The 68,966-nt window shown below is 38.8% G+C and overlaps 1 long non-coding RNA gene across 1 annotated transcript; it reads right to left on the bottom strand.

Moving 5' to 3' along the window:
- Positions 1 to 12,087: 12,087 nt before the first annotated feature.
- On the bottom strand, positions 12,088 to 51,512 carry LOC120524666. Its single transcript, XR_005632817.1, has 4 exons — positions 51,447 to 51,512; positions 30,687 to 30,713; positions 26,559 to 26,585; positions 12,088 to 12,100 (listed from the first exon to the last, which is right to left on the bottom strand). It is a non-coding gene; the product is annotated as an uncharacterized LOC120524666 (long non-coding RNA).
- Between the last annotated feature and the right edge of the window lie 17,454 nt (positions 51,513 to 68,966).

Below are 68,966 nucleotides of genomic sequence, written 5' to 3'. Positions count from 1 at the left end.
GAATTTCCCCTTGGGGATTAATAAAGTAGATCTATCTATCTATCTATCTACTTACCCTCCTTCCTTCCTTCCGGTTCCGGTGCCCAGAGAAACATCACTTCCAGTTACAATGCCAGAAGAACGTCATTTCTGGTTCCATTACATCACGTCCGGTTTTGGCATTTAAAGCCGCCATCTTAACAACAGTTCATCAGTTCTTGTTTGGACTCCATCAAAGACACATCTGTCTTAATTCTCAAAATGCACTGCAGCCAGGGATATTATATGGGTAGCTGCCCCAGACCTTTTTAAGTTTGTTGAGTCCGATCATTTCACAGCTTATATAGATACTAAATAAGGGTTTTACAGTCCCTTGTCCAGATTACAATCATTAATGTTAATTGTTACCTACATGTTTTGGTTTGATGATTAATGTCTCCGTGCCATCTGACCCTGGACTGAAAATAGGGCATAGGGGTCCAGAGGGTTCAGTTTGAGATTGGCAGATGAGCTGCTTTTTCTCTGCATCATAAAACTTCATTTTATTTTCTTTCAGGTACAGCTGCACTCTTTTGGTCTTTGCAAAAGAGCATGGAAACTGCTAGTGACAGCTTTCATCTTTTTCTTGGCACATGGCCACTTGATCCATATTCCATCCTCAGTGGTCTCTGAAATGTGCTGCACTTTATCTCTTTAATGCTCCAGGATACCATACGCTTTTCTGAGTTGCCCTTTATGTCAGCTTGCACTTCCTAGTAGAGATTCCCAGTGTTTCACATCTCACTGCCTGTAACAGAGCAAAACCTTTCTGTGCCTCTTGTATCATTTTACTTTCACTTTATGTTACATCAGCATCCACACAAATGTCAGGATGGGCTGTGCAAGGAATCAGAAAACATCAGTTTTAAATGAAAAAGAGAGAGTGCATGAAATAAAGCATGCTGTTTTCTCTTTTGTTTGTTGTAATTAAAACATTATCTGTAAAGAAAAACAGTGAAATAACTTTAGCATAAGGCATTTAGTTCAAATTCCAGTTTTTTGATTAAAATAGTGTAAGGTTTCTAAATTCTTTTGGGACTCGCCACAATAGAATGACATGCAGAAGAGCGTCCCAGAGTGTGATTGCCGTGTCTGTGGAAGACAGCCTATCAGTTTCGGGACTAACCACAGGCTCCCAGTGCTGTAGCAGCTCACTATGAAAGCAAATCCGAAAAGATTTTGGTCATGCTATAAGGGCCTGCTGTCGACTGATTATGCAAAGAACATTATAAATGCAGGGAACACTGCCTGACTGCTGTGTCTGTGTATAGGAGAGTTGTAGATCCCATTACAATAAATAACCATGCTGTTCCTGTTTCAAGCTGAATAAAAGCTGGTTTTGCTAAAGTACTGAGACTCAGCCTAGTTTTTTGGGTGCAAGACAGGGACTCACATGTCACATGGTACCAGAAGTTCGCTCCTTGCACCGATGGATCCCCAAGAAGTACAGCAAACCCCAGAGCAATATGAGGCACCAGTGACGCCCCTGCTTGGCGCGGCCATGAGATGTGCTGCCGAAGACGGCTCCCTCAGACAACCCTGAGTGTTTCATATTTTGCTTTGAACGTATGACAACATTGATGCGCTGGGACAGGGGAGCCTAGGCAGCTATTTTGGCCCCGCTTTTAACCGGAGAAGCCCTTCAAGCCGTATGGAATCTCCTCCGACTGATAACCTGAAGCAACAGATCGTCCTCCACACAGCTGTGAGCCCGGTGGCCAAGGGCCACCAGTTTTGGCTATGGCATATTGATCCAGATTGCCCTGTACGAGGACAAATCCAGGGCTCAGTGGACCTGATTCAAAGCTGGATCCACAGAAACCCTTTTGAGCGCATTGTGGAGAAGCTCGCTATTGATGCAATCCTGTCAGGAATAAACAATAGCCTTTGTGATGAAATGCTATGGAACAACATCCACTCACTGCTGACCCGCAAACTAGAAGGTGCACAAACCATCTGGAAACAATGGGGCTACCCAGGCTTAATCCTAATTTTGATCCAGTTAGCACAGACCTTCAGGGTCGCCAGCACCACGGGTAGAAGATGCCAGAGTGTGAACACCATAGTGCGGACTAAACGCACTGTGATCAACTGAGACAACTGGCTCAGGAGTGTCACCTCCAACCTGCACAAACAATGGCTATCGGTCTGGCTCAGGTATGCAGCTCACACATTTCCCCAAGGTGTTAAAGGAGGACAATTTTATGGTCACTATTACGTTGGCCTGACGGGAATTCTCGGCACTATTGGACTCTGGTAGTGACATCTGTGTAGTCCGCTGTGACTTGCTCTGGCAGTCCCCTTATAAGACCACAGATAAAGGAAACATCCGCTGTGTCCATGGGGACATTAAAACATATAACACTGTATTACTCCTTCTGAAATTGAAAGGGAAGAACTTTAAGGTTTGGATTGCCATATCAGACATCTCACCCTGGCCATTCTTAATAGGAAAAAGGAATCCCCTCTTCCCACAGGTCTTGGCCACCTGCAGGGCGCCTTACCCTGTAGTGGATAGAGAGGGGTTCATCGCAGACAATGTCAGTCATGGAAACAGGTTTGAAATTGAGCAGGAGTTGTCCAGTGAGCTGGGGGGCAAATCCTCAAGTGAAGGTCCGGGACAACTGGCAAACTTTTTGATGTCGCTGCACGCACTGACAGCCTCCACAGACCGGACATTCAATACAAATCCAGATGAAAACGAAATAGCGGTAGGAGGTGAGTGCGAGGCTGCATCAAACACAGAGGAAAAGGAGACTACCACCCAAGTGGAGTTTGCGTGCCTACAATGAGCCGATAACAACTTGGATTTTGCATTCAGACAAGCCCACATCGCAAATGTCTCTTACTATCTAGAGAAAGAGAGAACCCAAATTTTAAAACACCACATTTTTTAATTGAGGATGGTTTTCTGTATTGAGTGATTTCTGATTGCATGGGTGATGGACATATCAAGCAGTTGGTAGTACCAAGTGAGCATAGGGAGAAGGTTTTAAAATTGGTCAGTCACGCTTTTGAGTGGGCGGGGTCATCTCGACGAGAAAAGACAAGGGAATGCATTTCGAAATTCTTTTATTGGGGGAATATGGGCCGGGATGTGGAGCAATTTTGCAAGGCCTGTCCCTACTATCAAATACTTTCCACTCACAGACCTGCCAGGGCACCCATTCTACTGATGCCTATTTCAGACGTCCCCTTTGAGAGGGTGGGATTTTGTGGCTCCCCCCCAATGGGATGACACTCTGAAGCGCAATAGCCACGTCTGTGGAAGACAGCCTATCAGTTGCCGGCAACCACAGGCTCCCAGCGCTGTAGCAGCTTGCCATGAAAGCAAATCCGAAAGATTGGGGTCACGCTATATGCCTGCCTTCGATGAGTGATGCAAAGAACATTATAAATACAGGTAACAGTATACCTGCCTGATTGCTGTGTCAGTCTATAGGAGAGTGGTAGATCTCTCTACAATAAATAAACGTGCTGTTCCTGTTTCAAGCTGAATAAAAGCTGGTTTTGCTAAAGTACTGAGACTCAGCCTTGTGTTTTAGGGTGCAAGACAGGGACTCACATGTCACAATAGAAACTTAATTGAATTCCGCCAAACTGTTATAACTAAAAATAACATAGGCATTATAATACGCTCAGTCACGATATGGCTGCCTTATATATTCAATGACAGTTCTTTGCTTATCTGTAAAAGAACACACAGGTTTAAAACTCCCAGAAGGCTGAATTTTGCTTTAGTTGAAAATATTATGATTAAAATCAAACAGTGTTACACATAGTAAATGATATTCACTCCTGACAATTTGGCAAATGTTGGCCCTCACCTTTTTTATACCCATGAAACAATCTACCCATTTTTCACAATGCAATTGAAAACCTCAGCCAGGAACATTTAAAAACAAAACTCCGACTGTGAGATTTGTAGGTAATGTGAATGGGCTCGACTCAAAAAGTTGTTGGTTTAATCCCCACTGCATGCCATTAAAAAAATCACTTGACCTGTAGAAGGATGGAAAGAAATTCTACTATGAACTTTGAATAAATTTTTCAGCTAAATAAATAAAAGTACTGTATTGTCACATGTGTACACATTTGAGACAGCTTAAAGTCTTTGTTGATTGTAGTTACGTGCTGGACCATGGATTGGTTTTATGTTCTAATGCCTTCTCTTCTCCTCCCTCTGCTGAACAGAATATTGACAGGCACTCCATCGCTGCTGTCACTTCCACTGTCCATCCACCAAGACCTGCCCCTTCCTGCCACATTACCAGTTAACCCAGAAACGGACATCTTGTTTCCAGTTCAGCAGTGAACTCATGTTTGAGAAGACGTCTCCGCATTTCTTGCATGCTTTTTTTTTTTTGTTTTCAGTCCTTCAGTTATTTGGGGTCGCCAAGGTGATGCCCAACTCTTTATCTTTCACAATAAGTAACCACAAGTAACCATGACCTCTTTAAGAGCAGGTGGCATGTCATCACAGTCAGAAACATAAAGCATTTCAACTTTTTGAAAAAAATTACACATAATTTCAAAATGCACACTTTGTTTTATGTATCATGCTTTAAACCATTGCACATATGTCATTTTCCTGATACTTCTACCCCTCCTGCTCCAGTTGTGTTTGAGGGTCAACAAGAATTTGAAATTAGTAACATCTTAGATTCCAGAGAAGAGCATTTTAGAGTTGACTTAGTGGTGGAAAGGTGAGACCATGTCCCTGAAGATCATTTGTGAGTTTCTGAGCAAGACAGCATGCCCTTCATTTGTTGACAAAGTTTGATTGCCAAATTCCCTCAAGACTGGTAGGTAGTTTCTGGAATATGCAATTTGGGAGGAGGATTGTATAATTAATGCAATTTATATGTATATTTTAAGTTAGTTTATTCATGCATACTGTGCAGAGTTTATTTTGAAGGTTTTTTATTGTTTCAGTTTATTTTGAGCAAGTTTTTTTTGTGATCAGCTTTTCATTAAGTTAAAACAAATTGACAGGATATATCAATAAACAGACTTTTTTTTATTTCCCATCTCACTTTTTGTTTATGTAAAGCAATAGCAGCTGTCATGTGACCACAGCTGTCACCTCAGTTATGTCACAGGACATGATAGTAAAAGTATAACTGTGGCACTATTATGCTTTATCTATCAGTTGGATACAATTCTCTAAAACATTTCTAACAATAGTTAGCTTTTAGACAAGTAGGTCCAAGTGTTTTAATTATTGAACTCCTTTCTGTCTTTGACTCTGATTCTTGTTTTGCCTTCATGTTTTGTTTGCCTGATCATTCTGCCTTTTCGCAACTATATAATTTATTTCTTTTGATGATGCTAAGCTTATGTAGTCTCCTTCCAGTTATTTTCTCTTCTCACAATAATCCTCAGACATGGTGTCCTGTAGCACTTACATGGCCTCAGACAGTGACTTTGTAAATCACTGTCTAAATTGTTGTATACTTTGATCAGAAAGTGGAAATTATTAAGTGTACCAGTAGTGTTAAGTTATACATTACAGTATTGCACATATGAAACTGAGCTTTCATTTCGTCACCTTGCATCTGAAAAGGTGGGGTTTGGAAGAGTTAGGTCTGGGGAAAAAACTGCATGCTATCAGAGGTGGTAGTATCGTGTTTTATACATAAATATCATGTTTATAAACATAAATTTTTAGAGTATTTTTGGGGTATCAATACTTTTTACTTTACTCAAGAACATTTGAAAACAAAAAAGATGTATTTACAGGTGCTGGTCATAAAATTAGAATATCATGACAAAGTTGATTTATTTCAGTAATTCCATTCAAAAGTGAAACTTGTATATTAGATTCATTCATTACACACAGACTGATGTATTTCAAATGTTTATTTCTTTTAATTTTGATGATTATAACTGACAACTAATGAAAGTCCCAAATTCAGTATCTCGAAAATTAGAATATCAATTAAGACCAATGCAAAAAGGATTTTTAGAAATGTTGGCCAACTGAAAGGTATGAACATGAAAAGTATGAGCATGTACAGCACTCAATATTTAGTTGGGGCTCCTTTGGCCTGGATTACTGCAGCAATGCGGCGTGGCATGGAGTCGATCAGTCTGTGGCACTGCTCAGGTGTTATGAGAGCCCATGTTGCTCTGATAGTGGCCTTCAGCTCTTCTGAATTGTTGGGTCTGGCGTATTGCATCTTCCTCTTCACAATACCCCATAGATTTTCTATGGGGTTAAGGTCAGGCGAGTTTGCTGGCCAATCAAGAACAGGGATACCATGGTCCTTAAACCAGGTACTGGTAGTTTTGGCACTTTGTGCAGGTGCCAGGTCCTGTTGGAAAATGAAATCTGCATCTCCATAAAGTTTGTCAGCAGCAGGAAGCATGAAGTGCTCTAAAACTTCCTGGTAGACAGCTGTGTTGACCTTGGACCTCAGAAAACACAATGGACCAACACCAGCAGATGACATGGCACCCCAAACCATCACTGACTGTGGAAACTTTACACTGGACCTCAAGCAACGTGGATTCTGTGCCTCTCCTCTCTTCCTCCAGACTCTGGGACCTTGATTTCCAAAGGAAATGCAAAATTTACTTTCATCAGAGAACATAACTTTGGACCACTCAGCAGCAGTCTAGTCGAGATGCTTCTGACGCTGTCTCTTGTTCAAGAGTGGCTTGACACAAGGAATGCGACAGCTGAAACCCATGTCTTGCATACGTCTGTGCGTGGTGGTTCTTGAAGCACTGACTCCAGCTGCAGTCCACTCTTTGTGAATCTCCCCCACAGTTTTGAATGGGTTTTGTTTCACAATCCTCTCCAGGGTGCGGTTATCCCTATTGCTTGTACACTTTTTCTACCACATCTTGTCCTTCCCTTCGCCTCTCTATTAATGTGCTTGGACACAGAGCTCTGTGAACAGCCAGCCTCTTTAGCAATGACCTTTTGTGTCTTGCCCTCCTTGTGCAAGGTGTCAATGGTCGTCTTTTGGACAACTGTCAAGTCAGCAGTCTTCCCCATGATTGTGTAGCCTACAGAACTAGACTGAGAGACCATTTAAAGGCTTTTGCAGGTGTTTTGAGTTAATTAGCTGATTAGAGTGTGGCACCAGGTGTCTTCAATATTGAACCTTTTCACAATATTCTAATTTTCTGAGATACTGAATTTGGGACTTTCATTAGTTGTCAGTTATAATCATCAAAATTAAAAGAAATAAACATTTGAAATACATCAGTCTGTGTGTAATGAATGAATCTAATATACAAGTTTCACTTTTGAATGGAATTACTGAAATAAATCAACTTTGTCATGATATTCTAATTTTATGACCAGCACCTGTATACTCTATTACATTGCTGTCACAATATTTACCATTTGCTATGTTTAAGCTTTTTAAATTTAATGTTTTAATTTTCTCAAGTCTCTTCTTCTGTAAATATCTAGTGACATTTTCTCACAATCTCACCATCAGCTGGCTTATTCTGTGGATTTCATTGGTCCTTTTGAGCTGTCATAATTTTCTTCTTGTGCTGATAGCCAATAGTGAAGCCTCATCACTTTCTGGATGCACATAATTTACTATCAGTCACAGATGTCCCAATTATAATTCACCACATTGACCAAACATAAAACTAAAGGTGCTCAAATATTTTCTAATGGGTTGTTCTGAAAGATCCAGATAAGTAGTTAAAAATTAGAGACAGAAAAATTTCCCAAGTAGCTCAAGAAATAATAATAATAATAATAATAATACATATATAGCACCTTTCCCATGCTCAAGTGAACATGTTGAAACAGGTACTTTTCCTCCAAAGTTTTTAAAGCCACAGTTACAGCTAATGTAAATATGTTAATAATCAAGAAATGTGATAAATAAATCAATCCTCTCTTAAGTGTCACCTATTCCTAAAACAAACTGAGAAACATTCTACAGTATATAACTTCAACTATAGATTAGTTTACTCTTTCATATTTAGATTTTAGAGTCACTTTAGCTTGTCTATATATACATATATTTTTTCTCATTTACATGTCAAACAGCTGCTCCCGTGAGCAAACTGATCCTCAGTATTTAATCCAAGCTAATGAAACAACAGTGTGGTGATCTAAACAAACCTCTAAACAAAAAAGTCTCTTTGATTAAATAAATAAAACATTGAAAACACTCAACTTTCAAAATAGTTAACCCAATGCTGGATGGATGGATGGATGTCAGAATGAGCCTGAAATTTATACCCTGTGTATATTTTCTAGCTTGTTTAAAAAAAAAAAGAAGAAAGTACTATACTTATTTTGCCACACTTACAATAAGCAGACAAACTAAAATAAATATTTTCTGTCAAAAAAAGATTTATAATTGTACTTGTGAACTTTTTATAATTTCAGTTTTTTAATATGTTAATGTATGTGAAATTTAGTTTATATTGTGACTTTATATTATGAATAAGTTATCATATTTACCTTAAGTAAACATATAGCAGTATGGTTGTGACACTACAAAAATTCAATTTTTTTGATTTTTCATCCAACTCCACCCAGTATAAACGTCAAACTCCACCAAAGGCTGCTGCATGCACTACAAAAAGAGGTGGGAATTTCAGCTTGTGTTTGGAGCCCCACCTGAGTATGAGCCCTGCACATCACTGCTTCATTAGCTGTGATACACAACAATGCTATCTGCAAAAAACTAAATATGTGAAGTTTCAAGCTGATCCTAGTGACAATTTGATTTTGATGTCCTAAATGAATAATTATTACTATAACTTAATTTGTAGTTAGTGTTGAATTGCTGGTTATTACTTATTTAAGTTAGCATTTGGTTAGGTCTGTGTGTTAAAAGACAGCAATAATAAAGTTGACTCTTATTTACTTTTACATTTATTTGTTTATTCATTTGTTTGTTTTCGGTGAGTACATTTACTTTAGTAATATTTTTTTACACCTTGACAGTACTTTTACTTGAATACTGGTCTCAGCGACCTTCCTCACCTCTGTTACTCAAAGTAATAAATGAACAAATCAGTGAGTCAATTGAGTCACTTTTCACTTTGATGAACATGAAAGGCCATCACTAATGTCAGACAGGTAAAGCTCAACAAGTGGTGTGTTTCCCCTGTTGAGGCCTCTCTTTACTGTACTGGTCTCTGGTTCTTTATCCTCCTAGTAATACTGGGGTTGTTTAGTTGGTCATAATGTTTGGGAAATACAAAAGCTCAGAGTGCAAAAGCTCCACAAATTCAGAATGAGGACCCCTGGACATAACCAGACAGTTTTTGCCAGATTCTTCCTTTGAAATGGGGTTCATTTCCTTTAGATGTTACCATTTAAGAGACTGAGGCATGGTGAACACAGTATCTTAATAATGTCTACTCAAGTATGTGTCCTGCAGACATCAAACTCAGCACTTGGAAAAGCCTCAATGGCACATATCCTTAGGTTTGAGACCTATGGAAGACAATAATGATATATGATGCCAGTAGTGTGAAGGAAGTCACATGAGCAGAATGAGAAGGTTCTAGAGGATGTGTCTTGGACCTTCTGTAGTGGGAGCTCTAAATATTATCATAAAACAATATTGCCCAGAAGCATAAAAATATTAATGAACAAAAGTTTATAGTATGGTGGACCAAAAATGCAAGAAAACACCACAGACATGGTGCCAGCCCATCACAGGCACCACTCATACAGACACAGTAACAGAGGGACCAAACTGAAATTGTAAATTAACCTAAAATGCATGACTTTGTGGGTGTGGGAGGAAAGCCCATGTGTGCAAAATCAACATGGATGATAAACAGACACAGAGTTCAAAACCAGGAATCTGAATCCGTGAAACAGCAGAGCTACCAATTACACTTGTGTAGGCCTGTGATGGACTGGCACTCTCTTCAAGGATGATACTTGCCTTGGCCACAATGCTGCCCGGTGAGCTTTGTTCTGCATGATCCTTAATCAGACTATGCAGGTGTGAGAATTTTATGATGTATGTTTGTGTGTTTGTGTGTCTGCTCTGTGACTGTGACTGTCATTGCATTTTGCATTGTTTCCTGCTGTGTGCTCGGTCTTCTAAACATTTGATTGAGCCTCCTAAAAATGGGGAAAGTACATTAAAAAATAATGGATTATTTTTCAGTGTCACTGTTTTTCTTTTTTTGTTTAGTTTGGCTCAAATATATTTGAACAATTTTGCCCAACAAGCAGACTTTCCTTTCTGTGGAATACCGCATGCCTGAGGATCTTAGCCCCTGAAGTCAGCTGCCATAGCTCTTTGGTTTGGCTGGAGTAAGAAGAGTTTTTGATTTTGCTTTCTCGCTGTGCTGAAGAGGATTGAGATGTCTTAAAATGCAGGTAGATGCAGCTTACGCTTTGTTCCCTTAAAGTAGTATTACCCATGCATTCACTGCAGGGTGCTGCATATCTGGCATCTATCAGCAGTGTCAGGCCTAAGACAGGAACCAGTTGTGAACAGGGCACAAGTCTGTCGCAGAGCTCCCTTGTGAATGTAGATAAACTCAAACTGGATCAAATTAGAGTGGTCAATCAACCTAATTAGGACATTTATTTAGAAAGTAAGAAAAGGCACAGTTATCACTAAAAAGTAAACTGAACCCCAGGAGAACATGCAGACTCCACTAAGCAAGTATCAGAACCAGGAACTGAACCCAAGGCCTTGGAGCTGTAAGATATTTGGCACTAGCATATGAGCCAACAGTTCAAGGTCATTATTTTGACCTTATTGTATGGAACATTACTTTGTAGTCCATAATAAATTCTTATAATACTTAATAAAATAATATATTATTTTCATGACATGACTTTTTTCCAGGTCCTGGGTGGACTGTAAGCTCTCCCCTGTCACATACAGTACCTGATTCTTAAAGATTCTCACTTTTCCACCACAAATATCTCAACTTTGGACACAAAACAAATAAACAAAAGTCAACTGTGTTTATTTAATAGTGTCAGCAAAAGACATCTGTTAAACTTTCAAAAACACTTGAAGTTTTGTTATTTTCATGCAAAATGCAGAAACAATGACTAATCTACTGTATAACAATCATAAGTGTACAGTGATGGAGTTCTGTTTAGAGAATAATCTCAAGCACCATTACATAATTTCATAGTGCAGGTCAGAGTTGTTTGTTTCATCCTTAGGCTGCAGGATCTCAAGCTCTTCTCCCATAACTCCAGGTTCAAACAGTGGATACAGTTTCCCAATGACACCTCCATTGAAGGTGTAGATGTGCCAGCGGTCCTCCACACTGTAAAATGAGAGGCGCCCCTCATCACAATCCAGGTACATGCCCACCTTCTGGGGTATCGCTCTCAGTCGCAGTGTGGTCTCGGGGGTCAGTCAGTGCAGTCAGCTCACCACTATACAGCCTCACAATCCAGTATCCTGACTGAGGTTTTAGACTCACTCGTCCTTTCCTCTGTGCAGACTCGCTGACGACACCCAAATACCAGTCACTCATCTCCTTCACATCCACCTGCCAGTAGTGCCGTCCTGAGGTGAAACTCTCCCTCCCCAGGACAAAGGGCCAGGTGTCAAACCTGAGTGGAGTGTCAGAGACGTTCTGATCTTTATGTTGATTTTGTACACAACGACCATCTGCAGACACGACAAGGCGGGGGTGTGCAGTGTCAGGGTCCAGAGTCACACGAGCTGAAGAGAGATGGGAGTGGAAGGGTCAGTATCAACTAACGGACAATCACAAGGTGATGAATGCTAAGATTTTCTGGGCAGATGGAAACTTTTGAAAGAAATCTTGCCCCATGGTCAAGGAGACTTAAGTTATTCTTTTAATAAGGTTTATTCAGAATTGTAATGGTTTTGAAAAACACATTTGATAAACATTGTTCATCCTGCGCTCATTCAACATATGACAGCCACAATAAAAGTGTACTGAATAACAAATGGAAAGAGTTAACACACAAGAAATACACACGAAGATTAATACAGTGTACCAAATACCAAAAACGTAGATCTCAAGTTTGCTCATATGGGTTTTTCAGCATTGATAAGCATTTGCATTTTTTACATTTATAACTTAAAACAGAAGTACTCACCTGCTGCTTTACACATTCGCTTCCATTCTGAAAACATAGAAGACTATGGGTTAGATGATAAAATGACATATGGCCTAAAATTAAAGCTCTCCCAGTTATGTTTAATTTTATGACTTTCAGTCAGAAAGTCTGAATTTTGGAATACAGAGAACTGGAGAGGGTAAAAGCACAAATGAAAAGTAAATTCAGCCATGAGTCTTACCCAAGAACTGTGTTTTCTCCACCTCACCCTGAGATTACATATACTGTAAGTTTTTAAAAAAAAAAGAAGTGATGGACACTCATGTTTCGCTGATTTCATATCATAGTTTCCTGCCAAGGGTTTTCATTTCATCATTGATAAAGTTACAGGTGAAGACACCCGGCCTTTTCATTAACATGGCACGAACATGAGAGCAAAATTAAAACAGCTAAGCCTGTCCATGTTGGCTTTTCCAAGGCAGTGACCTGTCCAGTTGACAATGCTTGCCAATCCAGTATGCTGATTGTCCCATAAAGTGCCATCCACTGATGTTGTTCTCTCTTTACTTGTGTCCAAACTCAAGCTCAACCAGAGACAGCAACTGACACTCCCTTTGGTCATCCTATTCAATTTCATTATCTTTATGACGTTTGTACTAAGTTGCAACATATTTTCTGAGTAATCAGTACCACTAGTGCTTTCTTTGGGGTACACAAACTGAACACTGCCTGTGGCATGATGAAATGGCAGAAACAGTTCATTTGCCATTTTTAGTACAAAAGTAAACACACAGCCTTTACTAGACAATTATTTTAAACCAATTATTTTAAACTGTTGCTTCATCGAGGTGTCTCAGTGCTTATCGACACTGCCTAACATCTGCAAAGTCCTTGGCTGAAATCACTGTCTGTGTGGGTTTTCTTTTGGGTACTTTATTTTTTTTCCCCAACATCCAAAAGGCTTGCGTACTGCATCTGTCTACCTAATTGACAACTCTACATTAGCCCAGTGTGTGCGTGTGTGGGTGGAAGTAGGACCTGTAATGGACTGATACCCAACCAAGGATTCGTTCTTTCCCTAGGATAGCACAAATATAACCAATGATCAGTATGTCTCAGTGATTTATGCTTTAAATAGTTATGTAGACATATATCTGATATTTTACAGTATTTAGGGTATATTTATACTTTGATTTAGCTCACATTAAAATTTAAAGGTCTCAGCCTTTACTAAGGTATATCAGCTGCAGAAAAGATAATTTTGAAATCTAAACATACAAACAAACCAAAAAATGTACAAAATAATATACATGATGAGCATAGAAATGTGCACAGTTTACCTAAAATGGCTGTTTTGTTGGGAAGTGAGAAGAACTTGGAGTGGTCAAGACGCCAAATAAAGCAGGGGGTTTTCTTTCATGGGTGTAAATCTAAGCTCACAGAAAATTCTGCAAATCTTGAATGAGTCATGAAGCTCTGTCTATCTGATGTTTAAATTTCTTTAGTGGTATTGTATTTTTTAAAGTGACTTACTCCACTGTTCATGATGTCAGAGACAAATTAAACAATTTTAGATTAAAAGGTTCAATTTTGGAAAAATAAGCAGTTAGGAACAGAACATCACTGGCATGTTTTCACACGTAATCTGCAGTTAGTTTGACTAACTCACTTGCTGGAAAAACAGCGTTTGGCTAAGCCAGTACTTTGCAAACATTTCCTATGGCGACTTCTACCCCCGTCGAAACCATCCATTTTCCACTGCTTATCCAAAGTTGGGTCACAGGGGCAACAGTCTTAGCAGTGAAGGCCATACGTCCTTTCCCCCTGCCACACTTGCCAACTCATACTGTGGGATCTCAAGACGTTCCCAGGCCAACTTGGAGATATAATCCTCCCAGCGAGCCCTCGGTCTTCCAAGGGGTCTCATCCCAGCTAGCAGCCTGTAAAACCTCTACAGGGAGGTGTCCAGGAGGCATCTGTATCAGATGCCCAAACCACCTCATTTGGCTCTGCATTGGTCAGTGGCTCTACTCCAAGCCTCTCCTGGATGTCTACAGTTCTCACCTGATCTCTAAGGAAGAGCCCAGCCACCCCTGGGAGAAAGCTCATTTCAGCCGTGTGTATCCACGATCTCATTCTTTCAGACATTACCCAAAGCTCATGAACATAGGTGAAGGTATGGGGATTTCTACCCCAGAGTGTTTCAAATTACTGCACCACTCCTCCCCACATAACAAGCCGGGTTTTTACATAAGTAAGTAGATTTTAGAAGAGGAGCAGAGAAAACACTTCTTTTTATTTAAAGATGCTCTATAATTAATAAAGTAATTGGATTTTGGGTCTAACGTGGCTAGCTGAAGTTAATTTGCATTTCTTCATCCTGGCTTTCCTTTTAATTATAACGGCTTTAAAGCTGCAATTTTAAAGAGCTTTTTCAGTGTCAGCAATGCTTATATGGCAATCTCAGCCAACATGCTGTTAACACCGCAATCTGCATTAAACGAAAAAATAGGCAAAAACAAGTTTAGTTTAGACCTGTATGGTATTCATTGAGTGTCAGCTCCTGTCTGAAGCACAACATTGACATCCTGGTCTACAAAGTATCAAGACAGGCAGAATCCTGCACAGATAGTGTGTTGTTCACTGGCTGCATTTCCTTTTTGTATTACAATTGACTAGTCTGAGTAATGACAATTGTTTTTTTGTATGAACTGTTTCCCATTTTGCTAACAATAAGAAATATAAACAAAGCACATATGCTACAAATGTACAGTATACGGTGCCCAGAATATTTAAACTATGTTTGAAAATATTTGAAGAGATATTTATTTTTAATACGAGTATACACAGATATGTTGCTTCCAAATTAAATTCAAATTTGAAATTGAAAATTTAAATCAAATTAAAACAGTACCTTCACAAAACACTTCAAGCCGCATTCTTTGTTAACCTTTTGGTCCTTTGGCTCTTAACAAATGAGTCTAGTAAGACTTCTCTAGTATTTATACATGTTTTCTTGCTTGCTTGTTTATCTTAATTTTTGTTTGTGTAAATAGCTTGGTTATTATTTTTGTACTTGGCAGAAAGCACAAAACAATTCTACTCCACACTGGGGTCACTATAGAGTTGCTAATCGACATAACCTGGGCATCTTGTGTCTGACTACACACAGACAACTGTGCCTGGGATTTAAATCCAGCACACTGGATCCATTAAGCAGTACTGCTAACCACTACTCTACACATGAGTTATTTCACTTACTTAACAATAAACTGAAATTATCTCAGAAGGTAGAATTAATAAGTAGGATGGAAATAATCATAACAGAAACTATAAAATAGAAGATAATGAATTATCAAAATATACTTTAATTATACTTTGATAAATATACTTTAATTTCATTTTCACATATAAATTAAAGTGCTTTTGTTAAAATTAAATAGGAAATGCAATTTCATAAAGGCAATATGCAAAACTGCACTGAAGAAATTGACTGAAATTAAAACAAAATACAAAAATAATAAAATTAGTAACAAAAGGATAACTTACAGACATCCCTGAATTAAAAGAAAATGAACAACATTTTCCTATCAGGCATTTAAACATACTGTATGGGGTCAACAGTTAAAGGTCAAAAATAGCTATAGTAGTTGATTATCTATATGCATTTATGCAGCATCAATTTACTGTATGCAGCTGTCCACCAATGGTCTCCATCCAACCTAACAAACCTTGAAAGGATCTGCGGAGAAGATACCATATGCTCTTTATCCACCTGAATGTAGGCATGTTTGGGTCCAGTCAGTATTTTGATAAAACACCAACCAGGAAAAGCTTTGTTGCTGCTGGAAAAGGTGTTGGTGAGGCCAGCAGGGGCACTGACTCTATGGTCTGAGTATGGATCCCAATGCCTGATGCAGTGTCAGGAACACTGTGCTAAAAAATGGTGCTGCCCTTCAGATAAGACATAAAATCAAGGTCCTGACACTCTGTTGTAATAAGAGATCCCTGGGCATCCTTTGTCAAGAGTTAAGCGTATCCTGATGTCCTAGCTAAACTGCCTACCATGGCCTAGCCATTCTGGCCCCATACTCATCCCCTGTCCCTAATTGGTAACTATCTTGCACCCCTTAACCACCTAACAGCTAGAGAAGGCTGCTGGGGTTTTGCCTGATCAGGAAGTTCTTTCTGGAGGTAAAAATATTGCACCTGAAGAACTCCTGCTTACTTGGGAGGAGTGAAGAAAAGAAGGAAGAGAAAAGCATTGTGTTTATTTATAGAGACATAATCTTGTATGCAGGTATTTCTTAAAATAAAAGGTCTCTTGAACCTAGGCCTTGTGTATTTGTAGTTGTGTCAAGGGTTTGGGGCTTTGAGATGCCCCTACAGATCACATTTTATAGGCAGTTGCCTGCTAATATTAAAGAAATGCAAAGTGAAAATTTACACACAACACATACAACTTTAACCCACTTCGTATTAACCCAAAGTGTCTTTCCTGCTCCAAATTCTAATTTGTTTTGACAACATATGGAGTGATAACCCTAAGTAATGCTAGGGACAGTATTTTGCTGCCATCTTGTGGATTAAATAACATCATACTGGAAAAAATCATGAATTTTTCTACATGTTCTGCCCCTCTATGGTCCATCCATCCATTATCCATCCATCCATTTTCTAACCCGCTATATCCTAACTACAGGGTCACGGGGTCTGCTGGAGCCAATCCCAGCCAACACAGGACGCAAGTCAGGAAACAAACCCCAGGCAGGGCGCCCGCCCACTGCAGGGCACGCACACACAAAGCACACACCAAGCACACGCTAGGGGCAATTTAGGAGTCGCCAGTGCCCCTAACCTGCATGTCTTTGGACTATGGAAAGAAACCCACACAGACACGTGGAGAACATGCAAACTCCACGCAGGGAGGACCCGGAAGCGAACCCGGTCTCCTAAATCTGAGGCAGCAGCGCTACCCACTGCACCATCATGCCGCCCCATCTATGGTAACTCATCAATAATCATAAGTGAGGCAGAGCCTTCAACAAACAATTTCTTAAATGAAGTGATAGTGATGATAATGTGATTGGTCATCAGACATTGACACAGATGGTGACACAACATAAAGCACTATACAGCCAAACCAACATGGTTCACCTTGGTAAAATGACAAAATGATTGAGATCAAGTAGAAAGACAAGAAAGATGTTCGCCCCATTAGCACTATTCACAAGGCTGCAACTGTCAATGTTTGAGTCAAGAGAAATGTGGACATCACTAAGCCTTGCATTGCGATAGTCTAAAATAAAACAAGGAGTGTGTTGTTTATGTGCATCAGGCACTGATATTCTATCCTTTCCTTGGGTTGCAAGGTTCTCAGATTCTTAAATTTCAATACTGGGTTCAAAAACAGCCAAAATGAAAACTTTCTCAAGAAACACATCAGTAAACATCAATTTGAGAAACAAACGCCTTGCAGGTCCTCACTTCTTTAAATACACATCAAATATCAGTTTTATATGTAAGGGTAGAAAGAACGTAAAAGTTTAGATGTTGTTGCACATTTTAACCTTTTCTTTTTGCTGTTTATGATTTCTGAAGCACTTTGAGCTATACTGTACATCTATATGAATATAGAAATGAATGTTTCACAACTCTGGCAAAACCTGAGAAACAAATGTTTTATCAACTGCTCTAAAATGACTGACTAAAGTATACTGAGCTACCCTTGTAATGCACATATAGATGCCCCTTTGCAGTCAGCGTCTATTCCTGCTTTATTCTCAAGCTTAGTTCAGCAAAGTGAAATGTAGTCCTAACCCATTAACAGCTGTGTTTGGGGTTCTTCCAGATGGGTTTAAAGTGGAGAAGGACAAACAAACTGTGATTGCATTCTCTACACTTTTGGCACGCAGACTTATTCTGCTAAACTGGAAGAATCCAAACTCTCCTCTTTAAGTCAGTGGGAAACCAATGTTTTATACTATTTGAAATTGGAAACAATCTAATTCTCAGTTAGAGGATCTGTGCAGAACTTTTTCAAAACCTGGCAGGATCTAATCAAAATATTTTAGAATAAGCTCTTAAAGCACCAAGGAAGTAATTCTCTCCGCATTTCTTTCTCTTCTCCATTCACCTCTATTGCCCTATTAAACTAATCAATTTAGGTATGTTTACAAGCTTTAAGTTTTACTCCGTTGGCCATGCTCTCTTTCTCAGGGGTGGGGGATGATTTGTTTTCAATCCTATTTTTTGTAAAAATTGATCTATTTGTCTGGAATGATTACAATAAAATAAATAAAATGAAAAAAAGAAATATAGTACTTGTTCTCTTTCAACTTATATTTGCTGTTAACATGTTCATTTTAATACCATGGGATTTACTTGAAGCCAAACTGCACAGTGCGTATTTTAAAATAATCACTGTCAATGTGACATTGTAGTTGTTAAGAGTCTGACCTAAACCACACAAGGTACAAAGTGGTGCAGAGAATAAAGAACAAACACGACATTTGTTTCCATAAGTCATCCATGTAGCTTGGTATGCACGTAAACGTTAATAAAAACACAAATGTTTATAACATCTGACACCAGCTGTGCAACACATTCAAAAGAGAAAAGAGAAAACTCCTCCAGAGAGGTCCCTTCACTCTGTGACAGAGGGCTTCATTGATGCTTGGCACCCAGTGACGAAGATAGGAAGATGATGAAAAGAGGTTGTCTGATGCAGAGTTTCTGATTCGGAGGAGTATTATTACTTAGTGGGAAGGGAAAATAAGTAAGGAGTAACATGGCAGGGGTAAAGAGTATTATAAATGGTGAAGGTGTGCTAGAATACACAATGAAATATTAAATGCTTTCAACTTGCTTGTCACTGAAGTTGATAATAACCTCCCAAGATGATCTGAGACTACTAAAGAGATGCTCAGCAATTTGTTAACTTGTCCTATGCCTGTCTGTCACAAATGGTATTTATGCACATTTTGGCGGTTTATGAAACACAGCAGTGCAAAATATGATAACTAAATATCTCAAAAAATAATGATTTGAAGAAGGAAGCATTAATATTTGAGTGGAGATCAAGCTATTGAATCAGAGACAAACACCAAAGATGGTAGTTTAGTATGAATTGAGTCCATCATCATGCAGACAATATTTTTAACAATTATAATACTGTGAAAAAATACACTGCTTTTATGCAAAGACATTCAAAGTTTAATGGATTTTAAGACTGCAGGGAATGCCTGTTTCTGTAAAATGTGCAAACACAAATATAAACTGGTGTACAAAGCCTGTTAAATAACATGACCCATGGAACTTGGAGATAACCCCCACTGCCCCATCAGACACCATATATAGTAGGCCTAAACATTTTCTTATCCTTGATCTCTGTCGTTAGATTTTTGATCTTTTTCCCAGTTTCTTAAATTAATTTGGACTTTTTTAAGATCTAATGTCAATGTCAATATGATTTCTGCCTAATGCTATCAGTGCTGGTGGATTAGGAAGTTTCATTTATGAGTAAATTAATAAATGAATGGAAAAGTTATTTATTAAAAAATTAAATACATTTTTGGCCATCTGGAATGTGACTCTGCTTTAAGAGCTCAGTTTAGTATTAAATCAATTTTTAAAGTTTGAATGATTTTAATACAGTACAATCCTCTTAACTGGCCACCTCGGGACTGGACCCATGGCGGTTGCCGTTTTGCCGGTTAATCCGACACATACCTATTTTCACGTAGAAAATATTTCTAAGGTATGTACTGTACCTCTTCGACGCTCCCAAAGAAACCATATCCACAAGGCTTCATCCACGATTTCGCACACGGGTTATTTTTCTCGTACAACAACTGGACAGTGTCCACAGCTCACGTCAAATAGGCCACTTTTTAAATAAATAATCGCCGCACTCGTGGCTTAGAGAGAGGAGTGGTATGTGTGGCCGGGGAATTCGTGATGCTGAAAAGCGGTCGCTCCAGCTGAGCGATCACGGAGCTGGAGTGACCGGTATTGAAGACGACTGGCCGTCGAAAGGCAGCGGCAGTCGTGGAGGCTTTGGGCTGGTTTAGCCCCTGCGTGGCGCCCTGGCTGCTGGGGAAGGAACCCAAGTCTTGGTCAGATGGGGTCCGACGTAGCCAAGGATCAGGGGCTACCGGACCAGTGTGGAAGGCAGCTGCACCTGTTGCGGCCGATGGGAGAAGCAGGGCAGCGCCAGGTAGAAAGAAGAAGGCACTGTGCTTTGGAGTTTAAGGGACCGCTTCCAGCCATTGTTTTAACCTCTTTGCATTGTTTATTATTCACTCCTTTTAATGGATTATTTATTTAAAAAGACTTTTGATACACTGCACTTTATTTAATTTGAACACTGTTTTGTTGTTTGCTGGTTTTAAAATACCTCTCACTTTCCAGGAAAGAAGAAAGTGCATACATATAATATAAAGAAGAACGCAGGATTAAAAAACATACAGTATATATTTTATTTTAACAGGCTGGTTAATCCGTCTGCGGTTAATGCGAGGACAGTTAAGAGGGATTGTACTGTGTTAAATATTGATAGACAGAACACGTTTTACATGAACACACAGCACAGAATTGGTCGTAAGTACGAAGGTCCCTTCTTGAAGTGGTTTGACTACGACACTGACGTCAACAAGAGCAAGTGTGTAATTGATGATGTAGCAGACTAGTTTCTGGAATTCAAGTAAGGCAAACAAATTTTGAAGGTCTATAAGGAGCTTGTGGATTGTGACATGCTCACAAAACATAAGCATACAGAAGAAGATTTAACTAACATAAGTTTAATTAAGGCAGTGCAACACATTTATCCCTCTTTGTCCAACATTTCAAGTCCAACTCAATGCAGCAGCCTTACCTAATTAAAGCTACTCCTTCTATGTCCAGTTTAGGCTGTTTGTATAAAATTCTTATGTCAGTGTCCTTAGCTTATTTTTCCCTCTGTTTGTTGACTCTAATGCACTGACACAGTGTGATGTCAATACACTTGAACTATGGGCTGTCAGGGCACCACAACCTTTGCAATGATGTCTAATTATGAGTGTGAGATCCTCCAATAAGATTCATATTTCTATTGCTGCAAAACATCACCTTTATACTGATCACTAGGCTTAAAACATTAGGTATAGTCAGTTGTTATTCATACAGACTTTAACCTTTTTCAAGTCATCCATCAAAACAGTCTTAAAACACTGTTCCGTATCTCAGTTTTACTGCACTTCAAGAAAATCATCTTAGTAGTTATGCTCAGTGGTACCAAGATGATGGACATGCCTACTATCTAGTAACACATACTTCTATAACTACTAAATATTTAGAAAAACAAGTAACTATCTAAATTGTCAAACATACTGTGACCTCCCCGGATGTGCTACAATTTGTGTATCAAAGTCTGAGGATGAGGCCAACTTTCTGATGCTAAACATATGCAATGATCACAGGACTCCTTTAACTTAATATGTACCTAAATAGATCCTAAAACTCCAAGATCTGCTCTTGTGCATCAGTATCTTTAGCTGGGCTATATCCCGTCACCCTTGATCAGTATAGATGGGTTACTTCAAATTGAATGGGATTGGCATTTTTGACCATCTGACTTGGACCCATAAGCATGAGGCTATGATTGCTTAAAAATACACAAGAATGTCCTCAGCTTCTGAACAGCTAGGCCAACTGTGAAGTAAGTAAATAATTCATGCATTTAGAAGTGGGCTGTAGAATGGATTCTGCGACTAGATTAGCATGCAGATCGAACACTTTTCCAAAGAGTAAACTGCAGGAAAATTCATCAGAATAGATTTCATTAAATAAAGAAATCTACAAACATGTTAACTTATTGAAACTTGCCTCATGAAAAAAATGTCTAGCAAACATCTCCCCTCTATGTTATGACAGGATGTACTGCAAGATCAAAGTTCAGACGGGCAGGTTCAAAGTGGTTTGGGAGTCTAAGCAAAACGTATCATGAAAAGTTAAACAGATATTGATTAACTTATTGACTAATTTCTGCTCTATTACCATAACAACTGAATGTTGAATCTTCACACAGTATACTGTACATTACTCTTGCAGAATTGTATTTTATTTGATATTGTATCAGTCCAACAAAAATATTTGTTATTCTCTCCTTGTATCTAATTTTTATTTGTCAATAGTACTTTATATCTGTTTTCATTTGTAGTGGCTATGCTCCTCTTTTTATCTCTTACTAGACATATAAGTACAAACTGTTGAAACTCTTTACAGCTGGTTATATATATATATATTTTATTACTATGCAGCAGAATCACTTAGAGTAAACAAGCATGAGTCTGGGTACTGAAGAGCCAAAATTATTCATCTAAATAGATGGCCAAAACTAAAGTTAAAATCATTAATTGATCTGAATTCAAAATCCTGATTTTTTTAAATTAAATTTCTTTTTGAAGAAATATCTATTCTGCTAAATTTAGCCTTCCCTTACAATGTAATTCAGATGATCTTCTGATGTAGAGTAACCCCTAATACCATGGTAGCCATGACATCAAAAGCTGGTGCACCTGCACAAGAAGCTGACATCAATGCCCTGTTACCAGCAATGGCTGAGATGGAAAACTCAGTCAAAGGTAAAAAGGATTTCAATCTCAACTAAAATAAAACAATGGCACATCTTAAACAGAAACTTCTACCAAACTTGGTTTACATCCCCAGTCTAGCAGTTACTTTCTGGGTGATAGACTCACATCTGATTAATTTTAGTACCAATTTTGGCACCAAAAAACTACCAGAATCTTAATACAAACACAGGACCTCTGTCCAAAATTTATTTTAAATAAAGATATTCAAGTCAAGTCAAGTTGGGGAGCATGCACTGGTACAGTGTGTTGCCGCACTTACTACGATGAAATAACTCGGGATCCCGGTTTGCAACCCCCAGGCAGACACGCGGTCCAGTCCCACCCTCCGAAATGACCCTCTATCTGCCACAGCCAGGTATTACGTGGGCGACCCCTGACCTGGTCCAGACACTCGGGTCCCCAGCAATGAGGATCTTAGGAGCTGAATCACCCTCTGGGAACGCACCACATGGCCATAGTGCGTAACTGACGCTCCCTCACAATGCAGGTAATGTGCCTCATTCGGGACTCCATGAGCAACCGTTCATTCGACACAAAGTCAAACCAACGGTACCAAGGATGCACACACATACTTCAACAGTAAGGCACTATCTAAATAATATGTATTATTATTATTATTTATTATTATTATTATTATTGTGCCTGGTCACTCCAACCCTTAACACGGATTGAAAATTTTGCACAGTTTCAAGATTAGGGCAATTGGTACACCTTTGGTCAGAGGTCCCACAATAAAAGTAATAACTCTTCTCAAAACATTGCTTGCACATTGTAATACCTAATTTAGTTTTTACTATTATTATTTTAGGAGGGGAAATTTTTTTCAACCTGTAAATATTTAATGCACTGTGCCAAAGAAACTATTTGATCAAAACTAAATAATAAGACAGCGCAATTTCATTTCTGGTGTGACAACATGGACCTGAGAAAGAGATGCTGTCAGAAGAGACAAGCCTCCTTGAAAAGATGAGCAAGGGATTTCTGATGAGCAAGGGATTTCTGTGTGTGTGTGTGTGTGTTTGTGAAAAAGAGAGAGACAGAGATGATGAAGCTCTTAAAGAGCACAACTTACAAGAACTGCTCCACTTCTTATATCTGTTGGCCTGGGTACTTGGTCATTGTTAGTTTTGGGAAGGGTCCTGGCTTGTTCACACTCATATAGTTGGGGAAGGTGACTGAAGATGATTTTACCTTTGAACCTAAGTGAATGGTGTGAGGCAGAGCCAGAGACATGAATTTGCAGACAGAAGGCACGGCACAAATCAAAATATCATTGGAGTCATGGAAAACTGGAGGGACTGCTGAGGAATTAAACCTCAAATGAAGGGGTGAGTAGGAGACACTGTATTTTTGTTATAGAGGCAAGGAGTGATGAAATAATACATTAAATGATAACAGGACTTTTTCAGAATAACAAATATTTTTGTTGGACTGAACAATGCATAACAAATTTTGTTTTAACAAAATGTAAATTTCAGTATAACAATTTTTTTCCACCAAAATGGCCACACTTAATGCTGCACCTACACTTTTACCAAGTCTCAGGAACCTGCAACAGACTGTCTTTTCCTGTTAAACCAAAGAAAGAGACAGACTGGTGAGAAATTTCTGGTCTCCGGCAGTCTCGTTGAGACTGTAGGCACAGTATCATACACATAGCCGAATTCTGAGTCAGTGCTCCATTACTGAAAGTTTGCAGTAATCTGCATTGAATGTCTTAACTCTGGAAAACAAGGAAGAAGATGATGGAAGTAATAACCTGTTATGAAGGTTTCCTTTTCTGAAGCAATGGATAGACTAAAAAGATTTGGGATTATTTATCATCCAGTACTGATGGATGACAGGGGATAACACTGTTCTCGGTGCTTCGTAAGGTCCTTGCTAGGGTCGTCCTCAATAGGATCCGTGATCACTTGCTCACCTACCAGCGGCCGGAACAGTCTGGTTTTACGCTTAAGAAGTCTACCATCGACTGCATCCTGGCACTGAGGGTTCTCATGGAGTGCAAACGCGAATATTGGCAGAGTTTCTTTGCAGCCTTTGTCGATTTTCACTAAGTGTTCGACTAAGTTGATCGAGCTGCCCTGTGGGACATCCTAAGGGTTTGCGGGATCCCCTCGAGGTTGCTGGATATCATGGCCGGCCTGTACACTGGAACTGTGAGTGCTGTGCAGATTGGAGGCAGGACTCTTGTGTTTTCCCAGTTGATTCTGGGGTTCGTCATGGGTGTGTTCTGCTCCTACTCTGTTCAATGCTTGTATGGACTGGGTGTTGGGCAAGGCAGATGTGGGGCATCTGTTGGTGAAGAAAGGTTCTCGGATCTTGACTTTGCTGACAATGCTGTGACCTTTGTGGAGTCAATGGAGGCTCTGATCGGGCCGAGAGACTGACTGAGGAGTCTGAGTGTCTGGGCTTACGAGTGTCCTAAATAAAACCAAGATCCAGGCCTTTAATGACGTCTTGGGCACAGCTATCAGCAGTTTGTCTGTTTCGGAGAGAGTGTTGACCTTGTTGAAAGGTTTACTTACCTGGGCAGTGACATTCATGTCTCTGGTGACTCTTCCTATAAAGTCAGTAGATGGATTGGGAGAGCATTGGGGGGTCATGAGGTCACAGGAAAGGGGTGTGTGGCGCTCCCAATATCTATGCAAAAGGATGAAGGTCCAAGTCTTTAGAGTCCTGGTGCTTCCTGTCTTGCTATATGGTTGTGAGACATGGACGCTATCCAGTGACCTGAGACGAAAACTGAAATCCTTTGGTACTATGTCTCTCCAGAAAATCCTTGGGTACCGCTGGTTTGACTTTGTATCGAATGAGCGGTTGATCATGGAGTCCCGAATGAGGCACATTACCTGCATTGTGAGGGAGTATCAGTTACGCACTACGCCATGTGGCGCTTTCCCTGAGGGTGATCCAGGTCGTAAGATCCTTATTGTTGGGGACCGAGTGGATGGACCAGGCCAAGGGGAGCCCACGTAACACCTGGCTGCGGCAGATAGAGGGTCATTTCCGGAGGGCGGGACTGGACCACGTGTCTGCCTGGGGGGTTGCCAACCGGGATCCAGAGTTGTTTTGTTGTGTAGTGGTGGCAGCACACTGTACCAGTGCATGCTCCCCAACTTGACTTGACTTGACTGATGTCCTGAAAATGTTTTTAAAAAATATATGATGTAGAAAATGTGATCATGAATACTGCTAAAAATTATGTGCATTCAAAAATTACTTAATATTTTTAAAAGAAGTAGCTTTCTGTATTCATATATTTGTAAAGAAAAGCCAAGCAAAATGACACCGTTTATTGGTTAACTAAAAGATTACAATATGCAAGCTTTTGAGGCAACTCAGGCCCCTTCTTCAGACAACATGTAATCATATATTTGTAAAAATAGTAACCACTAACGTCTCTAAATTAATAAAATAAAAATAAATAAAATATTTTTGCATTTTAAGAAGTGGTGTTTCTTTATATATATTTTCCAAATATTCATTATAATGAAATTTCAGAATAACAAAATATTTTTATGGTCCCATGAATTTCGTTACATTGAAATTCGACCTGTATTATTTGGAAGCACAAAACAAGATCCTTAACCTGAAAATGTTTCTGGGGCTGACCCTGTGCTCTGATCTCCAAGGGCCACTGAAAATACAGTGTACCAAATACCAAATAGAAATAAGCTTTGATTAAGTTATGTTGAGTTGAATGGGCATTTTTTAAAGAGTTTATTGTGTTCTTATAAAATGGCCATCACAAGCACACGATAATGTGATATGAGAGTAGCCAGAGTCTACCCTTACCTCTGACGCTACATTTAACAACAGTCTCTGGTTTGTCATGAAAAAATACTGGGCAGACAGGAGAGGCCATGACGCGACACACATGTACACACCTGATTTCAAGATGTAGCCAGTAGCCTCTGGAGGGAGAAACAAAAAGAGAAACTAATTAACAGAGAGGAAACATGAAAGAGATAAAAAGCACTTTGATCAGAACTCTTGCAATCTCAATTTTATTTATGCACTTAAAATATTTTCTACATGATATGCATTTACGGGTGGCGCAGTGGGTAGCGTTTCTGCCTCACAGTTGGGAGACCTGGGTTCACTTCTCGGGTCCTCCCTGCGTGGAGTTTGCATGTCCTCCTTGTGTCTGCGTGGATTTCCTCCACAGTCCAAAGACATGCAGCTTAGGTGCATTGGCAATCCTAAATTGTCTCTAATGTGTGTGTGTGCGCACCCTGCCTGGGGTTTGTTGGCTGGAATTGGCTCCAGCAGACCCCGTGACCCTGTAGTTAGGATATAGCAGGTTGGATAATGGATAATGTACATTTTTCATTACAAAGCACTAACACATGGATTACTGAAGCATAAATGAATTTTGGAAACTTAACACTGAAGTTAGAATTATGGTGAGTACATACAACAAATGAAGGCAGACATTACCAACATGGTGCCAGTGAATAAGAACATATCAAACAGAAACAATTTGTGTAAGTGAAATATTTACTAGTATTTTTAGTCTAATAAAACATTCTCAAACCCATGTAATCTAATTCAGGGTATTGTATTATATTGTGCTATGCAAACTTCTGAAGGACAAAAACAAAATCATATGGTACATTTCCTAAAACAACTATCAGTAAGCTTTTTGTAACAGCCCAGCTCATATGAGTTCATGTCTCTCACTTTACTGCTAGACAGACTTTAGAAAAGTAAACTGCATCCAGTTAAACGGTGTGGGGCTTAAACATTTCCATGACAATATAAAACCAGGATTCCTCAGTCCTGGAAGAATTAATAGCCAAATGTTCCATTCTAGCTTTACAAAGAAAACTAGACGTGTGGGAATTCTTATACATAGTAGTATCTGATCCTGAAGGGAGATATGTGATTGTCATGGGTCATTTATTTAAATGTAAAGTGATTTTGATAAATGTTTATGCACCCAATGTCGATGATGAGGAATTCATGCAAAATGTATTTGCATCCATTCCCAATGTAAACACTCATAAAATTATAATGTCTGGAGACTTTAATTATGTTTTACTGTAAATCCACTCTTGAATAGGTCTCCTATCACAGGGGTTGACATCTAACACTGCAAAGACAATTGCACAGTTTTAACTTTCCAAAACCTATCAGACCCCTATAGGTTTCTAAACCCAAACTCAAGAACATATTCCTTCTACTCACCAGTGCATCATTGCTACTCAAGAATTGATTATTTCCTTATAGATAATAATTTCTTGCCTACGATTAAATCTTGCAAGTATGACGCTATTGTTATTTCCGACCATGCCGCTCTGATCTTGGAGTTAAAATCATTAGGCCTCACACACTCACCTTGCAGATGGTGTCTTAACCCACTTCTGTTAGCAGATGAGAACTGTAGATGAATTTATATCCAAACAAATCAATTTCTTCCTAGAGACAAATACATCCTCAGAGATTTCTGTAGGAATACTCTGGGAAACTCTAAAGGCCTTCTTAAGAAGACAGATTATTTCATATCTTTCCCACAGGAATAAATTAGAAACCAAGAAAGTGTCAGAGCTAAGAAGCGAAATTACTAAAATAGATGAAGAACATGCCGGGCGTCCAAGTGAGGCTCTTCATAGGAAAAGGCAGACTCTGCATTCAGAACTCAACGTCTTGACAACTAATGAAACTGAACAACTTATTTATAAATCAAGACATCATTACTATGAACACGGAGAGAAAGCTAATAAGCTTTTAGCTCAACAAATCCACAAGCAAAAAGTTCACAATGCAATCCCAGTAATCACTAACACGAATGGAGATGAAATCATTGACCATAAAAATATAATACACACATTTAGAGATTACTATAAATCCTTATATTCTACTGAGTTTAAAGAAGACAACACACAATCTAATGCATTTCTGGATACATTACAGATACCACAAATAGATACTTTTAGTTCTGGGGATCTGGATAAACCTCTGACGCTATCAGAATTAATAGATGCTATAAAGTCACTTCAAAGTGGGAAATCAGCAGGCCATGATGGCTACCCTGTAGAATTTTATAAGAAATTCTCCACTCAGCTAGCTCCCCTCTTATTAGCAACATTTACAGAAGCTAGAGACAATCAAATTCTACCTCAAACTTTTCGTCAAGCATTAATCACCGTCTTTCCTAAACAAAATATGGACTTGTTACAATGTGCATCATACTGACCAATTTCACTTCTGAATAATGATGTTAAGGTACTCTCAAAAATCAAGTCCCAGCCTCACTGGGCCACATGTTTTGGGCCTGCACCAAATTAACATCATTTTGTATCAAAATTTTTAAGTGCCTTTCAGACAGCCTCGGTGTCACAATTGCTCTAACCCATTAACAGCTGTGTTTGGTGTTCTTCCAGATGGTTTAAGGTGGAGAAGGACAAACAAACTGTGATTGCATTCATTACACTTTTGGCATGCAGACTTATTTTGCTAAATTAGAAGTATCCTAACTCTCCTCTTTTAAGTCAGTGGGAAACTGATGTTTTATACTATTTGAAACTGGAAAAATCAGATTCTCAGTTATAGGATCTGTACAGCACTTTTTCAAAACCTGGCAGGATCTAATCAATAATATTTTAGAATAAGAAGAAATAATTCTCTCCGCATTTCTTTTCTTCTCCATTCATCTCTATTGCCCTATTAAACTCATCAATTTAGGTATGTTTACAAGCTTTAAGTTTTACTCCTTTGGCCATGCTCTTTTTCTCAGGGGTGGGGTTCGATTTCTTTTCAATCCTATTCGTTGTAAAATTGATCTATTTGTATGGAATGATTGCAATAAAATAAAAGAAGAATTAATAGTCTAAAGTAAATCACAACAAACCTAACAATTCTGGTAAGAAAAACAAAATATTATCCAGACTTAACAGAAGACTGGCTAGTTCTGATCTCATTTGATTAGCAGTGAAAGAAACATTAAAAACATCAGTAATTCTACTGAGATGAGTATTACATAGTGTGAAAGTGGAACAAAAGATGTGTTACCGATGTAAATATCCTCATGGTGGCTGTGGTGGGTAGATTGACAGGAGTATTGGAGAGTACAGACTGTGCATTGAGAGTCTGCAGGGAATCACAATACCACTAGGGGGAGCTCCTCAGGGTACCTGCAAACCTTTAAATAATGGCCAAGTAACTCAGATGTACTTGTACAGGCTTAATGTAAAGGGTTTCCAGATCCATGCTTAAGAAGCCCCTGCATTCAGCATACGGTGGCTTGGAGTTGGGAGGAAGTCTGTTGCTAATGGCTCAGCAGATAAAGAGGCTAGAGATGAACTAAGCAAGGGGTAAATAGGAAGGTCAGAGGTCTTAGGTTCATATTATTTTTAACTCACATTTGTTTATTGGATATTTGGCTTGGTTTATTAATAAAACCATTTTCTTTTGATACTTTTGGCCTTCTGGTCATTATTTTGGTTTGAGGACAATGCACAAGAGTCCCCTACAGTCCATAATAGAAAACATAAGTTATATTACAGATGTGAAGTCCAACTGTTTGCTATAACATTTGGTGATGTAGTTGTGTATTTATGTTTGCTAACTTATTGGTTTGAATTGGCTATTCCAAAACACACTGGAGGGCTTTATATTGTGCTGCTTTCTTTGAAGGATGCTCATCTTTTATATGTATTAATTGTCTGCACTTGCTTTTTCCAATACAGGGTCAGAAGGAGCCCCAGTTAAATTAAAAAGAGTTGGATATACAGTATCTGTCAAACTGCTGATGTGTACGTTCTGTAAGAATCAGAAGGTTTGCTGGAGTTGCTGATTAATCTCTCATTTACTCAAGTCTGATCACAAGCAAATCAACCACTCTTTTTAAAGCTGATACTAAACTTATCTTGGAAAGGCGGTGATCAAACATGTAGAAAAATAATGAACAATGTTCTAAAAATATATAAAAAGTGTATAATAAAAAGAATTTAGTTGTTATGCAGGCACCTCATGACCCTTGATATAATTTATTATAAAGAGTTCTTTCTTACTTATTTCTTTCCGTAGTTCATCATTCTCTGCAAAAAAAAAAATGAGTGTGAGAAATGACACAATGATACCCACTTCTGTCCACCAGTTACTATTAGAAACTGTTAAAAACTCTGAAGTGTGTCCACTCCTTTACTGCTCTTATTTCTGTTTTCAGTTCCTCTATTACTGGTGTTGATTTCTGTGACTCTTTACAGTTTATATACATTTAACTTTTCCTGTCAGGGCAGTCCCACTTAATTCATGAACATGTTTTTCTACTTTTTCCTCCTGAACCATAGTTATCTCCCTACTACACAAAATAATATGAAAGTAATGAAATATGTTTTGTGAATGTCAGTACAATTTTTCTCTTGTGATTCCCTTCAAGTTCATATGTAGAGGACAGCTGTTTTTTATTGGATCAGTTAATTAAAATTTATGTCAAGACCACATTATATTAAAAAGGTTTTTAATCTGTCTCTTCAAATGCTTACTAATCTCACATATAGAAGCTACTTAGCAGAAGGAATCCTCAATACACACAAATACTAAACTACAGTTTCCTGTACGGTCCTCTCTACTGCAGCTGTCATAGTGCCATATAACTCCCTCACCAAATGTTCCCCATTGCTTCTAAACTTATTCTTTTATCTTTTCACTGCTACTGACTTTCTCCAAATGCAGGCTTATCTCTCTTTACAATGTGGTAACCATTTATACATTTTCTTGGGGAATTTGATGATAGGATTCACTATGGAAGTACTTAATGAGGCTGCCACTGCCTGCTGTCGATTCCTCTTGTTAGTCCCAGCTCTGTTGCTACTGTAACTTCATACAAGAATAAAATCTGTCAGAGCTTCAAATGTCTCCAAGAGAAACAGCACAAATTCCCCATTTTAAAAAACCAACTCATACAGAATTTGGTGCTAAGGAGTTTCAAATAGGTGTCCATGGCATTGTGAATGTTTGTAGAGGTAGGTATGGCACTTTATAGATGTGCTTTAGATATTAGGACTATTGGTAAGGAAATTTGTGCCTAGTGTGAAGGATGGCCAGCCATATATTCCGGACCACACCTCCAAGCCACCAGATGGAGCCCTCCCAGCGGAATGGAGGTTCCCCAAATTCCAGCAGAGCCTCATGGACCTTGTAGTTTTTATAAACAGCCCTGCTGGATACCATGGGGACCACCAGGAGCCGCTATAGGGAGGCTTGGGGAGTGCTACGTGCCTATAACCCGAAGTGCGTCCTGGTCACATGAACTGTAGGAACGGCGTGCTTCTTGGGGTGAAGAAAAGGACTTTGTATCTGACCCGGAAGTGATAAGGAATCTCATGGACTGTAGGGTGGATTCACTTCCGGGTCAGGAGATATAAAAGGACCATGGGAAATCCCAGACGCTGAGCTGAGCTGGGAGGAAGGGTGGCTAAGTGTCTGGGAGAGGAGGAGAGTATTATATTAGTTATTGTGTATTGTAAGAATAGTGTGGAGTGGAGGGTGCTTAGTGCACATTATTATAATAAAAATAATAAGTATTGTACTTTTACCTGGTGTTTGACGTGCTACCTGAGGGTTCAAGGGAGCAATAGCGCCCCTACTGCCACACTAGAAATCCTAAATTAAAGACTTAGCTATTGTTTGAGAGAAAGACACTGCAGTGTCAAGCGGCAAAAGAGCTCAAAGAAGCCTCAGGTGAAAACATCGAAAATATCTAGAGAATGGCATGACATAGGTGACAAAAATCAAAATTATGTTTTGTTTGAAAATCCACAAAAAGATATTTTAATTTCATTAGCGGCAAGAGTATTTAATCTAAAAATCAGACAATTCAATTTCAAACCAAAGGGAGGATGACCCAAATTTTGGAAAATCTTTTCAAGTTGTATTCATTGAATGTTGTGAAGAACCAAAACTCATAATACAAAATATAGATGTTTAAGCTCTACATTCAAACTCCACTTATTTTTTATTCTAATTAAGCAGTCTCTAAATTGCCTTCAAGTTTTTTTTTTAAATAAAAGGGTTTTTTTCTTTTTCTTTTCCAGTAATATGTTTCCTTTGTTTTTCTGTCTGTATATTAGAATTTCTTGTTCTTTTATACTCATGCTTTTCCCATTTTTATCAGATATCTAGATACTGTGTTTATTTTATTAATTTTCCCACCAAACTTTTTTCCTTAGTCTTTTTCCAATTCAACAATTAATGTACTTAATGTGCCATATGTACTTTTCATACTAAATTCTATATTATTAATTTTTCCAATTATGTTGTCTCACCTATTTTTCCCTAAACCAAACCCCCAACTTTTATTTTGATTTCCTTCCTAGATAAAGGCTTTTCTGTGCTGTTGGACTAGAATGGTGTTCCTATCTCACACCTCCAGAAGTCGACAGCCACGCCAGTCTCGGTATGTGAGGAAACTGAGAATTTTCTATCATCTCAAAGACTTGCGTGTCTGGCTGCTTAGGATACTGTGTTTATTTTATTAATTTTTTCCACCAAACTCTTTTTTTCCCTTAGTCTTTGTCCTGTTCAACAATTAATATGAATTATGTACTTTTCACACTAAATTCTATATTGATTAATTTTTCCAATTATGTTGTCTCACCTATTTTTCCCTAAACCAAACCCCCAACTTGTTATTTTGATTTGCTTTCTAAGTAAAGCCTTTTCTGTGATGTTGGACTAGAATTGTGTTCCTATCTCACACACCCGAAGTCGGCAGCCACGCAAGCCTCGGTCTGTGTGGAAACTGATAATTCTCTATCATCTCAAAGACGTGTGTGTCTGGCTGCTCAGTAACACTTAACTAGCCTGATTATGGTGTGTGTATGGTATGTTCTGTGTTGGACTGATGTCCTGTTCAGAAACAGGTTCCTGTATTGTCCCTAATGCTTCTGGGGTCTTCCTCCAGTACTTCACAACCCGAAACAGAAATAAGTACAGTAGGTTCAACAACTGATAGAAGAATGAATCGAAATATATTTATCAAAAATATTGTAATAATCACCCTGTATCTTTAAAGCACATGTTATGTTTGTTTGTTTTTATGCCATTGAGATGATTATGGAATTGAGATACACACTGTAGCTGACTTTTCTTGTTGGGTTCACACAAAGCTACATTATTATGAAGGTTGAGGATCCTGAAACAGAGACAGCTGGTGACGTACTATATGAACTGGTCTCAAGTTTGAGCTTAAATTCAAGGGCGTGGAATGGACACTGAAACCAAGTATACAACTGGACTCTGAACAGTTCATGGATGGGCATTACTAATGAAGAATGATGGGCCACTAAAGGACATTACTGTTGGGAAGGTCGGCATTCTGGGAGATGATAAATATTTACATATCAACTAATCAACCAGGCTATTGAATAATATATCGATGTACTTTGTAACCCATTGAAATTCAGGAACTAAGGAAATGTTAGAATAATTCAGAATATTTTAGGGGGTAGAAGCAAAGACATTTTTCAAAGATATACCCACAGCTAGACAGAGAAAAGTGGCTTTGAGAAGATAGCAGCCATCAGCCTCCCATCCCAGCAAGGCAGAAGCCAAAATCCAGGCTTCTTTCTATCTATCTATCTCTACTCTGCGTTGGGTACTTGAGAGGTGCACTCATTATAAATGCACAGTCATTCAAACTGTGAGGTCCAACTGTCACATAATCAAAGAAGAGTACAGTACATCTGGGTATTGCAGGAGCCACTCCCAAATAAAGTGCTAAAGTGGTAAGTGGTGTAGCAGCTCTTTGGGGAAACAAACAGAAAGTAAATTGCTGCTGTGACACATAATTAAAAGAACAAATTTCAAGCCACTATAGGCTTTGTTTTACATGATTTGAATAAAAACCTTTCACTTAAAAACTAAATCTCTCATTTTTTTCAGAATTAAACTGAACCTGAGAAAAGTATTATCACATTTAATAGAACCGAAACTATGTTTTGATTTATGACTGAACATTTTTAAATACTTAACAAACTGAAAATAGCAGGAACAAAAATACTGGTAACCTAAATGTAATATTTTGTAGCACAGCCTTTGGAGACAATAACTACCATCAAATGCTTTCTGTAGCTCTTAATGAGATTTCTACGTTACTTGACTGGTCGTTTGGCTCACATTTCTTCAGTAGTCCCAGGTTTACTGGATGTCTTCTCCCAACTGTAGTGTTTAGTTTGCTCCGTAGATCTCAATGGGAGTCAGAAAGGACTCATAACAAGAATGGTCCAATATTTTCATTTCCTCCATTACTGGTGCTTTTTTAGGTATGTTTTGGGTTGTTATCCATTTGGAGCACCCATGCCCTGCAACTGAGACACAGCTATCTGACACTGGACTGTATGTATCACCCCAAAATGCCCCAGTAGTCTTCTAATCTTATTGTGCTCTTCACAGATTCAAATAGGCATTAAAGCAACCTCAGAACACTATTGATTCTGTTTCCTGTCTCTCAGTGGGGATGGTGTTTTCTTTCAAAGCTTCTTTTTTATACTGTGAATATGGAAGTTGTTGTGATTTATCAAAAATCTCTTTACATTTTGTCCGTCCAAAGTACTGTATATTCTCTTAATATAAGAACTTAATATAAGAAGTCTGACAAACAAGAGGAGACCATTCAGTTTGTTTAGCTAATCTCATCCAGAGTCTTCTTAAAGGTTGTCAAGGCTTCTTCTTCAACAACATGCCTTGGTAGGTTATTCTGTCCTAAATTCACTTCTCCTTAATTTACACTGGTATCTTTAAGTATGTGATTCACAGTTAAGTTGAAGGAATTCTGCTGGATGTAATTTGTCAATACCTTAAAGAATTTTGAAAATCCAGATTAGGTCCCCACATACTTTCCTCTGCTCGAGACTAAACAGATTTAGTTCTGAGATACACCTTGTTGTTCTCTTCTGCACAGCTTGAAGTGCTGCAATGGCTTTTTTTGCAGATGGGGTCTCACTAATCTATACTAATAAAAGGCAAAGCCCTCACTGACTGACTGACTGACTGACTGACTCACTACTAATTCTCCAACTTCCCGTGTAGGTAGAAGGCTGAAATTTGGCAGGCTCATTCCTTACAGCTTACTTACAAAAGTTGGGCAGGTTTCATTTCGAAATTCTACGCGTAAAGGTCATAACTGGAACCTATTTTTCGTCTATATACTGTAATAGACTGCAGCTCGATGGCCATGGGAGACGGAGTTGCGTGTCGCATCATCACGCCTCCCGTAATTGAGTGCCTGCCCATATATGGCCATCCGTCAGCGGCAATCCAATAGAAACACTGCCGCTAAATATTCACAGGTGAAGGACTGTGCTTATGCAGACGAAGATGAGATGGTCAGGGTGGTGTTTGGCACAAACTCAGCGAAACTGCGAGAGAAACTTTTAACTGCGGGTCTTAGCTAACATTAAATAAAGCCATGGACATCGCATGAGATGGCACAAGCACAGCTGGGAACCTTCGATGCATGTACACCGAGCGGCTCACGTGAACTGACGCAGTACACAGACAAAAGCAACAGTTCCAAAGAGCTGAACAAAACCGCATTACACAATTGAGAAGGCAGCAAAAATATGAAGCGTGTGACACATACAAGCATATTCATAAGTGCAGCTACTGCGAAACAAAGCACACGGTGGAAAAAGTCAATGTCCAGCTAAAGGAAGACAGTGTAAAAAACCCGTGCATGCAGTGTGTCACGTCTCAGATAAAGAGGAAGACGAGCTGTTTATTGATGCAGTAAGAAACGAATCGATGAATGAAACCTGTTATCTTTACAACGGTTGACAAACACGGAATGTAACTTGAACACAACACATCCTCCAAATACGAACCTGATTGAAAGAAATAATGATAATCAAATCCTTGATGACAGCAACACTCATAACAGTCACAAAACAATTATATTGACAATCATGTTACGTTATTTTTAAAATGTTCCCTTTTCTTTTTCATAACTTTAACACACTACTTCTCGCTGCGAAGTGCGGGTATATATATATATATACTAGCAAAATACCGCGCTTCGCAGCGGAGAAGTAGTGTGTTAAAGAAGTAATGAAAAAGAAAAGGAAACATTTTGAAAATAACGTAACATGATTGTCAATGTAATTGTTTTGTCACTGTTGTGAGTGATGAGTGTTGCTGTCATATATATATATATATATATATATACACACACACACACATATAAACATATATATACTGCTCAAAAATTAAAGGAACGCTCTGAAAACACATCAGATCTCAATGGGAAAAAAAATCCTGCTGGATATCTATACTGATATGGATTGGGTAATGGGTTAGGAACGAAAAGATGCCACATCGTTTGATAGAATTGAAAATTATCAACCTACAGAGGGCTGAATTCAAAGACACCCCGAAAATCAAAGTGAGAAAATGATGTGGCAGGCAAGTCCATTTTGCCCAAATTTCATTGCAGCAACTCCAAATCGTACTCAGCAGTTTTTATGGCCCCATGTGCTTGTATGCATGCCTGACAACGTCGGGGTGTGCTCCTAATGAGACGACGGATGGTGTCCTGGGGATCACCTCTCAGATCTGGACCAGGGCACCACTGAGCTCCTGGACAGTCTGAAGTGCAACCTGGGTGTGTCGGATGGACCGAAACATAATGTCTCGAGGTGATCTACTGGATTTAGGTCAGGCAAGAGTGAAGGCCAGTCAATGATATCTACTCCATCATTCAGGAACTGCCTGTATACTCTCACCACATTAGACCAGGCATTGTCGTGCACCAGGAGGAACCCAGGACCCACTGCACTAGCACAGGGTCTGACAATGGGTCCAAGGATTTCATCCCAATACCTAATGGCAGTCAAGGTGCCATTGAATAGCCTGTAGAGGTCTGTTAGTCCCTCCATGAATATGCCTCCGCAGACCATCACTGACCCACCACCAAACCAGTCATGCTGAACGATGTTACAGGCAGCACAACGTTTTCCACGGCTTCTCCAGACCCTTTCACATCTGTCACATGTGCTCAGGGTGAACCTGCTCTCATCTGTGAAAAGCACAGAGCGCCAGTGGTGGACCTGCCAATTCTGGTATTCTATGGCAAATGCCAGTCGAGCTCCATGGTGCTGGGCAGTGAGCACAGGGCCCACTAGAGGATGTCAGGCCCTCAGACCACCCTCATGAAGTCTGTTTCTGATTGTTTGGTCAGAGACATTCACACCAGTGGCCTGCTGGAGGTCATTTTGTAGAGCTCTGGCAGTGCTCATCCTGTTCCTCCTTGCAGATACAGGTCCTTCTGATGGGTTATGGACCTTCTACTGCCCTGTCCAGCTCTCCTAGAGTAACTGCTTGTCTCCTGGAATCTCTCCTATGTCCTTGAGACTGTGCTGGGAGACACAGCAAACCTTCTGGCAATGGTATGTATTGATGTGCCAACCTGGAGAAGCTGGACTACCTGTGCTGCCAGTAGTGACACTGACCATAGACAAATGCAAAACTAGTGAAAAAAACAGTCAGAAAAGATGAGGAGGGAAAAATGTCAGTGGCCTCCACCTGTTAAGTCATTCCTGTTTTGGGGGTCATCTCATTGTTGCCCCTCTAGTGCACCTGTTGTTAATTTCACCAAACACCAAAGCAGCTGAAACTGATTAACAACCCCCTCTGCTACTTAACTGACCAGATCAATATCCCAGAAGTTTCATTGACTTGATGCTATACTCTGATTAAAAGTGTTCCTTTAATTTTTTGAGCAGTTTATATACATATCCATACATATATACATATACAAATATATATATATATACACACACACACATATATACATACATATATATATATATATATATATATATATATATATATATACACATAAATCCACATATATATACATATCTACATATACACACATACATATACATACACACACACATATATACACACAAATACATATATATGTATATACATACACACACATATATAAACATGTATTTATATATATATACATACATATCTACATATATACATATACACACACACATATATATATATACAATCACCTAAAGGATTATTAGGAATACCTGTTCAATTTCTCATTAATGCAATTATCTAATCAACCAATCACATGGCAGTTGCTTCAATGCATTTAGGGGTGTGGTCCTGGTCAAGACAATCTCCTGAACTCCAAACTGAATGTCAGAATGGGAAAGAAAGGTGATTTAAGCAATTTTGAGCGTGGCATGGTTGTTGGTGCCAGACGGGCGGTCTGAGTATTTCACAATCTGCTCAGTTACTGGGATTTTCACGCACAACCATTTCTAGGGTTTACAAAGAATGGGGTGAAAAGGGAAAAACATCCAGTATGCAGCAGTCCTGTGGCGAAAATGCCTTGTTGATGCTAGCGGAGAATGGGCCAACTGATTCAAGCTGATAGAAGAGAAACTTTGACTGAAATTACCACTCGTTACAACCGAGGTATGCAGCAAAGCATTTGTGAAGCCAAAACACGCATCAACCTTGAGGCGGATGGGCTACAACAGCAGAAGATCCCACCGGGTACCACTCATCTCCACTACGAATAGGAAAAGAGACTACAATTTGCACAAGCTCACCAAAATTGAACAGTTGAAGACTGGAAAAATGTTGCCTGATCTGATGAGTCTCGATTTCTGTTGAGACATTCAAATGGTAGAGTCAGAATTTGGCGTAAACAGAATGAGAACATGGATCCATCATGCCTTGTTACCACTGTGCAGGCTGGTGGTGGTGGTGTAATGGTGTGGGGGATGTTTTCTTGGCACACTTTAGGCAACTTAGTGCCAATTGGGCATTGTTTAAATGCCACGGGCTACCTGAGCATTGTTTCTGACCATGTCCATCCCTTCATGACCACCATGTACCCATCCTCTGATGGCTACTTCCAGCAGGATAATGCACCATGTCACAAAGCTCGAATCATTTCAAATTGGTTTCTTGAACATGACAATGAGTTCACTGTACTAAAATGGCCCCACAGTCACCAGATCTCAACCCAATAGAGCATCTTTGGGATGTGGTGGAACAGGAGCTTCGTGCCCTGGATGTGCATCCCACAAATCTCCATCAACTGCAAGATGCTATCCTATCAATATGGGCCAACATTTCTAAAGAATGCTTTCAGCACCTTGTTGAATCAATGCCACATAGAATTAAGGCAGTTCTGAAGGCGAAAGGGGTCAAACACCGTATTAGTATGGTGTTCCTAATAATCCTTTAGGTGAGTGTATATATATATATATATATATATATATATATATATATATATATATATATATATATATATATATATATATATATATATATATACATACACTCTTTGGGGTGCGAGCAACTGTTGCTGGGGGTGGCAGAATCCATCAAGGAAGAAAAATGAAAAACATTATTTGTACAAAATCTTAATTTATTTATCCATTCCTAAATAATTAAATGGGCAGGCTATTTCGTATCAGTGCAATACGCTGTTTGTTAAAACAGATGACTCCCGCTCTTACGTGCAAGTCTGCGTGGATATTATGAACTATCGTATCTGTTCAAGTTCTATTTAAATTTTAAATAGAAGGAATTTTTATTTAGTCGACAGAAATATCTTTGGTAGGAATGTAAGTTAAATGTAGGCATCATTGCATAAATTTTTCTTCACCATACAAATGTAAAGAGTAAATTCGTTTTACATTCCAACCAAAGATATTTGTGTCGACTAAATCAGGGTGTCAAACTCAATTGCACAGGGGCCAAAATCCAAAACACACTTTAGGTCGGGCGAACAGGATAAACATTTATTGAACACACTAAAACTAAACTTTTAAAACTTTAAAGTTTTAAAACTTAACTTTTTGAACATAAATATGAATAAAACAGACAGGAATATTATTCCGAATAAATCAACTTAAACCTTAAATAACTCATATTTTGCTCTCCATAAAAATATATCCTGTCTAAATTATACAAGTTAGAAATAAAGTAAACGTTAAAAGAACAAACATTCAAATTTCTTTACTCTTATGTAATTTTATATAAAAATAAACTTAAATTTTAAATATCCCAAAAGATTTTGCTCTCCATAAAAATATATCCTGTCAAAATTATACAAATTCAAATATGAACATGCTGCATAACAAAACCTGGAAATATAAATAAAATGTGTTCTTTTCAGCAATAACAAATCAAATCATTCAGTTGTCTTTGCTCATATGTCATTTTATCAGAGCTGGACGCCTGGCATCTTTTTGGCAACAAGTTCGTTTATGTTTGGTGTGAGGTTCTGTGTTGTGGAGATTCTCAGGATGGACTGCAGGTGCTCATCAGTGAGGCGACTCCTGTGTGCTGTTTTGTTAGTCTTCATCACTGAGAAGAGCTTCTCACACAGATATGTGCTACCAAACATGCACAAGGTTCGAGCCGCATGTAGACGGAGCTGGAGCATTTCTGCGGGAATGGAGTGAATAAACTGTGCGGGCCCTGCAGTATCGTACTTTGCCTTCAGTGTGCCATTACACTGCAGCTCAATCACCTCCATCTGGATCTGCACAGGTGCAGTTTCCACATCGACGGCAAATGGGTTGAAACAACTCAAAATTCTTTTTTTGTTCTTCAAAGTCACCAAAGCGCCGTGCGAACTCAGTGCGCAGTGCGCTCAGTTTATCAGCAAAGTGCGTATTTGGGAACACCGTTGTGCCGACTTGGTTCAACATTACTTGGCAACAGGGAAAGTGGGGCAAGTTGCACTGGTGCATTTGTGTCTCCCATAAAAGCAGCTTCACTTGAAATCACTTTGTGATTTTGCACGGGTAAAAACGTCTGCTGAAGTGTCAGATTCTTCTTTAACTCTTCTGCTTTCTGTATCTTCTGCATTGCATTCAGGTCTTTCAGGTTATCCTGATGTTTTGTCTCATAGTGCCGTCTTAGATTAAATTCTGTAATTACAGCCACATTAGCTCCACAAATGAGACACACGGGTTTACCGGCAATGTCAGTAAACATATACTCAGCCTCCCATCGGTTTTTAAAGGATCTATTTTCAGAATCAACTTTTCTCTTTGGCATCGTGTGGGCTAGCTTTGCAATAACTTGCAGCATCATAAGCTAGACTTGATTAACGCGTAAGTGTTCGGCAAGGCAGCTGAAGCGCTGCATTATGGGATCTGTAGTTTATTGTGTTACCAGCGCTTCATATCCCCGGGCCATTAATAACAATAATATATAAAATGATCTCGGGCGGATATAATTACACACGGGCGGATGTGGCCCGGGGCCTTGAGTTTGACACATATGGACTAAATAGAACTTGAAAAGATATATTTTTTCGAATGTGATCGCGCAATTCAGATCAAGTTGACGCGCACTACAGTACATCGAGCCCGCGTGCTATTGTGGTTTTGCCTGCGTGCGTCAATAAGTCACCCTCCCCTCGCTCTTACTTTTTTACCGTTCACTTAAACGTTTCTCTCGCAGTTACGCTGAGTTTGTGCCAAACACCACCCTGACCATCTCATCTTCCTCTGCATAAGCACAGTCCTTCATCAAATGAGGTGAATGGGAGGGGAGTTGATGACGTGACTCCCTCACCCGCCTTAACTGTCAATCCCCACAAACACAGTCTCTCGGAATTTGCATAAATACAGCCTTTCACCTGCAATTTTAACTTAGTTACAAAGTGATCAAAACTCTTGTTTATATCCTGCGTCCTCTCATTAAACTTGTATCCCGCATTACCCGTGGGCATGACAAACACCAGCGGCAGCGTGTCTATGAACTTAATTTAAACTTCAGGTTTACACCGTGCTTTGTTTCCGAAGTAGCAGCACTCATGGGTTGTATATGTCAGTTGCTCGCTTCTTATTGTTTCGCTGCCTTCTCAATTATATAATGCATGTTTTCTTCAGCGCGTTTTGGAGCTCTTCCTGGTTTTCTATGTAGTGCGTTGACAGTCAGTTCACGTGATTACGTGGGAGGCGTGATGATGTCACACGAAACTCCGCCCCCCACGGCTTTCGAGCTCAACTCCATTACAGTATATGCAGAAAAATAGCTTCCAGTTATGACCATTACGCGTAGAATTTCGAAATGAAACCTGCCCAACTTTTGTAAGGAAGCTGTAAGGAATGAGCCTGCCAAATTTCAGCCTTCTACCTACACGGGAAGTTGGAGAATTAGTGATGAGTCAGTGAGTCAGTCAGTGAGGGCTTTGCCTTTACTAGTATAGATATATATATATACCCGATCTACAGTACATAATACTCTAAAATAGATGAACCACACGCCGTGGCTAATGGAAGAAGCTTAGCCTCTAGCACGAGGTTCGATTCGAGGGGGTGCACTGAGTGTGTATGCCTGATGAGCCCAAAATTAGGGCGAAACACGTGTTGCGTACTCTTTGCATTATTTGACAGTAAAACTACAGGGTGGGCCATTTATATGGATACACCTTAATAAAATGGGAATGGTTGGTGATATTAACTTCCTGTTTGTGGCACATTAGTATATGTGAGGGGAAACTTTTCAAGATGGGTGGTGACCATGGTGGCCATTTGAAGTCGGCCATTTTGGATCCAACTTTTGTTTTTCAATAGGAAGAGGGTCATGTGACACATCAAACTTATTGGGAATTTCACAAGAAAAACAATGGTGTGCTTGGTTTTAACGTAACTTTATTCTTTCATGAGTTATTTACAAGTTTCTCTTTGTTTACAGCCATTGACATGTGCAGAGGTTAACACGTGAGGAGCGGATAGAAATTGTGTTGATGTCTGGTGAACGCAGTAACCGGTCATTGCAGCAGATTTCAATGCAAGACACCCTACTGAGACCACCCATCTCCCATGCTACAGTTAGCAAACTGCTTGCTAAGTTTCGTGAAACTGGTTCAGTGTTGGATTTGCCAAAATGTGGACGCATGAAAACTGTCACTAATGAAGAAACATCAGTGGCTGTCCTAGCTTCATTCAGCAAGAGCCCACAGCGTAGCACTCGCCGCATGTCACTGGAGAGTGGCATTAGTCGAACATCCCTTCGGCGGATATTAGCTACTCACAAATGGCACCCTTACAAACTCCAGCTACTGCAGCATCTCAACGAGGATGACCCAGATCGGCGCACTGAATTTGCAGAATGGGCAAAACAAAATTGGAACAGGACCCTCAGTTTACGCAGAAGATTTTGTTCAGTGATGAGGCAAACTTTTATGTGAATGGTGAAGTTAACAAACAAAACCACCGCTATTGGTCTGACACTAACCCACATTGGATAGATCCCTCCAAGACTGTTGGAACAAAAAATTGATGGTATGGTGTGGTATATGGGGTACAAAGATAGTGGGGCCATTCTTCATCAATGGAAACCTCAAGGCCACTGGATATGCGAAATTGCTACATGATGATGTGTTTCCCTCTTTATGCACTGAAGCTGGCACGTTCCCTGAGTTTTTCCAGCAAGATGGTGCACCACCACATTATGGGTGTCAGGTCCGAGCATTCCTAGATGAACAGTTTCCTGGAAAGTGGATTGGTCGTGTGGGCCAGTTGAATGGCCCCAAGGTCTCCGATCTGACCCCTTAGACTTTTATCTTTGGGGTCATCTGAAGGCAATTGTCTATGCTGTGAAGATACGAGATGTGCAGCACCTGAAACTACGGATACTGGAAGCCTGTGCTAGCATTTCTCCTCGGTGTTGCTATCAGTGTGTGAAGAGTGGGAGAAGAGGGTTGCATTGACAATCCAACACAATGGGCAGCACATTGAACACATTTTATAAGTGGTCAGAAACTTGTAAATAACTCATGAAAGAATAAAGTTACGTTAAAACCAAGCACACCATTGTTTTTCTTGTGAAATTCCCAATAAGTTTGATGTGTCACATGACCCTCTTCCTATTGAAAAACAAAAGTTGGATCCAAAATGGCCGACTTCAAATGGCCACCATGGTCACCACCCATCTTGAAAAGTTTCCCCTCACATATACTAATGTGCCACAAACAGGAAGTTAATATCACCAACCATTCCCATTTTATTAAGGTGTATCCATATAAATGGCCCAACCTGTATTTCAATATATATATATACATACATATATATACACACACACACACTCGTACATATATATCAGCTTCCGATTCATTTTACCCTCGCACCCACTTGGTTTGAGAAGTATGAAAAAATATGAGGTTAACAGAAAGACAGATCACCAATTGAAGCTTTATGAATAATGGATACTTTATTCGCCATCAATGATTGTTTTGGTAAAGCCATACTCAGTGTAATCCTCCTTCCATTTTCTAATTTTTTTGCAACTAGCCATGATTAGATGAACGGTAAAAAAGTAAGAGCGAAGCGACAGTGACTTATTGAGGCACGCAGGCGAAAGCACAATAGCACGCGGGCTCGATGTAGTGCGCGTCAAGTCGATCTAAAATGCATGGTCAGATTCGAAAAAATATATGTTTTCAAGTTCTATTTAGTCGACATAAATATCTTTGGTTGGAATGTCAATTTACTCTTTAAATTTCTATGGTGAAGAAAAATTTATGCAATGATGATTACATTTAACTTACATTCCTACCAAAGATATTTCTGTCGACTAAATAAAATTACTTATATTTAAAATTTAAATAGAACTTGAACAGATACGATAGTTCATAATACCCACGCAGACTTGCACGTAAGAGCGGGAGTCATCCGTTTTAACAAGCAGCGTATTTCACTAATACGAAATTAATTATTTAGGAATGGATAGATAAATTAAGATTTTGTACAAATAATGTTTTTTATTTTTCTTCTTTGATGTATTCTGGCACCCCAGCAACAGTTGCTTGCACCCCAAAGGGTATATATATATATATATATATATATATATATATATATATATATATATATATATATATATGTGAATGTATATGTGTATATATATACATGTATATATGTATGTGTGTGTATATATATACTGCTCAAAAGAATTAAAGGAACACTTTTAATGAGAGTATAGCATAAAGTCAATGAAACTTATGGGATGTTAATCTGGTCAGTTAAGTAGCAGAGGGGGTTGTTAATCAGTTTCAGCTGCTGTGGTGTTAATGAAATTAACAACAGATGCACTAGAGGGGCAACAATGAGATGACCCCCAAAACAGGAATGGTTTAACAGGTGGAGGCCACTGACATTTTTCCCTCCTCATCTTTTCTGACTGTTTCTTCACTAGTTTTGCATTTGGCTACAGTCAGTGTCACTACTGGTAGCATGAGGCCATACCTGGACCCTACAGAGGTTGCACAGGTAGTCCAACTTCTCCAGGATGGCACATCAATACGTGTCATTGCCAGAAGGTTTGCTGTGTCTCCTGCACAGTCTCAAGGGCATGGAGGAGATTCTAGGAGACAAGCAGTTACTCTAGGAGAGCTGGAGAGGGCCATAGAAGGTCCATAACCCATCAGCAGGACCAGTATCTGCTCCTTTGGGCAAGGAGGAACAGGATGAGCACTGCCAGAGCCCTACAAAATGACCTCCAGCAGGCCACTGGTGTGAATGTCTCTGACCAAACAATCAGAAACAGACTTCATGAGGGTTGCCTGAGGGCCCAAATGTCTACTGCGCCCTGTGCTCACTGTACAGCACTGGGGAGCTCAATTGGCATTTGCCATAGAATACCAGAATTGGAAGGTCCACCACTGGCGTCCTGTGCTTTTCAGATGAGAGCAGGTTCACCCTGAGTATATGTGAAAGACGTGAAAGGGTCAGGAGAAGCCGTGGAGAATATTATGCTGCCTGTAACATCGTTTAGCATGACTGGTTTGGTGGTGGGTCAGTGATGATCTTGGAGGCATATCCATGGAGCAACTCACAGACCTCTACAGGCTAGACAGCGGCATCTTGACTGCCATTAGGTATCAGGATGAAATCCTTGGACCCATTGTCAGACCCTACGCTGGTGCAGTAGGTCCTGGTTTCCTCCTAATGCACGACAATGCCCGACCTCATGTGGCAAGAGTATGCAGGCAGTACCTGGAGGATGAAGGAATTGAAACAATTGAATGGCCTTCACGATCCCCTGACTTAAACCCAATAGAACATCTGTGGGACATTATGTTTCGGTCCATTAGGCGCCGCCAGGTTGCTCCTCAGACTGTACAACAGCTCAGGGATGCCCTCATACAGATCTGGGAGGAAATGCCACAAGACACCATCCGTCGTCTCATTAGGAGCATGCCCGACGTTGTCAAGCATGCATACAAGCTCGTGGGGCCACACAAGATACTGAAAAGCATTTTGAGTAGCAGAAATTAAGTTTTTGAAAAATGGACTAGCCTGCCACATCTTCATTTCACTCTGATTTTAGGGTGTCTACACAATTGAGCCCTCTGTAGGCAGAAAACTTTTATTTCCATTAAAAGACTTGGCATCCTTTTGTTCCTAAGACATTGCCCTGTCGTTATTTGTATAGATATCCAACTTCATATTGAGATCTGATGTATCTAATGTGTTTCTTTAAAGTGTTCCTTTAATTTTTGTGAGCAGTGTATATATATGTGTGTGTATATGTATATATGTAGATATGTATGTATATGTATATATGTATATGTGTATATGTATATATATGTTTATATATGTGTGTGTATGTATATATATATATATATATGTATTTGTGTGTATATATATATATGTGTGTGTATGTATGTATGTGTGTATATATGTAGATATGTGTATATATACAGTGGTGTGAAAAACTATTTGCCCCTTCCTGATTTCTTATTCTTTTGCATGTTTGTCACACAAAATTTTTCTGATCATCAAACACATTTAACCATTAGTCAAATATAACACAAGTAAACACAAAATGCAGTTTTAAATGATGGTTTTATTATTTAGGGAGAAAAAAATCCAAACCTACATGGCACTGTGTGAAAAGTAATTGCCCACTTGTTAAAAATAACCTAACTGTGGTGTATCACACCTGATTTCAATTTCCGTAGCCACCCCCAGGCTTGATTACTGCCACACCTGTTTCAATCAAGAAATCACTTAAATAGGAGCTGCCTGACACAGAGAAGTAGACCAAAAGCACCTCAAAAGCTAGACACCATGCCAAGATCCAAAGAAATTCAAAAACAAATGAGAACAGAAGTAATTGAGATCTATCAGTCTGGTAAAGGTTATAAAGCCATTTCTAAAGCTTTGGGACTCCAGCGAACCACAGTGAGAGCCATTATCCACAAATGGCAAAAACATGGAACAGTGGTGAACCTTCCCAGGAGTGGCCGGCCGACCAAAATTACCCCAAGAGCGCAGAGACGACTCATCCGAGAGGTCACAAAGACCCCAGGACAACGTCTAAAGAACTGCAGGCCTCACTTGCCTCAATTAAGGTCAGTGTTCACGACTCCACCATAAGAAAGAGACTGGGCAAAACAGCCTGCATGGCAGATTTCCAAGACGCAAACCACTGTTAAGCAAAAGAACATTAGGGCTCGTCTCAATTTTGCTAAGAAACATCTCAATGATTGCCAAGACTTTTGGGAAAATACCTTGTGGACTGATGAGACAAAAGTTGAACTTTTGGAAGGCAAATGTCCGTTACATCTGGCATAAAAGGAGCACAGCATTTCAGAAAAGAACATCATACCAACAGTAAAATATGGTGGTGGTAGTGTGATGGTCTGGGGTTGTTTTGCTGCTTCAGGACCTGGAAGGCTTGCTGTGATAGATGGAACCATGAATTCTACTGTCTACCAAAAAATCCTGAAGGAGAATGTCCGGCCATCTGTTCGTCAACTCAATCTGAAGCGATCTTGGGTGCTGCAACAGGACAATGACCCAAAACACACCAGCAAATCCACCTCTGAATGGCTGAAGAAAAACAAAATGAAGACTTTGGGGTGGCCTAGTCAAAGTCCTGACCTGAATCCAATTGAGATGCTATGGCATGACCTTAAAAAGGCGGTTCATGCTAGAAAACCCTCAAATAAAGCTGAATTACAACAATTCTGCAAAGATGAGTGGGCCAAAATTCCTCCAGAGCGCTGTAAAAGACTCATTGCAAGTTATCGCAAACGCTTGATTGCAGTTATGGCTGCTAAGGGTGGCCCAACCAGTTATTAGGTTCAGGGGGCAATTACTTTTTCACACAGGGCCATGTAGGTTTGGATTTTTTTCTCCCTAAATAATAAAACCATCATTTAAAAACTGCATTTTGTGTTTACTTGTGTTATATTTGACTAATGGTTAAATGTGTTTGATGATCAGAAACATTTTGTGTGACAAACATGCAAAAGAATAAGAAATCAGGAAGGGGCAAATAGTTTTTCACACCGCTGTATATGTATATACAGTATGTATATATATTTGGATGTGTGTGTGTATGTATATGTATATGTTTGTGTGTATATATATATATATATATATGTGTGTATATGTACAGTATATATGTAGATATGTATGTATATGCATATATATGTTTATATATGTGTGTGTGTGTGTATATATATATATATATATATATATATATATAAACAATGACATTGACAATCATGTTACGTTATTTTCAAAATGTTTCCTTTTCTTTTCATTACTTCTTTAACACACTACAGTACTTCTCCGCTCTTGGCGGTATTTTACTAGTGTATTATATAATCTAACCATAATGTCCCTTGATTTATATTCAACATTTTATTTACCTTTTTACCTGAACATTGATTAGACAATGAAAACATTATGTCAACTTAAACTCATAAATCCTTTTCAGACATTATTTCCTGTAGGACAGTGATTTCCATCTTGTATTTCTAATTGAAGTACCTTTTGTCCACGTGTAGCACTTTGTACTTTTCAATATTAAACTAAATTTTCCAAACGTTCTCCCAATTCTGAAGATTGTCCAGGTCATTTTGAATTCTTTTGCTGCCTCCTCAGTATCTGCCATTTGTCCAGCTTTGACTTTCATAAGTTTACTAACTATACCGGAATATATTTCATTAATGTAAATCAGAAAGGAAAGACCCTTGAGGGACTACACTGATGACACCATTCTGCTCTTATCTGTACTCTTTGTTTTCTCTTGGCTTAATAACTTGTCATCCAGCTTTATAGGTTACCTCTGATGCCTACAGCATACTGGATATAAGTAGTGGGAAAGCTCAGGATATCTGATATCGTCGACCATTAGGAGCCTCCTTTATGATATCAAAGGGTATCTTTAACGCTGATTGGTGAATGACAGTTAAAACTAATTTGGCTTGGGGTTTGAATGAGTGGCCACAATCTTAACAGGGATGTGATAAAGAAGAACTTGCTTTTATTTCAATGATTTCTCTCATCAAACTACCTCATCTATTTCAAATGGCTGCGATTTCCTGTCAGTTGATATTTTGAAGCCCAACATCTCCAGTCAAAATTCTTCCTTCACTGGAAATTGTACTTCTTTTGTTCAGTCAACTGTAAAGTAAAATTTACTGCAATATTTCCAAATAGAACTGGGCAATGCCAGAAAACAATTCTATATTTTATTAAAAATTATGCATCCTCATTATGAATTTAATGGCTTCCTTTTACATAGTATATTTTACACTAACTAAAAACACCCTAAAAAGAAATTTTTATTTGACAATTTGGGAAAATCTATACATTAAGTAAGTATTAAAATAAAAAAAGAAACTGACTAGTTTGGTGCAATTACCTTCTGCAGCTTTTTGTTGCATTTTAAAAACAAATTGGGTAAATCTTAGCTATTTTATCAAATTACTTGCCCTAAAAATTAAAACAAAAGGCAGGGTTCCTTAAGAATTCAGTTTTGGAAAAAATAAACAGTTCTGGTGGGATATTTCAGTATTAAAATGCCCCTGACAACTGATGAACTCCATGCTTGGTAAGTAAAACAGCAAAATCTGAAAGCTTATTCAAAGATGAATTAATTTCTGATTAAATTATCTGTTATAATGGAAACCTGCAGAGACGACAGAAGGCCAAAAGCTTCAGGGGTCCCCACAATATGGCCTGGCTGTTTCAAATTAAAGGGTGTTGGTTGTTTGTGACAATACTATGTAATTTTCTTCCCTGAAAATATAAAATGGACAGTTGAAAAAGGATGGAAATGTCTTGTTGTAGAACACACATAATATACAGTATTTTTTCATGAACATTAATTTTTTAAAAATCTATATTTCAAAATTGAATGTTAATAATAAAAAAGAAAAGATATGAATGGGAATGTACAAAATTATAAACCAGCTGACAAAGATAACTTGAATGAATCAAACACAAGCCACCTTATAAGTATTTAAAACTTTATAAGCAGCTTCCCATGTTGGGGTGGCACTGTGCTATTTAGCTACTAATGAAGCTCAATTAGAAGTGTTTCTAAGTTTTTCTTTTCAGAAGGAATCAAGAAAATCCTGATAATCCATTTTATCACTCCTCCTTTAACCGAATGCAACAAGTTTAAAGGTAATCAGTTTTGGTAGCATATAATTTGAAATGTGGCTTGAGGTTAGAATGAGTGGTCACGATCTTAACAGGGATGTGATAAAGAGAACTTGCTTTTATTTCAATGATTTCTCTCATCCTTTTTATCTCTCCACCTTTTGCTTTCTGAGTAGGGCAATGCCGGAAAGCAGAGCTAGATTTTTACTAATATTATATTTAGGTTTTATGCATTGAGCATGTATTTATATAAAGTAACTTCAATTTTCATTTTGGACAATAGCAGATATGATTGATCTGACTTTTATACACAGACAGTGTCCCACAAAGTCATATCAGGGGCAACCGGGTGTTTTCACCTGAACTTACCTGATTCAAGACGTTGCTTCTCAAGATTCTATTTTTACTGTAAAAAAAGAATAACAAAATTTAAAAGCTAAGTCCAAAAATAATGAAGATATTTTTTGATATAAATAACATTAGCATATTAATCACACTTTATTCTTTACTTTATCATTGTTATTAATTGACAACAAACAAGACACTATTTGTTTTGCCAGAGCTCTAAGTAAGAACAGATCAAGTGAATATTCCAGTGGGGATGATGGAAGATGCAAAAATTCCTAATGCAGTTTAGCAGGTTAAGTGACTGAATGTGTCAAATCCAGTTAGATTAGACAGCAGTTAGATTTTGCTGCTTACTTTGCAGTGCCTGCTGATATCTGATTTCTACTTTACCCATTCAATGAGACAGTCTTTGAGCTCAGCTTTCATGAACAGCAGGCGATTTACAATGAGACGATCTTGGGGCAGAGAACTTGAAAACTTTGTGCGCCTCCTCATAGAACTGCACACGTGATTTCACTACAATGGGTGACTAGCGAGATATGAAACATGTAGATACTGAGTGAATTATCAGATGGTGAATTTATGACTGGCACACTTTACCTTAAACTTCAAGGAAAGAGGAAACAGCTGGAGACAATTATGTGTGCAATGCCAGTTCTCGAAAGAAAGAAATAAAATCAAGGCACCATGTCTCCCTAAGAAAGATCACTTTGCTAAACTGAGATCAGTGTCATGCCAGACATGAAGGATTCCGGTGACAAAGTGGGCCTGGAAGTGTTGGAGGAGTTTTGCGTGAGTTTGAAATGAGACTATGATTTAATGAAGTACAAAAATATTTCAGTGTTATTCATAATCCCTTTCATGTGATTCTGTCAATAAAAACTGAACCAGGTGTTGGTCACTTGTGGAAGTCAGCCTGTGAGGAAGACTTCCCTAACATTTAAATGTGGAACATGGGATGTCCTGTTTTTAACACATAAAACTACATCCACATTTTACACAATAAACATGATAATGATAAAGACAGAAATGGACTAACCAGCAAAAACTATAAAAGCAGACAACATACAGCATCACGACAGTCAAGCTGATGCATCCACACTTCTGGCCAGTTAGATGTATTTCAGTTGTAACTGGCATTGGCTGATATGTGAGCATATTAAATTGTGCTCGAGTAAACATATTTAGACCAAATCTTGTGCCATGTGGGAGAGCAATAGCTGACACATCTGTTAAATGTCATGGATGTTGATTTGTACAGCACAGCACTCCATTTTGTTGTGTCCTACAAATGCAGCTCCATGAAAAGAAAGTACTGTATAAGGATACAATAACCACTGCTATACCTACAAAAATGAAAATAGGAAGATCTGGAACTACATGAGGAAAAAACATATTCAAGGACTAAATAATAAATCATGGAACAATTATTACAAAACAGACCTGTAATTGAAATTTACTCAGTTATGTTGGCATCATTTGTAAGCTGCTTTGGATAAATGTAATTGCTAAAATACAAAAATATTAATGTTCAGTGTTAAACTCTAAACAACAAATGTATGCAACACAGAGGAACGTAAAATAAATCTTCAAACGCAGGAGCAGTTTGATTCGGGGTCACAAAATGAGGCATAATGAGATTTTAAAAGTTTTGACAGGACAGCAATGAGACATACACTAGGAAGTGGTTTTCTTATAAAGCTGTGGGTTATTTTTAATTCAGCTTTAATCTAACTGTTGTTTTTCAAAAATGGTGTAGGCGATTAAAAGTAAGACCCTAGCAGAATTAAACCCCATTACCAATGAGCAGATGACACATACCTTGAGACTTCTTGAACAAAAACACTGCAGCAGGTAAAGACAGCAGTAAGAACAATCCAAAAAGCATTAAAACTATTGAGAACGTCTTCCATCCATGTGAGACAAGATTAAAAATTCTTCTGCAGAGAGAAAGGAAAGAAAAAGCTTGAATGACTTTACCAGCAGGGTGGTGGTACAGTGGGTAGCACTGCTGCCTCGCAGTTAGGAGACCAGGGTTCGCTTCCGGGTCCTCCCTGCATGGAGTTGCATGTTCTCCCGTGTCTGCCTGGGTTTCCCCCCACAGTCCAAAGACATGCAGGTTAGGTTCTGGCGATTCTAAATGGTCCCTAGTCTGTGCTTGGTGTGTGTGGGCTGGTGCCCTGCCCGGGGTTTGTTGGCTGGGATTGGCTCCAGCAGACCCCGTGACCCTGTAGTTTGGATATCGCGGGTTGGATAATGGATGGACTTTACCAGCAACGGTTTCAAGAGAGAAACTTTATAATCTTGAACACTTTAATTTTCATTTACAAAATAATTATAATTCCAGATCACATATAAAACTAAGCATTATTATATACTAATATCACTGTAAGGATAGATCAACATCCATGACAGCTCCTGACTTTACAATGCCTGGCCTTCGTTTGGATATTTAGCACTAGTGCTTCCAGTAAAGCATCTTCATAATGCACTCATTTTGTTTATACTTCAAAAAAATAAACATAGACTTGTTACATGTGGATATTTCGTAACCATTTTTCTTGCTATTGCTGATACACTGTGCATCACTGTTATGTTGTTCAAAAGCTTATTGCAGGATTTATACTAATAAGAACAATATTGAAAGTCTTTTGGTAAAAACATGATTGAACTTTGCAACTTACTGCGCTGAACTTTATATTCCAAACATGCAACTTCTCCAGATGTAAATATTGTGACAGAGAAATGTCTTTCCTTTATTCTGATGTATGGAACATGTATATTGAGTTAAGTGTGAAGACTTTGTGGCCACTTAAATCAAATCAGCAGTGACTGAGTTTACACATGGGAGCCCACATTAGGAGAGCAACAGAATCTCACACACCTCAATATGCAAAGTAAAAGCAGATGGCACAACCAGCACTTCTATGACATTGTTATATTTAAGAAGGAGGAGGATCAGTGACTGCAGATATTTACTAACCATCAATTTCAATCTGTGTTTGAATGCTTGACTTTGTTACACTGTGATGAATTACACAGATGACTCCATGTCTGTCCATCTCAGTCACCCAAAGTGTGCTGCTCACTCCAACCAGGGAGACTTTGTCCTGATTCTCCGTAGTGTCAGCACGTGTTGTTAAGTCCTGGCCCATTAGTGTTGCCCATCTCAAAACTGGCTTAGGAAACCAACCCTGTGATTCACATTTCAATTTAATTTCATTTCCTCCAGGGCTGCCCAGAAAAGACGAGGCTCCTCTCCTAATCCTAGAAAAGAGGAAAAAGACAAAAGACAAAAACATACAATGGCAGGATTACTTCTAAACTATTATTAAATAATGTCACAAAACCACACTGACACCAACCACTACTGATACAATGTCATTTTTCTATGCCTTTGTATAGTAAACATTACTTAAGCATTTAAGCAAAGCGTTTACAGCAATATATATATACTAGACATTAAGCCCGTGACAATAACGGCTAGAACAGTAGTGCATAAACATTAGTAGGAACAGTCTATATTAAATGGCAAGGGACGTTGACCTCATTCTGTTTCTTGTCTTAATTTTTTTGTCAAACATATTTTGCAAGAAGCCTAAAGTAAAATAATAATAAAAATAAAATAGAAACATATATGACAATACAGTATGTATAATTAATATTGCCTTAGTGTAAAACTTTGTAACAATCTGTAAGACACAATATCTGAAGAAAATATTTAGGTAAAATTTTCTATTTTTTTACCTCTGAAATTTTTCTATACAATTTCATTATAGACAACATTTCTTGTAAATATTCTGTCTGAGTTTGGGGACAGTTTGCCTTGTTCAGGACCATCTACAACCTTGACAACAACATCTGGAAAACTTCTAACTCTTGATAATGCAACATATAACTGACCGTGGCTGAATACTGGTTCTGGCAAGTAAATGGCAACTTTTCTAATGTTTGCTCTTCTGAGTCTTCCTCTTTTAGCATTTTTCTGACGCTCATTTTGTTTTTCTTCAATCGATCTATTTGCTCGTATTTTCTTTGTATTTCAGCCTTTCTTTTGTTGATGTTTACTTGTTGAGCTGACCGTTCTTCCAGGAGATGTTGCTTATATAGGATTTGATTGTCTGTGTCTTTTGTCCTACTTGACATGTCCTTTTTTTTGAGTGGCATGTTGTTAGTAGATACGTCCGTAATATTTTCTGTTACAGTAATACTGGCTTGTATGTGGCTGTAATATCGTCGATGTATTGTGTGTCTTTAATTTTCTCTCGCAGTAATACTGGTTTGTATTTCCGTAAAGTTCCTGTAATTTTCTCTGACAGTAATACTGGCTTTGATGTCAGTAATATGACTTTAATTTTCTGTCACAACAGTGGGCAATCAGCAGAGTGTCCCCAGCAACTAATGTAATGTGTGGCACGTAACTGATAATCGTGCCCGTGGCGTCTCCCCAGCAAGTACTGTTTAGTTCCCCAGCAAGTATTTTAATCTGTGCTGGCGTGCAGCTGATTATTGTATGTGTGGTGTCTCCCCAGCAACGGATTTTATGTGCGCGGCGCGCCTACCCAATCAGCACTCTCCCCAGCAATGGTGTCCTTTATTTCTTATCATGTGCGGCCGTGGCAAGGCCATTCACTGTGCCCAGCTTCCAGTGTGTGTGCTTTATTTGCTTATCATGCGCGGCTGCCGCTAGGCTGTTCACTATGTGCCCAGCTTCCAATGTGTGTGCGTCCACGGTGCCGTGCGCATAGGCGGGCACGGCCTGCATGCGCACTTCACCGGAAGGCACACACACACGGACACCTGGACGCACACAGGGTTTAATTAAAGAGGATATATATATATATATATATATATATATATATATATATATATATATATATATATATAAAAGAGAGTTGGGATCCGAGAGACCGTGTTTGTGTGTTTGTGGAGGGATGGAGAGTTAAGGCGGGTGTGGAGTCACGTCATCATCTCCCCTCGCATTCACCTCATTTCCTTCACTTCAATTGTTCGAGCTGAGCTCCGCGCTGACATGGTCTTGCCGTTCTTTTCCTTAGTGTTTAGTCCTTTCTCCTTTACTAATTTACTGTTTAGTACACGATACTTACACAGTCACTCATAAAAGGAGATGACTCAGTGCAGGAAATGGGTATTGAAACTACCTTGGAAGACATGCAATCAACGAGGCCATAAACAGATCTCAAGAGAGGTCTTCTAGGTTGGAAAAAGCGCTTGGCTTCCCAAACCAGGCGGTTAAACGAATCTCAAGAGGAAAGGACTTCTAGATTGGGAAAAGGGCGATTGGCTGCGAAACCAGGCGGTTAAAGGAATCTGAAAAGACAGGACGTCTAGATTGGAAAGACCACGATCCGCTGCGAAACTAGCCAGTTAAACGTGCAGCGCGCCAGGTCTGCTAGTATATATATATATATATATATATATATATATACATATACATAAAATACCGTTGACAAGATTGCATCACACAATGTTGCAGATTTGTCAGCTACACATTCGCAAATCTCCCATTCCATCACGTCCCAAAGGTCTTCTATTGGATTCAGATCCAGTGACAAGGGAAGGCCACTGAAGAACACTAAACTCATTGCCATGTTCCTGAACAACAGTTTGAGATGACTGTTGCTTTGTGACATGGTGTATTAACATGCTGGAAGTAGCCATTAGGAGATTAATAAATTGTGGCCATGAGGCATACACAAAGTGAACAACAAAACTTAAATAGGCTGTGTCATTCAAGCAATGATTTATTGGAATTAATGAGCCCAAAGTGTACCAAGAAAAAATTCCTCAAACCATTACACCACCACCTCCAGACTGGACTGTTGTCACAAGGCTGGTTGAGTACATGAATTCATGCTATTGGTGCCCACCATTTATGTGCCTAAGCAGAAATCAAAATTCATCAGACCAGGCTACATTTCTCAAGTATTCAATTGTCTAGTTTTGTTGAGCCTGTGCCCACCGCAGCCTTAACTTTCTGTTCTTGGCTAACATAAACGTGTTCTTCTGCTAGTGTAGCCCATCTGTCTCAAGGCTAAATGTTCTATAAACTCAGAAAGCTTTTCTGCTCCTCCAATTGTACAGAGTGTTTATCTGAGTTACCATAGCCTTTCTGTCGGCTCACACCAGCCTGGCCACTCTCCTCTGACCTCTCTTATCAATAAGTTATTACTTACAGAACTGCCATTCACTGGATGTTTTCTGTTGTTTGCACCACTCTGAGTAAACTCCGGAGACTTTTGAACAAGAAAATAGGTTACAGAAATCCTCAAACCAGACTGTCCAGTGCAAACAATTGCGCCACAGTCAAAATCACTGCATCACATTTTTCCCCATTCTGATGTTTGATGTCATCATTAACTGAAGCTCCTAACCGCATCTGCAGGATTTTATGCAATGTAATACTGCTATGTGATTTGCTGATTTGATAATAAAATGAATATGCAGGTGTATGACAGGTGTTTGTAATAATTTTTTCAGTGAGTGTATATTTTTATGAAATTTTTGCATACATAAATGAAGAAAACAATCAAGAATTAGCATTTCTTTTCTTATTTTGTTTCTTCGTCTACAGCTTTAAAAGGAGCAACAGCCTATCATTGCAGTATCAGGAACGGGACAAGCATCATTTCTAGGTAGGATTCCTGTTTATCTCAGAAAACACACACACTTGGTCGATTTAGAGTCTCCAGTTAGATAAACTTTCATGTCTTTGGGATGAGAGGGAAAACTCCACATGATCACGGGGTGAACATGCAAACTCCACACAGACAGTGACTAGGGATTCAGACCTGGATATTTGGAACCGAGTCAATAACACGTTGAATTAAAATAAAGCACTCATTCAAAAACAATGCAGTATATTCAGAAATGTCCTAAATACACAAAATATTTTAATCAACAACTACAACTCTTTCATTGGTAGCTGGTAGGATGAAATCACAAATGGTTCCCTGCTTTAAGAGTAAAAAGACAGTAATTACATAACAAAACATTCCTCTTGATGTTAGGTCAGATATAATTTAATTTAAAAGCAATATAAGACAATGTGTTTCCCAAAAACATTATTTCTGCTTACCTACAACATCTAATGCAAACGTTCCATCTCTGAAATAAGTCGATGTCAGGACACTACAGGTGTATGAGCCCATATCAGAGACTCACGTTTTGTAACCTCAGAGATACGTTGCCATTTTGTAGCTCATCCGTGAACAGTCCCACCCTGCCTTTCCAATGCTGATCATCGATCTTCTCTGCTCCACTTGAATAGCCGTATATAAGCTCCGAGTTTCTTGACCAAGTGATCTCCATGTCCACTGCACTTAAAGCCGGAGAGATGCGGCACGGGAGGATGACAGATTTCCCAGCAACACCAACAACAGGATTATTGGGGACAATAATTTCAAATGTTTCTAAAGAAAAAGTTTAAAATGTAAAAAGTACAGATAGACAAAAAGATAAAAAGTTTAAATTCAAGAAGTGGTAACTCTTAGCATACCACAAACTGAAATCATCTTTTTACCCAGTTATCCTGTTCTCTCCATCTGCCTCCTTTAAGTTGTTGTTAGAAAACTGTCATCTTAACCCTCTGGCACATGACAGCTATGTTTCTCTAAAGACTTTTGAGATCATTTAATTCCAAATATCTACCTAATTTGTTAAAGGTTCCAGTTTCCCAATGCCTGTCTCATGCTTGACTGCCATTACTTAAAAGTTGTATGAATAGAGTATTTTACAGGTGAAGCCACCCATCCCACAAACATAACCTGGTGGAGTGTCTACAACTGACCCGCTACCCAAAAAGTGAACATGAATGCCAAATGTCCAAAAAACTGAGATCATGACCATCTCCAACTTTAGATGTATTGTGTTTTCCTCTTGAGCTGAAACTAACAAATTGCATTATTTATTTAAACATTTTTAAATGTAGTCCTTATTCCACACAGTGGCCATAATAATTCAGAAGATATGATATTATAATTGTTTATTTATTTTTTGGTATTGTCAAAATTGGAAGAAATACATGATATTTGGCCTCTAATTCCCATTAATCTTTTTCTTGCTTTTATTTGTATGCTTTGAGACAGGCAGAAATTAAATGGAAGAGCTGAACATTGTACTGCATAATGTTAATAAATCTGTTATAACATATGACATTTGGTCAAACCTGTTTGCAGTTTCTAGTTACTTTTCAGTTGTTATACTGCTAAACATAAAAATCACTGGGATTTACAAGAAAACGTTATGGTAATTCATGGTCGGTACACATGGCTTTTTATGAAAGGTAGAACAATTCCTCATTGATTCCATCCTTGCTGTGTCCTTTCATATAATATAATGAAAATTAATGAATTTGAGAAATAGTGAAATAAACATTGCATGAAAAAGCACAGACAGGTCATCTTTAACACACTAATGTGTCAATAATATGGAGTCACGCTCACCTTGCTGTTGATATCGTGGAAAATGAAAGACAATCAGCAAGAAAAGGGCCTCAACGTTCACTCTGAGCTTCATCTCTGAAAAGTGACAGGCGGCAGCTTTTACTTGATGTGAAAAATTCATCACATGTACCAGAAGAAATGTGATTAGAAGTCAAGCAAGATCTTGCCTGAAGAAGGGGCCTGAACTGCCTACAAAGCTTGCATATTGTGATCTTTTTAGTTAGCCAATAAAAGATGTCATTTTGCTTGACTTCTCACTACATCCATAATGGCTAACATGGTACAACACCCTAGAACATGTAGAAATGTCACAAAAGTAACATAGGAGCATAAAAGAAGTGAGATTCCATCTAAGTTGCATGTTTTCTATTCATCTGCCACAATGTCTTAACCATAAAAATATCAGTATCTTTACAAACAAGGGCAGACCATTCTGTTCGTCAAGTCTGTTCAATGGCCTTCTTCCATATCATTTTTAAGTTATCTTGGTCTTAACTTCAACTATATGTTTTTATTAATTCTTACAACATTTGTCTTAAGAACTGTTCTAGGATTCCGCCTTGATGGATTTTTCCTTCATTTCTACCAAGTAAGCATACTTGAATATGTGATTGTCTATGTGAAGACCCACATTAGTGTCTGGCAGTCACTATCTCACATTTACAGAGTCCCAGGTTCAAGTCACGGTCTAGACACAGCATATGTGCAGTTTGCTTGCTCTCCACTTAACTGCATTTCTCTTGATACTGCAATTTCTAGACACTCACATAAATAGTGATTTTAAGTGACAACTCCAAATTAACAGCATGACTTTCTGGTATGTGTGAGAATGTGCTCTGTGGTTCTGCCTTGAACCCACTGCATCCAGCAATTATGAAGTGCAGGATGAGAAACAAAATGGTAGAATGGATTAGGTTCTAATGTAACCTTCTCTTTAAAAAAAGATTCCACTCCTTTACCCTGTGTGAGCAGGACATTGTTGTTATTAGTACTTAGTTGTTATACTTGAGATTTTACAGGACATGTGCCCAAGCATCTAATACAGTTCACTTTCACTTTAGGTTTATATACAGTGTGAATCAATCATTTTTATTTCATATAATTCACTGCCATCATTAAATGCTGCTGGTAACCAATGCCTTTTCTGGTAAATGCACGATTAGCAGATCCTTAATAACAAACCCAGTTACCATTGTGTTTGCATTTAGATGAGTGAAAAGAGAAAATCTGTGCCAGTTGTGTGCTTATTAAGGAGGAGTTGTATGAGAACTGGCCTACTATCTGTAGATACACAAACTACCTATAAACTCATTTAAAGTGGAGAAATTATTACAGCATGGTGCTTTGGCTGTCACTCATCATTTTCATTTTCATAATGTTTTAATATTTTTATTATGTGACACAATAAAAACATAAGTGTTTGCAATTGTAACTGTAAACAGCACAGTCATACTGATACCTGTATGGAGTAACTGGCTTTAAAAGGCATCATATTACCAGCATGCAATAATAATAATAAGTATTAATAAATAGTCTGTGCACTTGCATTACATACATTTTCCAATACTAAGATAATAAACATAATTATCGAACTTCATCACTGCATCATTGTCAATGAATATTGAAACATCTAAGTACAGCGTCACACTCAATCAACTTTACAATGATAAATCATTTCCTCTATTTATCATAAGCAGATACCACAAAACAGAAGGCATAACTTTGATTTGTAAAGTAAACCTACCTGTCCCATAGCACCCATTCTTACCATTACCAATAATTCATTATTGAATGGCACAGTTTTGGATGCAGTAAAATTCTCAGTTCTCAAACTGATATTTTTTCTTTAACGTAGCTAGATCCACAAACACATAAAAGTTATAGAACGCTTTCATTTGATTTCTTTCTAAAACACTTGAAAAAGCAGTCCCGTGTAGTTTCAGTCTCACCTTACACATCACAATTTACTTGAGAAATTCCAGTCAGGAACTGCATTGCTCACAGTACAGAAACCCCACTGTTCTAAAAGACATTCTAATAACAACAATGCAGGAAATGCATCATTAATTATGTTATTAGACTTAAGTGCAGCATTTGAAACCACTGACTATTCCATTCTGTTACATAGGTTGGAAAATTACATTGGACTCTGAAGTAGAAGTAAATATGGTGTCACTCATAGTTCAGTACAGGGACCTTTGCTGTTTTCACTTCACATGCTTCCATGGGGAACTACACTTATAAAAGATGACATTCATTTTCAACTGTATGTAGATTATACCCAGCTATATCATTCTTCTACACCAAATGACATTTCTAAGATAGTGTGGTTAATGAATTGTGTCACTGAATTAAAAAGTAGATGGGTGAGAACTATTTGTGTATGAATGCAGAAAAACAGAGATGTTACTTAATGGAGAAATGATGCAGACTGCAAAAATATTCAGTTATATTTAACTCAGTAGATCTAAACATTACTTTTACTGAATTTACATGCAATTTAGATATTATCTTTGACCAGCATGTCTTAAAATACATATAATAAAGCTATATAAAACTTGTTTTTCCATCTTAAAAATAATGGAAAATGAAGATGGTTTGGAAATATGGAGGATACTGAGAAATTAATTGATGCATTTGGGTCTATTAGGGTTTGCTACTGCAATGTGTTATTTATTATCAGTTTAAATCATTCTTCATGCAGCTTTCTGCAAAAACTATTATTAACCATTTTCTGTTCTGTTTCTCTTCTTAGTATCCTGTGGCTTTTTTCCTGTCCATTGAAAGATATTACAGATACTTGGTAGCATTGGTATCATTAGATGTAAAGATTATGCTGTCATATCGAACAAAACAGCTTTGACTCAACTGTAGAATGTCCAGGGCAGTGTGACCCCTGTGTAGCAGCAAAGTTGGCACCAGACTACACAGGGAATCTTGTAGTTTGGGGCCAACCGGGAGCAGACTTGAGGGAAGTCAGACATAGAGACATAGACACAAAAGGTAGTATTTCCAAAACAAAAGTGGGTTTTATTTACAGGTGTGTATATACACAAAACTGTAGTCTTCCTAAACAACGAAAATAATCAGAAAGAAATTATACACAACAAAATCCAAAGAGTCCAAAAAATTTGAGGTACACCTTATGAGAAGGATTTAGGAGTCATAGTGGACTCTACGCTATCAACTTTCCAACAGTGTTCAGAGGCCATTAAGAACGCTAACAGAATGTTAGGTTATATAGCACAATGTGTGGAGTACAAGTCACAGGAGGTTATGATCAAGCTATATAACACACTGGTGAGGCCTCATCTTGATTCCTGTGTGCACTTTTGGTCTCCAGGGTACAAAATGACATAGCAGTGCTAGAAAAGGTCCAGAGAAGAGTGACTCGGCTGATTCCAGGGCTACAGAAGATGAATTAGGAAGAAAGATTAAAAGAGCTGAGCCTTTACAGTTAAAGCAAAAGAAGATTAAGAGGTGACATGATTGAAGTGTTTAAAATTATGAAGGGAATTAGTACAGTGGATCGAGACTGTTATTTTAAAATTAGTTCATCAAGAACACGGGGACACAGTTGGAAACTTCTTAAGGGTAAATTTCACACAAACATTAGGAAGTTTTTCTTTACACAAAGAACCATAGACACTTGGAATAAGCTACCAAGAAGTGTGGTGGACAGTTCAACTTTAGGGTCTTTCAAAACTAGACTTGATGTTTTTAAAAGAAATGAGTGGATAGGACTAGCGAGCTTTGTTGGGCTGAATGGCCTGTTCTTGTCTGGATTGTTCTAATGTTCTAACGGACAAGGGTATATAAAACTGGAATGGAGTTAATGATGAGCAGTGTGGCGCTTAGAACTGCTTCTTCACAACTCCTGCATTCAAATCCCAGCCTGACTACTTCTTGAGTGCAGTTTCAAAGATATTTTTGCATCCATATTGGATGTTACTTCAAGAAGGACAGCACTCCTGACACATCAGAGGCACATGCATGTCAACATAATATGACAACTCTAAACCACACTGTTATGAATGAATGAATGCAAGTTTGTGCTGACTGTTCATGGATGGAGTTTAAAATTCAGTCTGATGGGGTCATATAGCAGTAGTGCTAATGAAATTGCCACCTTGACAAACTAAAAAAATTACTCTGCATATTCTAATATTGCCACTTTTATGTAATGAGAAAATAATTATTCATGTTTTCTCCTACTGCACAGGCCTTGACAAACATTATTTAAATATTTTTACATTTCTATTCGTTTTATCTGGGCTTTTATCATATACTGTATATAGCCTATAGCTGTAAGGCAGAAACCAACTCTGGATGTGATGTCAGTCCATCAAAGGATACACTCATACACACACACCCACCCACACTCACTCCTACCAAGTCTAGAATCTCCAGTCAGTTTAACATGCTGGCCTTTGGCAGACCCCAATAAAGTGAAGTCAACACTTGATGTGGATGTGCAAACTGTGAAGCCTGGACTGGGGAGCTCTGAGAAACCACAACAACCACAGGGGCTGGGACAGCCGGTCTAAGCATGAAAACATTTTTTTGAGTTTCCTAAAAGGGCAATATTGTTCATTAACAGAAACAACCAAAAAGTGTCACAGTAACAAACAAATTAACACAAATTAAACGTGTTGTTTAATTTTTAAAGAAACTTTAACAGCATTCGTTTTAAGTGAATCTGAAGTTACCTAATAAATTGCCATCTGTTTATTTGGGCTTTCCATCCTACCTACCTAATCATTGGTGCTGATCTGCCCTCCATTCAGGTCCTATACAGATCTCGAGTCAGGAAACGGGCAGAAAACATCATTGCAGATCCATCACACCCTAGTCATAATCTTTTCAATTACTTCCTCTGGTTGGCGCTACAGAGCACTGTACGCCAAAACTACCAGACACATGAACAGTTTCTTTCAACAGGCTATCACTTTTATGAATACTCAAGTTAATCTCACAGCATCAGAGATAATACTTGTGCAATAAACCAGTCAATAACTATCATCCATTGTACTGAACTGGTCCCCATGTGTATATAATCTATACATGCATACACGTGCACAGTGAGCAAGGTAAAATCGAGTCCAATTCCTTGTTTGTGTATACTGTATATACTTGGCCAATAAAGCTGATTCTGATTCTGATTCTTAAATTCGCTTTATTTTGCTTACATAGCTGGTATATAAATATACAGTCATAGCCAAAGGTTTTGAGAATGACACAAATATTGGTTTTCAAAAGTTTTCTGCTTCAGTGTTTTTAGGTCTTTTTGTCTGATGTTTCTATGATATACTGAAGTATAATTACAAGCATTACATATGTTTCAATAAAGAATGGTACCAAAACATCCTCCGACAGCATCTTCTCCCAACCACCCACGAATAGTTGGATGATGAACAATGCCGTTTCCAGCATGATGGAACACCGTGCTTGGGGAACAAAACATTGAAATTTTGGGTCCATGGTGAATAAATTCTCCCCAGACCTTAATCCCATTGAGAACTTGTGGTCACTCCTCAAGAGTCAGGGAACAAAAAAATCCACAAACTATGACAAACTCCAAGCATTGATTACGCAAGAATGGGCTGCCATCAGTCAGGATTTGGTCCAGAAGTTGACTGACAGCATGCCAGGGAGAATTGCAGAGGTCTTGAAAAGATGGACCAGCACAGCAAATATTGACTCATTGCATAAACTTAATGTAATTGTCAATAAAAGCTTTTAAACTTATGAAATGCGTGTAATTATATTTATATCTTATATACCATAGAAAAATCTGACAAAAAGATCTAAAAACACTGAAGCAGCAAACTTTGTGAAAACCAATATTTGTGTCACTCTCAAAACTAATTACCTAATATAGTGTAAAATCAAAACATTTAATTCTCTGGAAGAAATTGCTATCATCTAAGAACTAATATACAAGCAATAAAAGAACTAAGAGGAAATAAAAAGAGGACAGACCGCCACCTGTGCTGCGGTTTTCCAGCTGAGTGACCGCCAGCACTTCAGATGCCATATCGTACACCACAAGTAGAGCAAGCCTGTCTCCTGCTCCATCTTAACATACATATAGTTTCGTTTATTTTGGAAAATTCTGAGAATAAATTTAATGAATATATTGTTAATAAATGGGCGTGGTAAGGCATACATATTTGTCCTATTTTTGAGAAGACTCTCTGAGGGGACCAAAGTTGCGACGATGCAAAGTGTTCCTACCATTACCTTAAACAATCGTGGGTAGACTGAAGCCTTGGCCTCCCACCAGTTCAGTGGGTCTTCAGCTCTTTGGATGGGGGCTCCTCAAGATAGGACTTCACCTCCAGTACAGAATCAGCTGTGGGATGTCTCCTTGTCTTGTCACAACGCACACTCCGTGTTATATAGTCATGGAATAACTGTTTGGGACAAGGTGTTTTTACTGGGAGAACATACACAGGGTTTAAGGCCTAGACAAAAGTTTTAAATCCTTTTTCCTCCACAATGGAAAATGGCTGAAAATCACTGGCTATCATTTAGCCAGTTCCACAACAAGATCTGTTTGGCTGGGGTCATTTGAGTTGCAGAAGGCTGTGATATACCTGCAGTTTTCGGCAAGACAGGGAATACTGCAGCAGAAGTACTTGGCTCAAAACGACACTTTTCTAGGGTCAGTGGATGGCAGCTGGACGGAGGGTGAGCGATTCTTAGATGTCTGAGCAGGTTTGTTGTTCACCCTGCCCTGACGGATATTTTAATCTTACAAATTCTGCACTCGGGTTTGCACTCTCTAATATCCGTGAAATGCAGTAATTTCTTTACTTTTCCCGACGCGCTTGCATGTAAATCCGACAACCCGTCTCTCTGTCAGTCTGTGTATCTGGCCAGTACCACTACACTCGCACGTGTAGGGCATGTGATTAGCAACATGGTGTGCCCATGCCTTCATGGATTATCTGAGCCGGGGCGGCGAGTCGGCTCTTTTCGTTCGCTACAAAGCATCGGAACGACACATCATCCATCCTAACTACAGCCAATACTGGGCGCAAGGCAGGAAACAAACCCTGGGCAGGGCGCGCACACATACACTAGGGACAATTTAGAATTGCCAATGCACCTAACCTGCATGTCTTTGGGAGGAAGCCGGAGTACACGGAGGAAACCCATGCCGACACTGGGAGAACATTCAAAAATCCACGCAGGAGGACCCGGGAAGCGAACCCAGATCTCCAAACTGCGGGCGGCTGCTCTACCCACTGGGCCACCGTGCCGAAACGACACATAGTACGTAATTCGCCTCCTCAACTTGGACCGCCCGATTTACACTGCCCAACGAACTAATCTTTATATTGCAATTACCATTTAAAAGAAAATAATAGTAAAAGAATTACACACGATGCTTATTTAAACAACCAGGTGGCGGCTATTTAACCGTATAGCTTGTATTGCACGCACCTTTTCCCCACGGATGTCCACGTTCGTCTGTTGCTTCCGCTCTTCAGACCCTCTGCTTCTGGTCAATTAGGACAAAACCGGGTCCGCCACCTTTGACAGGGTTGCCTAAGATCGATTGTGAAGGAGTCGTGTTCTCCGAGTTTTACTTACATAAACTAACAATGCTGGCATAAATTTACTGTCAACCTTCAGTTTCATTTTCAGTCCTATTGCGACGGGGCTGGTTTTCTTGGGTGTTTTCAGAGAAGCGCGTTGAGGCAAACGATGTCGTTATGCGGCGTACGGGCCGAATGGAAACCAGCAATGACCCCAAACACTCAAGCAAATCCATAATTAGCAGATTATGGAATGGCAAGTCATTGCTGAGATCTTAACCAAGAGAGGCGCTGCAGGGAGCTCATGAAGCGGCACTACTTGAAAGAAAGCCCACAGACATGACATACTTGGTGAAGTTCTCTAAGAAGACTGGACAAAACGTTCTCTAAGCTGGTGTAACAGACTGATAGGCAACTACAAGAAAAGCCTACAAGAGGATTTTACTGTCAAAACTATCTATTAAAGATGGGGTGAAATTATTTTTCCACAGCAGGCAGCTGCATTTATGAGTCTGTTGTAGAATAAACAATTGTTGAAAGTGTTTTTATTTTTTAAATTAGATCATAAAGATCAAATAACTGCACACACAAATAGGTTGAAAAATGTACTTCTTTTGATACAATGTATTTATTTTTACAGTGCATTGTAAATTTTCTTGGAGCCTGCAAAATCACTTTCATCAGAACTTAATTCTCTGTCCTAAACCAATGCCACGAAGAGGAGACACGGTTCATACTCAGCCTATATTGTACAGATATTCAAACTGATTGTCTCCATTTTGACTTGAGAATCTGACTTAAATTATCCCTTAACAGAGTTTGTTATATAGGATGATTTCATACTACTACCAACAAAGATTACGACCGCAATAATAAAGACATAGGGAAAGAACAAGTTCTTCTTTATGTTATCTATTTACACAGGCTATTATAGACAAAATCAAATGATAAGCTAATTTAGTGCATGAATATGGACAATGCCAAAGTGGTCACAGAAGTTTTCTCGTGATAGAATAAAAAATGTTCTTCCGGGATCAATTACATTACACCATTTTATCTCTGGTCTTAACATTTCACTGTCTACACAGGACTAGTCTGGTCTTTCAATTGTGTCAGATATTTGTGCCCCAAACAGCAGTGTAAGTCACCCATAACACATTTCTATTATCTGTGCCACAGACTCCACAATTCTTATATAATGTCTTTAACAGAAACAAATTTCCTTAACTGTTTTGTTGTTCATGCTAAATACAGTGTAGCCTATAATGTTGTTGCTTGAAAAAAATAATCACATTTAAAATGACAAATTATCTTTTCTTGTATTATGCAATTCATATTCAGATCATTCCTCTTTTCATTCACTATATTATCTGACTTAAAGGTGGATGTGAAGGAATATTTAAGGACAGTGACTTTAGAGAGAAATGAGAAATCAAATCAGTGTTCTAAAAATAATGGGAGATTAATGGAGTTCTATTATTGAAAAACACCAAGCATTAGAATCACTAATAGCCAAATATTGTAAATTC

This window comes from Polypterus senegalus, chromosome 1 (genome assembly GCF_016835505.1).
Source record: "Polypterus senegalus isolate Bchr_013 chromosome 1, ASM1683550v1, whole genome shotgun sequence".
NCBI classification, from domain to species: domain Eukaryota; kingdom Metazoa; phylum Chordata; class Cladistia; order Polypteriformes; family Polypteridae; genus Polypterus; species Polypterus senegalus.
Note: the sequence above shows the minus strand (reverse complement) of the source record. Positions and strands in the feature narration are given on the sequence as shown.